The sequence below is a fragment of the Pollicipes pollicipes genome, unplaced genomic scaffold, assembly GCF_011947565.3.
Source record: "Pollicipes pollicipes isolate AB1234 unplaced genomic scaffold, Ppol_2.1 Scaffold_7231;HRSCAF=8579_pilon_pilon_pilon, whole genome shotgun sequence".
In the NCBI taxonomy this organism is placed as follows: Eukaryota; Metazoa; Arthropoda; class Thecostraca; order Pollicipedomorpha; family Pollicipedidae; genus Pollicipes; species Pollicipes pollicipes.
In genome coordinates this window covers 29,379,265-29,441,168 of record NW_023597034.1, presented here as the reverse complement: position 1 = coordinate 29,441,168, position 61,904 = coordinate 29,379,265, and the positions used below count along the sequence as shown (strand labels likewise).

At 53.4% G+C, this 61,904-nt stretch overlaps 4 protein-coding genes across 9 annotated transcripts in view; 3 read left to right on the top strand and 1 right to left on the bottom strand.

Moving 5' to 3' along the window:
- The first annotated feature begins 19,431 nt into the window (after nt 1-19,431).
- On the top strand, nt 19,432-28,988 carry LOC119110545 (ribonuclease H2 subunit B). 2 transcript variants are annotated; one of them, XM_037234414.1, is made up of 8 exons: nt 19,432-19,816; nt 20,524-20,674; nt 24,574-24,613; nt 24,696-24,752; nt 25,019-25,133; nt 26,599-26,763; nt 27,871-28,076; nt 28,805-28,988. In XM_037234414.1, the coding sequence occupies exons 1-8, from the start codon at nt 19,780-19,782 to the stop codon at nt 28,892-28,894; spliced, it is 861 nt and encodes a 286-aa protein (XP_037090309.1). In that variant the 5' UTR covers nt 19,432-19,779; the 3' UTR covers nt 28,895-28,988. The 2 variants fall into 2 exon arrangements, with proteins under 2 accessions (XP_037090309.1, XP_037090308.1); XM_037234413.1 differs by lacking the exon at nt 24,696-24,752 and having other exon boundaries at nt 19,433-19,816; nt 24,574-24,670.
- Nucleotides 28,989-29,887: 899 nt separating this feature from the next.
- Nucleotides 29,888-36,501, top strand: LOC119110661 (protein LZIC). 4 transcript variants are annotated; one of them, XM_037234558.1, is made up of 6 exons: nt 29,888-29,966; nt 31,361-31,484; nt 32,435-32,570; nt 32,889-33,044; nt 34,220-34,337; nt 35,783-36,501. In XM_037234558.1, exons 2-6 carry the CDS (start codon nt 31,384-31,386, stop codon nt 35,839-35,841), a joined length of 570 nt encoding a protein of 189 aa, XP_037090453.1. In that variant the 5' UTR covers nt 29,888-29,966; nt 31,361-31,383; the 3' UTR covers nt 35,842-36,501. The 4 variants fall into 4 exon arrangements, with proteins under 4 accessions (XP_037090453.1, XP_037090456.1, XP_037090454.1 ...); XM_037234561.1 differs by having other exon boundaries at nt 29,907-29,928; XM_037234559.1 differs by lacking the exon at nt 29,888-29,966 and adding an exon at nt 29,972-29,993.
- Nucleotides 36,502-37,191: 690 nt separating this feature from the next.
- Nucleotides 37,192-54,931, bottom strand: LOC119109962 (histone deacetylase 6). Its single transcript, XM_037233708.1, has 18 exons — nt 54,926-54,931; nt 54,425-54,591; nt 53,963-54,083; nt 53,494-53,591; nt 53,001-53,028; nt 52,861-52,883; nt 51,929-52,118; nt 51,397-51,456; nt 50,814-50,884; nt 49,959-50,200; nt 49,367-49,448; nt 48,690-48,963; nt 47,804-47,999; nt 46,777-47,216; nt 46,527-46,650; nt 46,051-46,241; nt 41,086-41,229; nt 37,192-40,243 (listed from the first exon to the last, which is right to left on the bottom strand). Exons 1-18 carry the CDS (start codon nt 54,929-54,931, stop codon nt 40,052-40,054), a joined length of 2,649 nt encoding a protein of 882 aa, XP_037089603.1. The 3' UTR covers nt 37,192-40,051.
- Nucleotides 54,932-60,367: 5,436 nt separating this feature from the next.
- LOC119110396 (DNA-binding protein K10) overlaps nt 60,368-61,904 on the top strand; it is a 4,628-nt gene continuing 3,091 nt past the window's right edge. For both annotated transcript variants that reach the window (XM_037234208.1, XM_037234206.1), the window contains exons 1-2: nt 60,368-60,515; nt 61,781-61,904. The exon at nt 61,781-61,904 is cut by the window's right edge and continues 77 nt beyond it. In XM_037234208.1, coding sequence (XP_037090103.1) covers nt 60,375-60,515; nt 61,781-61,904 — 265 coding nt within the window. In that variant the 5' untranslated portion in view covers nt 60,368-60,374. The remainder of the gene's footprint in view (nt 60,516-61,780) is intronic.

Here is a 61,904-nt window from a genome sequence, read left to right as displayed (position 1 = left end):
TTCTCCAGCGCCACGGTATTGGTGGGGCAAAGGATGGCGTCCCTGCCTCTGGGGTACCATTTGCTGAGCACGCGACTCATGATGCCCCGGTCGACCAGCTGCGGGATGACGTAGTTGACCAGGCGCAGGTACGGGAAATTCGGTCGGAAAGCGAGCGAGAAGTGTTGCCGCTGCGTTTTCCCTGGGTGCATGCAAACCGGACAATGACTGTTTCCGCCGTTGCTCGAAAAGCAGCCAAACATGGCGTCCGCGTCGCTGCCGCAGAACAGGAGCAGGTTACGGCCCTGCAACGGGCCATCGGGCGAGGTCGTCAGCTTCGTCAGGTCGTGGCCAGCCATCAGCGGCTGCGCCACTGCCTCCCGCAGCGCCCCGCTGGTGATGAAGTCGCTTAGGTGCCAGCCCTGCGCCACCGCCTCATCCAAGCTGGTGAACGGCATCTGGTTGCGCGTGATGGCCATCTGGGCCAGCAGCGTGCCCGAGAAGCAGGCGAAGATGAAGAGCGACAGCAGGTACACGGCGCTGATGGCCAGCCGGTAGGAGAGTGCGCCGTCCGCGCGCACCACGGCGCCCTGCTGACAGCAGACGCCCAGCACGATCAGCGCCCAGAACGACGCGTCCGCCTCGGGCAGCGGGCTGGCGTCAGCACCGAGCGACACCCCGCGCATGCGCAAGTGACACCAGGAGATCAGGCAGAGCACGAGCACGGCCGCGGTCAACACGACCAGCAGGGCGCACCAGGCGCGGCTCTGCAGCGGCTGCGTCGCGCGGAACTCGCTCAGCACGTGCGTGCGCCGCTGGTCGATCACGGCGCCCGAGTATTCCGTCATATACGGTTGGGAGAAGTCGAGCAGGCGGGCGCGCGTGGGGCTGTACAGCAGTTTGCCGGCCATCATGTCCGCCCGGCCGGCGTGCAGCTCCTCCACCGCCCAGTCCCAGGAGGACATGTTGGGCGGATGCGGCGCCGGGTGCAGCGAGTAGCTGAAGCCGAACACGTCCTGCAGCAGCAGCACCAGCGTGCCGACCAAGCCGCCCGTGATGGTGCCGTTGCGGTGCGTCATGTGCAGGTTGTCGACGATCAGCGGGATCACGCTGCGGTCACTGCCCGGTTCCAGATGGACGAGGCGCAGGTGGACGCCGCTCATGGCGCGCAGACTGGCGTTGAGTCCTCGGGGCTGGCGGCGGCGAGCGTAGCGCGGCCCGCGGCACTCGCCGCGCGGCCCGCGGCGACTGTGGAAGCCCTCGCCACTGTAGAACTGCAGCGTGCCGTTGTGGACAACCACGTAGCGGTGGCGTGGAGCGAAGCCGCCCAGGAAGTGCGCGCGCCGCCGGCCGCTCAGCGAGACCAGCAGCCAACGGCGCGAGTCGTCCACGCGCACCCGGCGGAAGAGGTCGGCCGTGGCGGCCGAGTCCTCGTCCGGCGGCAGCCACACGAGTTGCGAGGCCAAGCCAGCGCTGATGGGCCGGTCCAGCAGCGCCGCAGGGCTCGTGCGGCGCAGACGAGCGAAGATGGCGCGCATCGAGAGCAGCCGCAGCAGCAGCGTGGCCTCAGAGTCTGTCGGCGAAGCGTGCTGTTAGTCGTCTTCTCTTGTCTGCGCCACCGCCTGCAATCAGGTCTACAGGGAGTGTTCCACATTTACATGAGGTTTTGAACTAAAATAGCCACCTTGAAGACCATTCGGTGCAGTTCACAGCCCTGCCCTTCCCAAGACCTAGAACTGTGCAGTTTTTGAGTTACACGCCCGCGACGGTGTGCAGACTTTTTGTGTAGACTATTTTTCAAGGTCACTCAGGCATGCGTGACGCTATAGACATGATACCATATGCATGACACCGTGTTAAGTCTCTCCCCCTCCCAATGCCCCACTAAGCCCTCCTCAATGCATATGGACAAAGAGGAAATACTGGACAAAATAAATGCAGAACACCCATCTTTACTATCGGTATGCTGGGTTGTATGTACCTTAAAACAGCGCGAAAAGTATCATGTTATTTTCGTGCAAATAATATATTCCACATGTTAAGCTGGCCTGCAAATGCTTGACAGGTTTTTTCAAATCATAACGCCTGGATTGGGATAAAAGACAATTAACTGTGATATGCAGCAGCTTTTAAAAGTACCGGAAGGCTCACATGAAGATGAATGAATGTTTGCCCCAACAGTGACAGGTCTGTTTGTGGCAAACCGCGACTATCGTGGTTATACAACATGATCGGCGACAGCGGTAGTCATAAGTTATCCCTTACTAAAGGCTACTAAGATGTAATTCCGCAAATCATATTTCGTCTGATCTCTTCCACAAAAAAACAGCTCATATTAATTTGAAATGACGAGTCATTCCTCTGCAGTATAAGACCGAATCTACAAAATTGCAAATATTTTTACTATTTCCAGGTCAGAAACGCAAATAAAGGGACCGAAACACGGGGAAATCAGGTTTTCGGGGTTGATTGGGTCAACCTTTTCATTTGAGCCCCCCAAACGATTTTAAAAAGTGACACCCCTCAACACGTCATTCAAGTCCTACTACCCCACTGGCCATGCGGCTTTCAAGTCTAAGAACACAATCGGCGGGGCGTTCATATCTGGTGTTCGTGAGCACAATGTCGAGATGAAACGGACATCATTTGGTTTTCCACCAGTACTGCGTAGACTTTGCAAGTTTTAATCATGGATCACGTTTGGTGCTACACGATATAAAATAAGTGAACATCCCTGCTGGTTATTATGGAAATAATGCTTGTAATCGAATAATTTAAGAATAGAGCCACAACCAAGCATGCGGATACAAGTAAATCTCAGCTATGCAAGAAAACCAGGGGAAGAGGCCATAGCACTGGCACGTAACGGGGTTTGGTTCAGCAGCGTCGCCACGGCCACCTCTCGGAAGATTTAGTACTACAAGTGAGTACTAGGGTGGAAGTTCGCTGGACCAATTTGGCAGCGTCTCGACGTCACACAAACGTTTCATGGCGCAAGCAAACGATATTCTTATTGAGAAGCATACTTTATAAATGGGCAAGTTTTGTTACCTCGAGCAATGCTTTCCACGCAAAAGTATACCCATGGTCATAATTAAGTTTACTTCGTCATATCTGATGCTTGCTCCCATACCTTCAAATGTGGAGCATCCTCTCTAATGTATACGTGTCTGTTTAAAGAGAATGGCCCACACTTCAAGATATTGATGCAAGCATCACATGTGATGTCATAGCAAACTTGCAATTATTGATATACTTTCAAGTGCAAAAGATTGCTCTAGGCAACCAAATTTCAATAGTTAGTAAATAAGCTCCTCAATACATCATCGTTTGATTGCGTCATGGAACGCTTGTATGACGTCAGATTCGCTGACAGACTGCTATTTCAAAATTGCCGTTGCGGCGGACGGGTTAAGTCACATGTTGTACTTCAAGCGCGTGCTGGCGCGTATTTAAAAATCCCAGTTAACGTCATATGCACGTATTTTGGCCCTCTGTCTGGGTTGTTATATATTGGTCCATGATTTGGTATTGTTACGTTGCATTCACATTCCCAGTTATGGTGCTGTTCTTAAGATATCTGATTTGCAGTCTTACTTACGTCATAAGACGTACCACTGCCCAAATTCCTGTCTTGTATGCACAAAACGTTACCTCTGTTCGACACATGCACTCAACGTGTGGTGCGCGGCGTATATATCCGCCACAGGCCAGGTGTACCTATCCGCCGCAGGCCAGACGTATCTATCCGCCGCAGGCCAGGCGTACCTATCCGCCGCAGGCCAGACGTATCTATCCGCCATAGGCCAGGCGTGTCTATCCGCCGCAGACCGGGCGTATCTATCCGCCGTCGCTGCTTTTCAGTATTCAAGCAGGTTATGCTTGCGCATTGTGTGTATTTATCGTAATCCCGGGGATTGGATTAAATATTCTAGCTTCAGATGTGGCGCGCTGCGCATCTATCCGCCGCGGACCACGTGCTGCTTTTTCCAATGTGCGGTTTCAGTGTTTGTTGGTTACGTCTGGACCGAAGGCTCGTTCAGGACATACGCACCAGGACAATCAATAAGGGGCGGCCCCTCAAAAACACTGAACCCGTCGCAGACAAAAACAGCAACAGTATGAGGGAAGCACAGTGACAATCGTGGGGAGTCACAATCGTGGGAGTCACAACAAGGAGTGCCTCCACCAGGAAAGCATAGTGACAATCGTGGGGAATCACAATCGTGGGAGTCACAACAAGGAGTGACCCCACCAGCCTGGCGCGCAGTGCTGGCTCGAATGCTGTGGCCGTCCCTTCAACCATGTAAGCCCGTTGGAAGAATGGCCGACCCTTTGGCGATTCTGTGAGATCCCCGGCCCTCTTTTCCTCTTTTTGACAAGATCACAAAACGCGTTCTGTAGGTTTTTAGATCACGTCCTCGCAGATCATTCCTGGTCTGGTGCATGTCGTGTACTGTTTTCAAGTTTACATCCTACTGTCTCGATATATCATGCAATATATCGATAGGTTGCAACATTTTATTCTGAATGCGCGTCCGCCAAGTGACCTTCAATTTTATCAGTTATAGATTTCTATGTAAAAATGTTAACTACCGATAACCTCCATTGAATGACAACTGGTGATGAATGTCGAGCAGTCGAGTGGGGGGGGGGGGGGGGGGGGAGTCCGACGGTGTGATCCCTACGCGTTCACGCCATCAACGGCGGCTACTCGCTGCAGCTATTCCAGTCATATCATGTAAACACATTGAACCTGCTGTTGCCGATAGCGACGCTTACGATGGCTTCTAATAAGGCTTGGAATGAGTTTACTAAATGAACAGGATAGCCCCACTGCGGTCATTAATGAATGGCGTGCATATGTTCACGAATCGCTTAGGAACATTCGACTCGGCGCAGTCACAGTCAATCGTCTGTTCACTTTCAGAACGAATAAAGCAGTTATACATAAGAGCATACTCAGTCACCGCTATCGTTCTGAGGGGTGTTTGGCGATGTACAACTTTTGTCTTAAGAGTGAAGTCACTCAACAGGAAACCATCGAGCCTGACCCCCAATGCCACATCACTAAGGACTAGCACTTGCGTGTCGCGATGTCTGATGAAGGACGAGGCTGTCAAACATTGTCATCGCTTTGTATGTTCGGGGTGGGGGGGAGGGCATGACTACGTATTGGTATGAGACTCTGATACCGGTAGTACAATAATTATCGCCTGCGTGTTACCAGACCTCACGGGCAGCCGGGCCGTCCATTTTGCCAGAATATTTCATGCACGAGGGAAAATGTGACAACACGTCGACCTACTCAGTATTTTCGAACGATCACTACACGAGCTGCGGCGTGATCTGTTGCCTGGGTTTTAGTACGACGAAGTCGACGTATTGACTGCATCATTGACCCGCGATGCTTTGGCTGTACGTATAGATGTGACGCTCTGTAAACCACGGACTGTCACGGCGCACTCCGGGGTCCCCGCAAGTCGACGTATTGACTGCATCATTGACCCGCGGTGCTTTGGCTGTACGTATAGATGTGACGCTCTGTAAACCACGGACTGTCACGGCGCACTCCGGGGTCCTATTGGAACGTACCAAACAACATGACACATGACACGCCATATTCAAGCCCAGGTATGCACATCAATGTACCCACCCCGCATAGCTCAGCTATTGCATACAACTTCGGGCGACTGGGAATTTCCACCAGTGCAACGCAATGCTTTTCTCTGTCACGACGGGCTTATAACGTCACGGATGCTTTACGTAACGACTCTTCGCGGGTAGCGACGGAGAAAATCCCACGCGGTACGTGGACAGTTGTCTAGCCGTGGGTTAAAAGGTTCCATTCCCTATCGAAATTCGGGAGTTGGCTGTGGGTCGGTCCCCTCGCGACTCACCGATAAGGTGGGACGCGTTTTCGTACGTCGCTTGCCGCTGGTAAGAATATCAGCAGCATGTGTGGGATACTGTTGGTGGATTCGCGATTCACAGAACGTGAGACTCGGTTTTCAGCTGCCTTCTTGCGACTCCCAGAAGATGGGGCTGGGAAAAGGGCGTTGGGCTGCCTGAAAAGTTCCTTGATTTTTCCGTTGGTGCATTGGCTTGCGCGCACAGAAGAATATTGGCATTTGCTAAGATGACCGTGAGTAACTGACCCTTACCACTAACAGTGAATTCGGTCACTGAACGTACCATTGTTATAATCATTGCAGCGACTCCAGAAGGTGAGGCTCGCACATATGAGCCGATGAGGAGCTTTGGTTGTCCGTGTCCGATTCCGGTGACGGTCTTATGAGCCGATGTGAGAGTTCGGCGTGCCGACGAGGAATCCCGACATTATTTAGAGACAATAAATAGTGGAGACAACATAGTGACGCTACGACGAGCTTTGCAGCAGGTGACTGTTATTTACCGGGGATAAACTCCGAGGTAACGTGGCGTGTAGCTGTGTGGTTCCGCTCATAATTGAGGGTGTCTGATCGTTGCACCTAACCCGCAGGCTGGGTGTAGCGACGACACTATAGGCCTCCCTTTAATATGAACAGTGGCAAGCATGCCTGAGACAGTGTGAATGTATAAATGCGGAATAGGTAATATATAACAATAATAAATAGATACAGAACGTCAGTAAAGTACCGTTTGCTGCCCATGCTAGGACGAAAGTATCTGTTTCGTAGAAGCCCAGGTATTGTCGGTGAGCCAATGTTTTCGCCACCATTTGCAGTCGCCCCCAATAAGTCGGTTGATGACAGATCATTTCCCCCATGGTAATTACCTGCGAATCAATACAGTGGACCAACCATCCAACAGCCACCATGATCGGTGACGCGTGTAATTCATCGAAGCAAGTATGATTATTACCGGCATACGTATTACCCCAAGTAGCTTTTGTTTTGTGAGGTTGATTATCAGCGCGTACAGTCACTATCTCTAGACTATTGTAGGCCCGCAGTTGCCGCCAATCGTGCTAGGATGATGGGCGGGCGATGTCAAATATTCTGAGCGGCTGAGCGCACCGCAAAGCCCCAATGACAGGATCAATAAGGGAGACAAAAAGAGGGTCAGACGCCGCCGATCATTCCCCAGGCACAGCTAGCCTAACAACTAAATCGCATGTTCATAAACGTGTTATTCCGAAAAAGTGATCCCACCTCCTCGCTGATTAGTGCTCGCAAACGTATTCAAAACATTATGCATGCCACAACATAATAGGCACGAGCGTAACTTCAAAAGCCACAGAGCAGCCTCATCTGAATTATTGAGTCTTGCTTTGCTCGCTTGCTTGCTTTTTAGCAAGTTAGGTTTTGGGAATCGCGTGATTGCCGTTTTGTGTCGGCGAAGAATCCGTCCGGTGGTCATGATGATGTTGCGTAAAAGATGAGGAGCTTTTGCTCCGAGCTACGCGGACGGCCAGCAGGAGAAATGTCACACGGCCTAAGAGTTAAGCAAGAGAGAGATCGAGAATCTCAACTAAGCGGGAAACCGCGCGTAACAAACGCATCAGATGGTTGAAGGCCAACCGACGTCCGATGATGCTGCGTATCGGGCTGGCTTGCGCCAGGCACATATAACTCGATAATTACATTTCCTGTGGGCATTGTTCCTTACATGTGCAGGCTGGGTGCGCTAGAAGACCTCCTTCCCCGGTTGCGTTGTGTTAAGCGTCATGTTACACAAATATACGTCCCTTAGTCCCTACTTGAGCTAGAGATGCGACGCGAATAACCGGCATGCTCCTGGTCATAAGAGGATGGCAACGACATCTCGCTTCAAGGCTTTATTTTTTAGATTAGCATGGTTAATGAGCTTACATGTTTTATGAGCTTGCGGTATTTGTGTGACGTTTGTATAGCGTGATGGATGTCGGGATGATCTTAAAATGGTGTGCACGGAATAGTTTGCACAAGTTTGCGGGCGTCCAGCTCAAAAGCGAGGGGATTTAAAAAGGTCATGCCGTAAACTGCACTGAATGATCTTAAAAATGACTAGCTAAGCCCCAAACCCCTTGCAACTGTGGACGCCTCTCGTTCCTCCCAATTATAGGCTTATGGTAAATAGGTGAGATTAAGCGCCAAGAGCGCCTCTTGAGTAAAAAAAACATCCAACCGAGCTCACAATGGCCATACGCGAGGACAGTCGTCCAGTTAATTATTGCATTTAAAAGGGAGGAGCATAACTGAATGTATTTCAACGGTGAGGGGCCGTTCGTTAATTACGTCAGGCGTGGGGAGGAGGAAGTTTTACGGAATAAAGCGAAACAAGGGAGGGAGGAAGAGGTGTTAGGCAACGGAGCATCACGCTCCAGTAAAGTTGCAATCACGCTAATAAGAAAGTTGAAACCTTGGAGCGAGATGTCGATGGCTCCCTGTTATGACCAGGAGCACGCCCCTTATTCGCGTCGCATCTCTAGCTTGAGTAGGGACTAAGGGGACGTTATTTTTGTAACATGACGTTTAACACAACGCAACCGGGGAAGGGGGCCTCCTAGCGTACGCAGTCTGCACCCAGTGGGGAGGGGGGGGGGGGCATTGACAACACGGCGAAAAAATCGCATCGTCACTTATTGACAGTCCGTAGTTACACAGAATACTATAATGCTGTGTGCAGTGCAGCAACATTTCAGGGCACCGTAATACTCAAACCCATGTTAATGCGAGCTGCACAGTAAACACAGTTAAGCCCAAGCCGGAACATTGCACAAAGACCAGAACGTACCAGTTAAGGGAAACTCTATGAACACTTCTGCAGTATTGCGGTGTTTCGTGTGCAGGAAATCCGCCAGACAGCTCAGCTGATTTCTGAGGGCTTCATCAGACGCCGGCGCCGCCGCTGCCGCCGCTGCCGCCGCCGACGCCAGCAGCAGAGCCAGCAGAAGACCGGTCAGCGGAGCCCAACTGTCGTGCATGGCTGCACCGCATGAAGCCGACTGCCTCATAAGGCCTCCCCCCGTGCCCCTCAACAACCCTGCACACATGGCAGACTGCCCCTGCAGAACGGTTAGCGCCACCAGCCTCTGCCGCCCGCTTGGTTTGTATCACTGTTCGTTCACGCAGCGGCAGACTGGCAAATTGTTTTCGGTATTGCACCAGAAGCGCGCCATGACTTTAAGGCCAGAGGTCAAAGGGAGGCGTGGCAAGAGGGAGTCAATCCAGGACAGTGACGAAGTTCCGCTTCAGAAAAAGGCGTCGGATGAAATGGACTCGGACAATTGGCACGCATCGATCTGGCTCGCGCTCCAGCGCCTAAAGCACCCGAACAGCAGTTGCGGTTTGTCAACGAAGAACGGTACAATTAAAGACATTGGAACTCGGCGATCGTGAGCATTTCACTAGTGACATTTTGCCCAAGTGAAGGCAAAAACTAGAGGTGAGAAATTACACGGCACGTGACACCTTCCCAGTGGCGTCGACTTGTGCAAACGTTTGGACGGGAGCCTTTGGGGGGGGGGGGGGGCAACGGTCTGAGTGCCCCAATAAGTTTGATAGAAGGCCTTTTAGGCTGCTTTAGCGTGTATCGTCTATCGCTTTACTTCGGCAGCATGTAAGGTATGGCCCAGTAATAATGTTCAATGATAGCTATCGTTGTAGATATAACTCTCATTTTTCTTTTGATTTTTATTGCAGTATCCTGCCTAATGCGTTTTGCGGCATTTCAGCAAAACTATGAATAGTCTTAAACCAACACTGGATGGCTATGACCCAAATGCGTATATAGTTGGCAAAGTGTCCACCTTCTGCCACGATGACACCACTGATAGCCCACGCATGCCACCAGTCATGACTCGGCCGAAACGACCTGCGTGTTCACGGCTGACAAAGAGCGGCAGCACGCGAGCGGTAGTGCGTGAACGTGACCTTATCCGAGCGACACGTGGGAGCGACTCAGCCGCCTCCACACGCCGGACGGTACCCACGTGAGTCGCAGTGGGACTGAGCGTACAAACGCCAGCTCATTATTCATTATCTCGCTTCATCTCTAGGTTGTCCACGCCGCTAAACGCGAAAGACGTCCAATAGCCCCTCGTATTATTCTAGGGCACGCACTGCTGCTGAAGAACACCAAAACCCTTGCCAATATGAAGGCCAGCTAGACCCTCCACTTGCGTCTATTGGCTTTGGCTTGGACGGGACTGGTCCTGTCGGGGCGATAGGTGCTAACCTGGCCTGGGACCAGACGGGACTGGTCCTGTCGGGGCGATAGGTGCTAACCTGGCCTGGGACCAGACGGGACTGGTCCTGTCGGGGCGATAGGTGCTGACCTGGCCTGGGACCAGACGGGACTGGTCCTGTCGGGGCGATGGGTGCTGACCTGGCCTGGGACCAGACGGGACTGGTCCCGTCGGGGCGATAGGTGCTGACCTGGCCTGGGACCAGACGGGACTGGTCCTGTCGGGGCGATAGGTGCTAACCTGGCCTGGGACCCGACGGGACTGGTCCTGTCGGGGCGATAGGTGCTGACCTGGCCTGGGACCAGACGGGACTGGTCCTGTCGGGACGATAGGTGCTGACCTGGCCTGGGACCAGACGGGACTGGTCCTGTCGGGGCGATAGGTGCTGACCTGGCCTGGGACCAGACGGGACTGGACAAAGCTGGACAAAACCGACAGAACTGGACAGGACCGTCTGTCCAGTTATGTCCAGCGCTGCTCAGAATAAAGACTATGAATTTGGGCTGTGAAATAAGACTATGAAAAATCGCGAACAGACGGCACCACCTACGGTACTACGTGTTATGGAAAGCTTATTTTAACAAGCAGACATGATTGGTTCAGTGCTTTTCCAGATGCCTTGTCCTGATCTGTTCTACGGTCTTTCACACAAGGTTTTTGTAGAATCTCATCTTATTATGAACAGCTGACAGTCCACTCGTTCTGACATGAACTCAGGCTTCATACGGAGGTAGCCATGAACCCAACATTCACCGCACGTGACTCCAGCTCATAATCCACCGTCCGCCCGCTAGCGGCCGCTCGCGCGACGGGAAGGGCCAAGCCGCCATCTTGGATGCCCTGGCCTCATTCTCTGGCACTGGTCCCGTGCCTGCTGGTTTGCTGGTTGGCCGCCCAGTGACGCTTCAGTCAGGTTTGACACGGCAAGTGCCGAGTTCAGGGGCGCGGCCAAGGGGAGTCCCCCCCCCGCCCCACCCCCAGCCACTCCCCTCCATTTGTTTTCTCACCACAGATGACTCCTGACAGAAAGTTAAAAACTGGCGTGATGGGCTCTCGCCGAGCTCCGGACCCTCCTTCGGCAAATCCTGGCTACGCCCCCGGCCACCTTCATAGCCATTTGCAAAAACAAAGGTGTGGAGCGCTCGCACGGGGCGCTCTCACACCACGTCGTCGTCGCGTGATGAGCAAGGAACACGTCCGTCGATTTTTTACTACCAAGTTCGGCCTGGAGCCTTGCCAATCCGAGGGCGAAAGTTACAGCTGACCCATTTGGCCTGTCAAGGATTACGGCTCATGAGTGTCCGGTGCAAAGGAATCTTAAGATTTACGCAACGAGTTAGACGGTGCAGTGAAGTCCTGATCACAAAAGTCAAGCAGACATATGCCATCACACGGCAGAAAAGACGAGCAAAATAGCCGCGCGCGAAGAGAGCGGAAGGTGCAGAGAGACCCGAATCAATTCACGGTGAAGAAAGACATTGGCCGCCCCGGCAAGTTGGTTGGAGAGTGTGTCTTCCGATTCACTCACTCGTGGCGGGGTGGGTTCCAGCAAGGGTGGCGCAGCAAGGGGCAAGAATATGGTTTTGCCCGCCCCCGCCCCAATTTGGAGGGCTCCTTTTGCCCAAAACAAAGACTGACGTGGATTACCGAAATTCCTATAGAGGAGGCCCTCATAGCTGGGCTAGAGGGTGCTAAATCGGGCTCAAAAGACTCTTTTCTGCATCAGGAGGCCCATTTATCGATCATGAGAGTACCTTTATGAATAAGATAGCCCTTGCTCTGGATCAGGCGGCCCAGCTTTGTGTTAAGGAGGCCCTCTACTGGCACGGGAGATAACCGTTATGAACTAGGAGGCCCGTGATGAATTATGAGGCTTCGTTATGGGCTAGGAGGCTCCCTTATGGACAAGTAGGCACCCGTTATGAACGACGGGTGCCGCTATACACTTTCCTGACCACCTAGGAGGTCCCTGTTATTAACTAGGAGGCCCTCGTCGTAAAGTAGGAGGCCTTCGTTATGAACTAGGATAGCTCAATAGGAGACCCCTGTTATAAGATAGGATGCAACCATTATGAATTTGGACACCCCGTTATGAGCTGGAGCCCCGCTATAAGCCAGGAGGCACTTGCCATGCACTAGGAATCCTTCGTTTTGAACAAAGGAGCCCTATTAGAAACTAGGAGTCACCCGTTAGAGACGTATAGGCTCTCATTAAAAAAGAGTTCCCATTGTGAACTAATACCCCCACCGTCACGGATTATGGGACCCCGTTATGAAGTAGAATACCTCTATTATGAGCTAGGCAGTTTAGTTATGAACTCGAAGAGCCCCCGTCATGAAGTAGGAGGCCCTGTGGTGAAGTAAGGGGCCACGTTACACGCTAGGGAGCCCCTGCTGTAAAGTGGGATGCCCTTGCTTTAGATTAGGAGACGTCCTTAATATATATATATATATATATATATATATATATATATATATATATATATATATATATATATGTATATATATATATATATGTGTGTGTGTGTGTGTATGTGTGTATATGCCTATTAATGTAATGTTATTGTTATATATGTTGTTTATTTGATATATGTATATATATATACACGCACACAAACACAGACACACGTATATATGTAAATATATGTACATATGTACATATATATACATATATATATATATATATATATATATATATATATATATATATATATATATATATATATACATATATGTGTGTGTGTGTGTGTGCGTGTGTGTGTGTGTGTGTGTGTGTGTGGGTGTGTGTGTGTGTGTGTGTGTGTGTGTGTGTGTGTGTGTGTGTGTGTGTGTGTGTGTGTGTGTGTGTGTGTGTGTGTGTGTGTGTGTGTGTGTGTGTGTGTGTGTGTGTGTGTGTGTGTGTGTGTGTGTGTGTGTGCGTATATCAATGTGTCAGCTGACCTAGATGCCATTTGAAAAAAGCTATTTTCTTTTATCTGCTTCGTACGGATAACATTATGTACCAGAATGCTTGTTGGCTACTACCTGATTCATTGGCAATATGGATGCACCCACTTTGCACGAAGCGTAGAAATTCATGATGTTATTGGCTTTTATCGTTATCTGTTTCTTTTCAAACTCTTGGCACCAAATTCGGGGAAGTTAGAAAAGTTCAGGGAGCCGCGCATCAAGCTCAAGCTTTGAAGATGTGTTCGAAAAATATGTCTAAAATCGGACAGGCTTGCTTCTAGATACGTGAACGATTGTTATATGGATGTGTAGGCGTCGCTATCGCGTCGATGGTGGAACCTAGACCAAGTTATTTAGCCTTCGTTTCGAATCAGTTTCATTAACATACCCAGGCTTAGGTCAGTTGACCTGTCAAATTTTAATATCTTCCGAAATGACACCCTTACGCGTGTGTAGATAAAAAGCGATTATGCAGACTGGGTGTCCTTACCGCTACTCCATTTAACATCATGCGACTGTCGATACTCATCCGTAGCTAGACGTACGTTTTTACAAGTTCAGGTTAAGTCGGGTCACGACAGATGAAGGACGTTAAACCCTTCACTTTCGAACTTGACATTGGTCAACAAAGCGCACTGATCCGAATGTGATTCTGTAGGCTTCGCAGTTTTGCGTCCTTTTTAGAAACTGACCGCGTGTCGCTTGCATGGGCATCTCGAGGACCTTTTTTGAGAATTCTGTTCCCGATGGCTGCAATATCTGTCGTGTTTTGGAGCCTATCAGGCAAAGAACTGCATTGCATATCTGGTGATTAGCTTGCATCGTACATTACATTGTGTTGTACAATGTACAATGTATTAAATTACAGTGTATGTTTGATTTTGTAAATTGTGACTGTAATTCCGGGACAAATTCGAGGAAAACGAAAGGCAGCACTGCTTAAGTAATTGTACAGTGCATGACCTCACGCGTAATATTTCACTTCATAAATCCATCCTCTACTCACAGGGCTGTGCCGACACTAGATGGCTTCACAAGTAATATTTTGCTGACCCAATGGGCTCTTTACCCACTGGTTGTGCACACACTCGGGCCTTAACCAGCTCTGACCAGCTATGTCCAATCGTGACTCACTCGTAAGCATTTTTTCTATTTGTTTAATAATACATTATGGAGACTTTCAGAAATGTTTACGTCCGAACTTATTGCGTTGTGTGAGTCATTCTAAAAGTGGCGTAAATGGAGTTGTGGTTAAGTTGTCATGCTTATGCTTCCTGTGTGAGACCTTGCAATGTCAACTACCGCGATTCACGGAAATATGTTCTATACTGCTAGTAGATCCACATTAGCTTGGTTGCTACTTGTGCAATTACTAGCATTTCTGACAATTCCAGATGGCGGTCACCGCTGTTTTAAATGTTGGTTCAGTTTCAATGATTTTTTTTCTCGATGAATCGGAGGTTCGTGCAAGACCGTGCGCCACTGTTTTAAAGAGTCTTTTAGCAAAGTATTCATTGTTGCAGTTATTTTCCACGCATGGAGTCAAATTCAAGGTTAAATCGAGGGTCGGAGGTAAAAATATCACGAATAAGGAAAATCACCCCCTGATCTGTATATGTCGCTCGTAGTCTTCTTGTGCTAATTATGAGATACCGCCCACAGAAGCTGCGTGTATTATATGCCATAATAATGTACACATGTGCTACATACACGGCATATGCACTATGGAGGACGCTTTTCACTTGACTGGGTACGCGTAGTCGAGTTGCCATCCCTATACTTCTGATATGAAACCCTGGAATTTAAACTACCGCGAACTTTTGATGGAAATGCTCTATGTAACTAGTTTTATGTAGCTGGGAGAGCCAAATCAGCTTGCTTACCACCTGCGCAAACTTGCACATTTCTCAGAATTCAAGATGGTGGTCACCGCCATCTTGAATGTTGGCCCAGTTTCGAAATTTCATCAGATAATTCTGTTGTTGTCTTACATTGTCTTCTTTGTTGTCTTCTTGCTCTCATTGCACGGATACATCTCACAGAAGCTGGGTGTGTTATAAAACATGATTATGTAACTAATGCATTAAATACATGACGCATGTTTGTAGACAAATGTAATGCATACATAAACATGCATGACACACTATAATGTCTGTTCAGACACTTGTCACTGCGAAGCAACAAGTGGCACACACGCTACGAGTGGCATTAACCTCTACCAGGCGTGACACCTTCGCGCACAAATCATGATACTGTATGTGGAGGACTGTAAACAATAAAGGACGAAAATCTTGGTGGGCTGATGTTGCGATCTCCCAAAAGTTGCTGGTCCCATTCCAGTGATCTTGATCTGAAGCGAGCCTGTCTGTTGTCTAGGAAATAGCGCGGGGGAGAAGACAGCCAGACCCACGCAGCTGGGCTTAGGATCGGGGGGCCGTCTGCTGGATCAAAAAACACCTGTATTTATTAGAAGGCCCTCAGTCTGGATCTTTAATCGTCGATGCTTCTTTACGTGAATATTGGCGCGTGTAATGATTCGACGAGGAAGCACGTACCTCCGGGACCCCTCCCCTTGAATACCACACTGCCCGAGAGGCCCCGGTGAGGCGGTCCCATTCTGTCCAGGGGACTTGACAGAGACATATCCGGAGGCGGACACAACGCCATGCCCACCTGGGCCCCGAAATGGCCCCATAGCTGGCCGAACAGATACCGTTTTTGAAACACAAAGCGCAACAAAATTGGACGTCTTTGGGCCTCCAGGCGACCAATGTCACAAGCGATAGCGAAGGACAAACGATTAAACAAAAATAATTATTCGCTTAATAAAAGTTCTGTGATAAAGAAATTAATGCTGCATTACGCTGTTTAGGGGCCCTATGCCGTTTTCAGGGAAACTAAACACCGACTTCCACGGTCAATCCGATCTGTAAGGCGCCTTCCACGTTGCCGTTGATTTTTTTCTTTTGCATTTGCTTGGGGGCCTTGCGCTGTTGCTGGGCCCTCCCTGCTAGCGTGCCGGACGCTCTTGTCAATCAGGGGTCTTCTGCGAATTCTTCCCATTCGTCAGAAAGGCATGCTAAAGGTACGTTATAGCCTAAATATGTTAACCTGCCGGGGCATTCCCGGTTTCTCAGGGGCACTTTGCGTTTTTCTCGACTAGCCTACCTACACACTCACGATAACGTACTTTGTCGAGGCCCCCTCCGTTCGCCTCTTTGGCCACATTGGATTGTTCGGGGGCCCTGGACATTGAGTCTTGATGTTTGAATTTAGAGTCCTAGGCTCCTGTCGGGGCCATCTGATGACCTGAACGGATACTCTCAATGTTTTGGGGCCCTCAGCAGTGGGCTTTGGGTACTTCTTATTTGAATGAAGGACCTTACGCTTTGGTCAAAGCCCCGTCTGATAAGTTGTTTGGGCACATTCAATCGTTCGGGGGTCATTTACATTCGGTGTGGGTACTTTCTGTTTGAATGGAGGGCCCTATGCTACTGTTGAAAGCCCTATCTGTTATTCTACTCGGGGACACTGGACCATTGGAGACCCTCTTCTTTAGACCTTGGGTACTTCCAGTTCGAATGGAAAACCCTACGCTCTTGACGGGGACCCTAACTGTTCACCCTCTCGGGCACGCTCGATCTCTCGGGGGCCCTCCACATGGTGTCGTATTTCTTATTTGAATGAAGGGCTCTACGCTTTTCTACGCTCTCGGGGATCCCTATCCGTTAACCTGCTCGAGCACTCTCGACCATTCCGAGGACTTTATGGGGTGTCTTGTGTACTTCTTGTTTGAATCGATTGCTCTATGTTCATGACGCAGCCCATCCATCAACCTGCTCGGACCAGTCCAATGGCAGATACAGATAGGGGAAGGCATGGGAGCATGCCCCCCACCGTCCCCCCTTTTTCCCCGAGGGACCCATAGGTTCCAAAGGGGTCCATAACCGGCCGAACGGATACAGTTGCGAAACACAAAACAATGGGACGTCTTTGGGCTTACAGAAGACCAAGGACAGTTGCAGGCAAGAGTAAAAAGCCGATGAGTAGAAAAACTTACTTCTCCGCTGTTTGAGAGGGTGTAAATTGAGTGAAATTTTGGGGCTCATTACACTGTCCAGAGGCCTCACACTGTTACCCGGGCCATATATGTCCACTTGTCGGGTCATTCTGATCGTTATAGACCCTTCCACGTTGCGGTTGATCTCTGCATTTTTTCTTAGGGCTCTATGCTGCTGTTGGGACGCTATCTGCTAACATGCCTGGGCACTCTGGATCGATCAGGTTTTCCCTCACGCATTCTTCCCATTTGTCCGAAAGGCTCCACACATTTTGCAGGGCTCTATATGCCAGATGCTCAGGGACCCTTCGTATAAGTCTCGGTTCTCTCCACTGGTCGGAGGGTCTTGTGCTTTGCTGGCACTCACGTCAGGTCAGGTACCGAGACACTTGATGCTCAGGGCCCTCCGCTTTCATTGAGGGCTCTTTCCCTTTGATCTCATTTGCGGATAATCCTTTACTCCTATCGGAACATTTTTCGCCAAACTGCCCGGACACTCTTGATCGCGCAGGGGGCCTTTACGCGTGCGCGTACGCCGGTCTTGGGTAATTCCCCTTTGTTCAGAGGGCCCTAGGCTCTGGCCGGAGTCCGATATGTCAGCCTGCCAGGGCACTCTCGATCGTTCAGCGGCCACCGCGTTGATCTTGGGTTCTTCTTGCTAGCGCTGAGGACCCTATGCTCCTTGACGGGAGCCTCTGTGTTGGCTTGCTGCGGCACCCTCGACTACTCAGGTTCGGTCTGCATTGGCCTTGGCGCCTTAGCCTTAGAGCAGCTGTAGGATATACACCAATGAACTTTACGCGTAATTGCCAAACGTAATGTTAGGCACCTCCCATGTCGTATGTGTCATTTCTCCTGGCTTTTAAATTTGTGACACTCCTTATACTTGTGCACCCTGTTCTATATACGTTTTGAATGTTTATTTTTGTATTCCGCTATAACAAGGGCCAAATTGCTCACATGTCACCAACCATCCCCTGATCACATCGACCATCCGGCTTGCCGTAAATAAACTAAAAATCATGTTCGTACTTGCTTTTGATGGTACTTTGCGGCGAACTTCAGTTTATTTTGCCTCTCTCTTTTCATTCAGATGCTAAGCTTCAAAATCACAGAACTCATCATGCTCTGGAGAAAATGAATAAGCCCCATGCACATGCATACGTAGCACGACTAACTTTATAGGGCTGCCTGCAAGAAGTGGGTTGTATTGGCACACACACACACACACACACACACACACACACACACACACGCACACACACACACACACACACACACACACACACACACACACACACACACACACACACACACACACATATATATATATATATATATATATATATATATATATATATAATATGTAAGTTACATTCTATTTGTCTTGAAATGAAATGGCCGGGCTGCATTTTTTTTTGAACAGGCCCTCAAACTCTAGGGGTGCTTATCCCACAATGTTGCGCGGCCTCCCCCGTTGACGAAATCCTGGATCCGCCCCCGTCCCCTGGAATATCCTGCCCCCAACTGAAAATTCGTGGCGCCAACTCTGAGTTTGAGTCTCTGTAAGCGCACACTTCATGTTAATAACTTGTATGGTGTACGGCCCAAAACAACGGCCACGCTGAGAGCCAGGTGGCTTTAGAGGGCATGACGGTCTGTGCCGATCATACTGTGACACTCTGTCATAAGGTTTCGCCTCAGGGGTCTGCTGCTGACCCGTAATTTCACGATTGGATGGTGGGGTCAGAGCTCCCATAGCAATCACTCTTAACGTGGACGCTGATCCCAGAAAATCTCCCGTTAAAAAAATTAGACTGCGAGCACATAAAAAACGACCAAACATCCTCCCGGTTTAACGAGTCTCGTCTTGTATTAACAACTTCTACGATGGATACAAATTTTGCTACCAGTGTAGCAAACTCGCCCAGCAACAAGTGCAACTAGGACCGAAATGTTTTCCTGTCTTTGGCAGAACCCTAAATATAATCCCGAGGCCAGCGGACTATCAATTTATCCATGAACGTATGACCGAAACAACGAAAATGTGATCCCTCCCCAAACACCTAGCATTTTGATGCACTGTTTGTTTATCATGTCCCAAAGTGCATAAGACACGATTTTTTGCTTTGCGCGTTTTTTGCTTCTAGTCTCCAAAAATATGCCCAAAATAAGGGGAATCCTTTACAGAATTTTGTACGCATGTATGCGCCAATATGGTAGGATTTGTAAGCAGAGATAAGACCGCAAACATAACCGGAAGATCCACACAGTGCTCTGTTGCCCCGGAGGGGCGTTGACGGGAGGAGAGGGAAACCGCTGGGAAGGGTCGCCAGGCTCGCAAATTTCGCGGTTCAGGGATTTGGAACCACGTTTTGGTGGAGTTCGGTTGAACAATAGACCCGTCTTTGTGAAGCTCTCCGTGTTGCTTCTTCCCATCTCCATTTCAGTACTTGAATGCCCAATTAACCCGTGTGTTCTACAACTGTTACATATAGGTTATATGTCCATTTCATTGAGCTGCATTGACTGGCAATTTTGAGGTGCCTAGTTTCCCTCCCTTTTTAGGCCAACCTTTGCTAGTGTAGTGACGTTCCCAGTAGTAATTTTGCGTGAAAGAATGTCTGACACAAGACACAAGATATTCATCATCAGAGGTAGGTACCTGCCTGCACACTTTTGCCTTAAGATTGTACAATTCTAGACCATAGACCAAATTGTTGAACTTCGAGACCTTTTAGGTGTTGATTTTCATGCAATGTCAGATAATATTGCCAGCTGTGAGCAATGTTTATTCCTTTATTACTTGTGTCAAAACCATGTGTGCAAGATATGGTGGCTTTGCCAATTCCAAATGTTGCATTGAGTTTCCTGCACATGGTGGAATTGATGAACCAAGGGTACCTACTTAGCAGTATGAATGTGCCTTGCTTTTTTATGCTGTCAGCAAGCTGATAATTGCACCTGAAATTTGCCACAGAATGCAAATTATCTAGTTTTTGTTAAGTGCTTAGAAATTAAAAAGCTCCTCAGAGGTTGGGCTTAAAAGGTGATAGACATTTTTGAGAACAAAAAAGGCATTCAAGTTGTTTCTGATTTCTGGCATCTGATTTTCCTCATGCAGGTCTTGGCTGTCATCTGAAACAGCACAGTAATTTGACAATTGGGGTGTATTTGAATGCTATCAAGAGCAAACAGATATCTGAGAACTCTTTTGAAGTGTACATTTTTATGAAAACATCTAAAAAAGACAATTTTTCTAACCAGCTAAGGGACATTTAGGGATGGAGGTGGGCTGATCTCCAGCATTGATGTTTTGATAGGAAAGCACTACCTTCTTGGCTGGCATGTTTGTGTTCTGCAGCCACAGGAGGTGCCAGCAAGCCTGAAACAAAGGAGAGGAGACTGGAAGCCCTGCGACTGAGACACCCAAGGACTGGAGGGGCCACTGGCTTTCTGCTTGACTCAGACTCAAAGGATATGCTACAGATTGAAATTTGTGATAACAGTCCCAGGTATGTTGTTGCTAACATGGTTGTTACACAGGTTTTTATGATTCTTGAAATGTCTTCCTACTTAACTCTGAGGCAGCATTCCCTATACTGTATCAGTATGTTACACATGGGTTTCAAGTTTTTTTATTCTTTTGTTTGTGTTCATTGCTTTCCTTGTAAACTCACTGACAGTATCTTCATACTAGCTGAGATGTCACATGTGGTTTTCCACTATCAGGTGATATTGCATGCTTTGTTTGGTTGTGCTTTTTCAGCTCTCTTGCTTTTACTCTAATGCTTGGCTATATTCGTCCTGCTGGCCATCAACATAAGCAGGATAAAGGCTCTTTATTTCTCAGCAATGTTGATGTGGTGATAGATGCATTCCTGACTGACACAAAATGGCAATCACAAGATTCTCAAAGCACAACTTGCATAAAAGCAACAAGCGCTGCTGAACTGACTTCATAACTTAGGTGGCGTTCCCATATGATTATTGAAGTTAAGAACTCGCGTATGGCGCTGTGTGATGCACCATGTTTTGAATAGGTGTTACAAATATTAATCAGGGAGGTAATAGGGGTCACGTCATCGGAATAACCACGTTTATGAACATGCTAATTCAGTTGTTAGGTTCGCTGTGCGTGCGGGAATGATCGGCGGCGTTTGACCCTCTTTTCGTCTCTCGTATTGATCCTGCCATTGGGGATTTGCGGTGCGCTCAGCCACTCAGAATATTTGACATCGCCCACCCATCATCCTAGCACGATTGGCGGCCACTGCGGGCTACGATAGTCTAGAAACAGTGACTAATTACTGATTATAAACCTGAGAAAGAAAAGCACCTTGAGAGAAATACGTCTACCGGCAATAATAGTATTTGTTGGGATTGATTACACATGTCATTACCAATGGCGGCTGTTGGATGGTTGGCCCACTGTATTGATTCGCAGGTAATTATCATCGGGGCAATTCCCTGTCGTAAACCAACCTACTGGGAGCGACTGCAAATGGTGGCGAAACAGCGTTCCAAAATTCGTCCAGTGGGGTGTGCAGGATGTAAATACAAATTTATGCTACCAGAATTCTGACTTCGGCGATCCTCGCACGCACTTCGTTGGCGCTAATTCGTTGCCCTTTGACCCGGACTCGAATATCTGACCTACTCAGCCCAGTTGTCAAGCCTGAGGCGCATAGGTGCTGATTGGATAGCCGCCCGGTTCGATGCTGATTGGCTGGCCGATTTTGAGCAAGGGGAGTGGCCATACGCTGTGAGCCCAAAGTCGGGGTGTTATAGCATGACAAATGTTAACATCCCTGCCACGCAAGTGGCCGAATACTGCAACACTGTGCCGAAAAGGTTGGCTCGCCGACAATATGTGGGCTTTTACGGAACAGATGCTTTAATACTCTAGCATGGGCAGCAAACGTCACCTTACTGGCATTCTGCAACTGGCATTCAAGCGTTTACACTGTCTTATGCATGCTTGTCACCGTTCATATTAAGAGGGGGGGGGGGGGGCTGTAGTGTGGTCGGTGCACACAGTCTGCAGGTTATGTGCGACAATCAGACCCCTTTAACGGTGAGCGGAACCGTACACCTGTACGCCTTCGGATTTGTCCCCATAAAAGTAGCCACCTGGTGTAAGGCTGTGCCTGTGTGCCGCACAGGCCTACCTCCATCGTTACCCGCGACGAGTCATGGTCAAGCATCGGTGACGCGTGTAGCCCGTCATGACAAACATTCGATTGAACTCGTGGACAATTCGCAGTCGCCCGAAGCTGTACTCAATGTATGAACTATGCAAGATGGAGGAATAGACGTCAAAACGTGGACCGGACTACGACGCGTCCTGCCTCATGGAACAACAATCCAGGGCGCATATTACTCATTGCTCTGCTGTTGTCCTTCAGACGGTCCATCCAGACGCATTGAACATCGCCAGGCAAGGGTCAGCACGCGATTTAACCCCACACATGAGCGACACATTGGCATATTAGGTATTCTGGTTGCTACGAGACGATGCAAGCACGGCAGGAGTGCGTGGCATAAAACGGATCAGAAGTAATGCCCGAGTACGTAGTCTCAACATTCCTGCAGGACTTTCTTTTCTTTAAGGCACGTTAGATACAACGCAAGGTTATAAAGCATAGAGAAGGGCCGGGGATCTCAGGGAAAGGTCGCCGAAGGGCCGGCGATACCTCCGCCGGGCTTACATTTTGTAGAGGCACAGGCGCCGAGCGCCCAGCAGTCGGCGCGCTAAGCCGATACGGTCTCCCAACACTTGTCCGTCTTAGTGTCCTTTCGACAGGTGACTGTATCTATACTGGGACTGTGCTGTCCACGCTTTGCCTTCGACTTTATTTTGCGTGTGACGGGTTCGGTGTTTTTAAAGGGCCGTCCCCTGTATATTTTTCTGACGCGCATATCCGGAACGAGCGCCGGAGCCAAACATAACAAATACAAAGTGTACCCGCACATTGAAAAAGCAGCATGTATCCCGCAGCGGTTAGGTGCGCCTGCACCACGTCTGAAGCTAATCTAGATATCCCCGATCCCGGGATTACAAAAAATGCACACGTGTCTAGAATAACCCACTAGCACCTTGGAAAAAGCAGCGTGTGGTCCGCGGCAGCCAGTTGCCACATCCACACTAAAATTTCGTCAAATACGAACATGCAAACCATGAAAATAGCTGACAAAATGTGTTAGTGGGTACTGGATGAACAAAGCTAGAAATGTTTCATCAGGACATGTGAGAAATACAGAATATTTCAGTCAGCTCATGGTCACAAATGAATAACGGGTGGCTGTGTCTCGCGTTTAATGTCGCTGAGGTGAAGGCATCTCAGTGTTTTATTTTCTGACATCCTCCGTTCGTACCTGGCCGTGTTTTGTACCAGCGGGTGGCAACCAGTGGCAGTACCGGGCATCTGAGTGTTTTATTTTCTAACATCCGCCGGTCGTACCTGACCGTGTTTCGTACCAGCGGATGGCAACCAGTGGCAGCACCGGGCCTCCGAGTGTTTTATTTTCTGACATCCTCCGTTCGTACCTGACCGTGTTTTGTACCAGCGGGTGGCAACCAGTGGCAGTACCGGGCATCTGAGTGTTTTATTTTCTGACACCCTCCTTTCGTACCTGACCGTGTTTTGTACCAGCGGGTGGCAACCAGTGGCAGTACCGGGCATCCAAGTGTTTTATTTTAACATCTGCTGGTCGTACCTGACCGTGTTTTGTCCCAGCATGTGGCAACCAGCGGCAGTACCGACCCCGCGGGGCAACTTAGGTATTGAAGTGGGATCTGACCATCCAGGAGGCTGTATGGCTGAGTTGTGTACATGCCTTGATTTCCATGTGTGTGCGAGATATGCGCGTCATACAAAGTTTAGAGCAAATTTTGACACGGATGAGCAGATTTGTCAGCTTTGACACCTGCGTGAGTAGTTATATACTGATATAAAACGGTACTAATAGATTTATTCCTTTTGGCATAACTGTCAGAAAGGTTAGCTGCATTGAACAACTTCTATATAATTGGAAGTTACTGAATGCACGCATATATGTTTTATAGAAGTTTTAGAACCATCTAAGATTATACAAAAACTTTTGAATAGATGCCGAAATGCGCCCTGAAGTTTGGTCAGCCAGTGCCCGTCTAACAATGTGGTGGATCGGCGAGTCATGTCTGCCCGTGCCTGACGGTCTCTGGCGCCATCAGGCCGCGACTGACGGCATCTGACAGTCTCCGGCGCCACCAGGCTGTGGCTGACCGTGTCTGACAGTCCCAGCGCCAGCAGATTGTGCCTGACTGTTTCTGTCAGTCTCCGGCGTGGCGGGCCGTGTCTGACCGTATCTGACGATCTCCGGCGTTGGCAGGTTGTGAGTGATCGTGTGTGACAGTCTTTTGCGCCGGCAGGTCGTGGCTGGTCGGCTCGGCGGTGGAGACGGACGGGCAGATGCACGTCTGCACGCCGTTCGACCCGCTCTTCGTCGTGCTGTCGTACATGCAGAAGGTGAGTGGACGTCACGGACGGGCAGATGCACGTCTGCACGCCGTTCGACCCGCTCTTCGTCGTGCTGTCGTACATGCAGAAGGTGAGTGGACGCCAGCTTGGGAGCTCGCCTAAGGTCTCGCGGCCGGCCCGCCTCACCGAAGCCCGGCGGGGCCGCGCGTGCGCTACCGCTGCCACCGCAGATACTGTCAGTCGAAGCTTGCACTGTTGCTGTCGTGTCCCCACGATCGTGTGAACGCAACTCTTCCGTGCCGCTACCGTATTACACGGGGATGCTCCGTGGATATTCGCCAGCACGGACGCGTGTGTCTCTTGCGATGGCGGCTGAGCCGACCGCCGATGTTGCAGAGTCAGTACGCCGAGCAGCTGGAGCAGCTGCTGACCGACAGCGAGTTCCCGGACGCGCGTCGGCTGACTGAGCTGGTCGACAGCCGTCGACTCGCGCTCATCGCCGAGAGCAAGGGTGCGTGGCCGTGAGATGACCGCGGCGCCGCCACGCGCCACAGCGACGGCCTACGACGCCCGGTCTGCGTGGCGTCTGTTTCAGGGCGGGGGAGGACGCAAATCACGACGAGCGGTATTGTTGGGGCGCGCTTAGCGGTTTGGCAGGGGGCTGTGCTTCATCGAAGTTGGTTAAGACAATTCACAGGTGATCCTCTCTGACTCTTTGAGCAGCTAATTGGCTCTGACAGCTTGTAACTCGCCGTGTCCCATTATACAGGGCGTTTTGAGTCGCCTGACAGCGCTGGATAGTGCGATTAAAACTGTCGTCCCATGTTGGATACTCAGCCATGCGGGCATCGCAGGTAATGAGCTGGCCGACGCGGCGGCAAAACGGGCAGCGCATGCACCTTGCACTTGCACTTCGCCCCTGCCGGCCAGGAACTTCTTCTCTGCCATTACGGCATTTATTAAAGCGAAATGGCGACGTCTATAGGACGTCACCGCAAACAGTAAGCTGAAAGCCATCAAGCCACAGCTGGGCCTCTGGCCGTCGAGCCCACGCGATGCGAGACGAGGAGAAGTAGTCGTTTGCCGAATACGCACTGTTGACGCGCACGGCACGCATGGCTGTCTTCTGTGTGGTGAAGAACATCGTCACTGCCCTCGCTGCGATGCACCACTTGCAGTTCGCCAAGTTACTCATGTTCCCTTTCAGTGAAGACCGGTTACGGTATTTTGGGTGAGATGGTCCAGTTACCTATTCAGGCATCATTGGGGACGACTCCGGCGCATTTGCCACGGCTCAGCTGTTCTCATTTTTTAGTAATATCATATTTGTGGCCATTTACCCGCCTAGGTAGTCGCTTATCTGTTAAGGGCGCAAAGTAACACCAGGCTGGCTTGCCCTAAAACCCCAGTCAGCACACAAGAGTGTGCGGCACTCGGATATGCCGCTCTGGCCAGACGACAATGTCAACGGATGATTGGACTCAGACGCGCACCCAACGACTAGCTCTAATCGAACTAGTCGTGATTTGAACCCATCTGACCTGCCCCAACTAGACCGGACCAGACTGAAACAGAACGGGACAGACCGGACCAGACCAGACCGGACCAGACCACCAGACCGGACCGGGCCAGGCCAGGCCAAATCAAATCAAACCAAACCAAACCAAACCAAACCAAACCAAACCAAACCAAACCAAACCAAACCAAATCAAATCAAATCAAGTCAAATCAAATCAAATCAAATCAAATAAAAAAATAAAGCCAAACCAAACCAAACCAAACCAAACCAAACCAAACCAAACCAGTCCAATCCAATCCAAACCAAATCAAACCAAACCAAACCAAACCAAACCAAACCAAACCAAACCAAACCAAACCAAACCAAACCAAACCAGACAAGCACATGCCAGACCTCAGACCACACAGCTGCCTGCGTGTGCCAGCCGGCGGTGACACGCGCCGGCTGGTGCTTGCAGGGGACGCCGAGTTGCAAGCGTTCAAGTACAGCGAGGAGCGGACGCTGGCCTGGCTGGAGCGCAAGACGCGCCGGCTGGCCGCCCTGCTGGAGACCAAGCGGCTGCACGGCACCAGCGGCCAGGCCGCCAGCTTCGTCAAGGTGGCGCGGCAGGACGCCGGACATGGTACGGCCGCCGAAGCACGCCACGCGCGGCTGCCACGATCAGCGGACGTTAGCTCGCTCGGGGCGTGGCCCGTTCCGACAAAAACGTTCTTTGTAAACGTGTATCGGAACCATAGTCCTGCTTGTTCTATTTATTGGGGCCGTGGGTATATTGTTTGGCCTGTTGCGTAGGGTCTGTTTGCTTCGATAGTTCTTTGGCCAGGTCTCGGCATATGGTGAGTTGGAGCATGTCGGCGTTCTCAGTCCGACCACGCTGGATTGTACGACTGTGCGGTGCCGGGTGCTGCTCTGTCGTGTCATGTGAGATGCTGGTCCTTCAGACCTTGTGAGAGGTGTAGCGGTTCCCGGGCCGTCTCCGGTAGCGATTCCACCAGCCACTCGTGGTGGCGGCCCCCCGGGACCACGCGCCGTATCGCTCAGTGTGCGGCACTGTCCGCTCGAGCCACGTGCGGCACTGCTCCGCCGCTGTGCTCAGTCGCGCCGCCACGGGCCACTCAAGTGTGCGGCACGATCCGCCCGAGTCGCGTGCGGCACCGCTCCGCCGCTCTGCTCAATCGCGCCGCCACGGTCCGCTCAAGTGTGCGGCACGGTCCGCTCGAGCCGCGCGCGACACCGCTCCGCCGCTCCGCTCAGTCGCGCCGCCACGGGCCACTCAAGTGTGCGGCACGGTCCGCCCGAGTCGCGTGCGGCACCGCTCCGCCGCTCTGCTCAGTCGCGCCGCCACGGTCCGCTCAAGTGTGCTGCACGGTCCGCTCGAGCCGCGCGCGGCACCGCTCCGCCGCTCCGCTCAGTCGCGCCGCCACGTTCCGCTCAAGTGTGCGGCACGGTCCGCTCGAGTCGCGTGCGGCACCGCTCAGTCGCGCCGCCACGTTCCGCTCAAGTGTGCGGCACGGTCCGCTCGAGTCGCGTGCGGCACCGCTCCGCCGCTCCGCTCAGTCGCGCCGCCACGGTCCGCTCAAGTGTGCGGCACGGTCCGCTCGAGCCGCGTGCGGCACCGCTCGCTCAATCGCGCCGCCATGGTCCGCTCAAGTGTGCGGCACGGTCCGTCCGAGTCGCGCGCGGCACCGCTCCGCCGCTCCGCTCAGTCGCGCCGCCACATTGCCGGCAGAGGCGTACCTGGAGTTCGCCTGCGGCATCACGTCCGACTGCCTGAGCGGTGCGCTGGGGACCGCGCTGCGCCGCCGGCTGCAGCTGCCCGAGCGCAAGGCCCGCAGTCAGCCGTCGGATGAGGGAGACCGGCTGGCCAGGAAGCGGCCGCGCGCCCAGCTCACCCCGCTCGAGGACTACGGCCAGCCGACGCCGCTCGGTCAGAAGGTACGCCGGTGGCGGTGCCTGCTCTGCCTGTACAGCGTGTGGGGAGGGATCCGGCTGGAGGGCGTCATAGGCTCTCCGCTGCAGTCATGGGTGCTATGAAGCCGTAACTGACTCGCGGGCGCTGCCGTCTAAGCCTCGCTACCGGCCCTTCAGCTCTCGCCTTCCTCTGGCGCTGGTTTCAGTGGAGAGGTCGCGTTATGACTAGACCTGGCACCAGTCGTTGCAAGCTCACTGGGTGCCGGTAACGGTGTCCCTCCCCTTGCCCCAAGTCCTTGGCGATGCGGCTGATGTGTGTCGTTTTCGTGCGCCGGCGGGAAGCGACTTTTTCTGACCTTGTGTCTGGGTAGCCAGTCCCCACGTCGGCGTCGGCGACCGATCCGGCTCCCTGCAATGGCGTCTCTCCCCAGCACATCTACCATGTTGGGGGCCGAGGCGGTGTGCGACACACAGGCTTGGGTCAGCTGGCTCGCGGACGTTGTAAAGCTGGTGGGATACTTGTTTGCCCTTGGGCTGTCGACGCAGTATATTTTGCATCATATTCGGGATCCCATTCAAATGTTGCGTGGTGGGCGAGTACGCCATGACTGCCAGTAGCGTGTGTTATCATCGTGCTGTTGCTGCTCATAATGCTCTCCGCATAGACCGGATGGAGAATGCCGCCCACTTCTCTGAACCCACGCAGGCCCCGGGCCGTGTCCATTGACCTCTTTTTCGCTTGTCATCTCCAGGACGCGACGCCTCAGAATGCGAAGCAGAAGGCGTTGGCGAAGTCGGCGGTCGGTACCAAGAGCATTACGTCATTTTTCAAGAAGAAGTGATAGTTAGGATAGCGAACAGCCGCGATTTCTACTGTGGTGGCATGACTTGTAAACATTCCCGCCAAAACTCGTGCCGAATACATACCATTTTTTACGGAGTGTTTCTGAGCGGCTTGGTGACAACAACGTTTAGGCACGCTAGTGACGCGCGTATTATGCGATGGCGGCATTGTCCGAGGCCTAAAATGATAACAGACTGTTATGCGGCGAATCCATAATGGTTTCAAACCTGTCTCCTGACATGCGCCTCGATAAAGTATCATGTCCTGGCCTTTCGCCCACGGGTAGATCGGGCCGGTTCCGTTACTCCGATGGATCCGTATCTTGAAATGCGGGGACGCGCACGGGTACCGCCTCTTGCGCCACCTTCGCATCGCTGGCCACGTCTACATTCAAACGCTTGTGAGCACCGATTCCGCTGGGCGCGGTCGTGAGGGCGTATTCCCGGTATGATAATGCGCAGTAATTGCACGGGCGGGAGCCTGTATAACTTGGATATGGACAAACACATTTTGGCTCGTTCTCACGTTGAAACACCGTAGCGCTGAGCACGGCGTCCGAGGATATCTGTGACATCTTGCTGAGGTATAATTAAACAGTCACTTTCTTTGGGTTTTGCCATTCAAATGTATGACAATATGCGACAGGTCCTGGAGTTATGACTGTGATGCGTGGTGCGGCTCGTCACGGCTTCGGGAACCGACTCGGTGCTTCGGAACAAAGTCAAACAATAAAGCAAAGCCAACTCGGCACCATAAGCGTGACATCGTGTAAACGTTGCTGCCAATTTCTAGTTCCAAGTATTCGAAGCGAGGTCGCCATGACATTTCTTATGAAGTAGATCACACACTGCGAGCAAACAGGTGATTGAGTCAGATTGGACGCGGTCAGGCGCGTTTTGGTCGCGGCCACGCATGCTATGCAGTAAAATAGTGTGCACCGATTACCCAAACAAATGAGATGACATTATCGGCGCGTCTGTTCCGTGGAAGTGCTGTTCCCGCAAAACGTCATCGGGAAAACTGCGGAAATCTGTAAAGTTGACTCATGAGATCGGCGGGCGTGTTGTAAGGTATATGATCGGATGCGTGATGAGCCCGTACAATATTGATACTGCCCACAATTGTATGGCGTGGCAGGAGTAATGGCCAATGTGTCGTTGAATGGCAAGATAATTGGTTATGTACTGTCTATCATTTCGTTGAAGAACAACATGAAATGGTTAAGCGTGTTCTTAGCTTATCCCAACCATTAACACATGTCTTGCGTGGTTGGGGAGTTAGATAAGTAGGTATCGGAAATTTCAAGCTCACTTGGGCGCGTTTCAATCATGTTATTAACCCTTAGGTACAGGCTGGATCTACTGTTTCTGATTCTCTTAAGACTGAATTGTTATAAAGTCAGTTTTGGTGTGATTGCACATTGTGCCAGTCTGCACAAGATAGCGAGCTGATCAACAGGATGTTTGGGGCAGGTCTGATCCTGCTTCAAGTGTGGTGGCTAGCTCCTCTGCCTGGGGCTAGGTTGAATGTGATAACTGAAGGGTGAAAAAATTAGGTTTCCCTGATGATCCAATTTTTATCAACCCAAGACTTTTGCTGTACATATGGCAGCTATATAAGATAACATAAAGAGTTCCTCGGACAAAAATTGAAAAGCCTTGACTTCAGATCTGTAGTAATGGTTTCTTATCTTGTCTGGTATGTGCTTGCTTGTGGCCCCGAAGTCCACAGGGATATTTTGCAGCATAAGTGGTGAGAACTTTTAGACCATTTTTTGTTATCAGGTGAAAGTTTTTATCTCACAATTTCAGGGTGGAATTTTTTAGGTGACTTTCAGTGGCACTTAGTTTTATGAGGATTTGTTTTTGAAAGAGATGTTTAAATAAATGCAAATATGTATATCATTGAAGTATTCCGAGAGACTAGTATGACCTTGCTTAATGTGCTTTATACAAAAGTGATTTTGATCTGAGTAATGGTTGACTTGTCAGGTTTTGTTGTTGGATGATCTCATGTTTAGGTGTGTCAAGAGGCAATTTGCACTGTTGTTATATCAGTAGCACCAGTACTATAAAACAACTGATTGCTGTGCCAAATTCAAAAGCTGAGTATGAATACTTATGTTATAAATGTTTTAACACAGTGTTACAACCTGGTAATTCTTCATAGGTACAATGCAGGGAATGGTAACCAAGGAACAGGCCTTCATGGTTGGCACAGCTATAGTGGCCAAGAGCAAGGCCTTGCTGCAGGAACATTATATAGTCATTCAGGTGCAGAGATGAGCACTCCATATTGTTTGATGTACTTTGTATTGTTTGCTATGATGACAAAGTATATCTCCTCAGACAGAAGCTCAGAAGCTGAAATTTGTGTTACTTATGGGCATATCAAGTAAGTTGTCAATTTCAATTCCAGTGGTTATGGTTAATTCAGCATATACTGACACGTGCCTTTTAATCAGGAGGTTGATTACAACAAGCTAAAATGGATTCTCGTGGAGTAAATGAGACAGTGAAATTGCAAAAAAATCTGTCCGACCAACTTGATCGCCTTATGGCTCAGCTGCAAGACTTGGAAGATTCAAAGTAAGTTGGTGTTAATAACTCTGGCAGTGCATGTGCATCTAAAATTATGCATGCACCTAACATGAGAGATGGTGGAAAGAATTCTGTACCTTTGGAGTGCCAGCTTTTTTGTCCTGAGTTTAGATTGTAGTAATGGTGAAAACCTCATCTTGCTCATAATCCAACCACCATTGTTGTTTTTATGGTACTCTGCATATACTTCCCTTTCTCTTCCTTGCTGTTCTTGCTGTCATATCTATAAGCACTGCATAGCTTACCCTACTGTTTCCACACCTCATGCATTGTATGACCTGTGCCACAACCATAACAGTATTGCCACTGCACTGATGGTATTGTTCATTGCAGCACGACTGGAACTTTCCAACCATTCGGGCTGACTTGTTCATATCACTTGTTGGTGTTGGGATTCATAGAATAAGCAACCTAATTTGCATTCAGCCAAGACAGAATTCATTCATGTGACAACCAAATGTACCAGCACTAGTGTTCTGTTCATTAATGTGGCTTGAGTCATGACAAGTGAGCTGCTCAAAAATGTCATTACAGGATTGTATCCAGGACAGATGAAAATTATTAGCCTGAAGCAGCTCTGTCTGGGTCAGCTTGCTCATGGGTGCATGGCACAAGTGGGCAAAATCTGCTTAATATGCACATGACATATACCCACATGCACTTAGATGCACATATACACATTGGATACACATATGTGCACTCAACATGACATCGCTTTCAGCACTGCAGTTTTGTCTGTATTTTCTGGTCTGATTTCGTGAATATCATAGCCAAACTATTTTTCACACAGGTAAATGATAGTGACTTGGTGTGCAAAAGGAGAGAGGCAACAGTTATATCATTGCACACAAATAAGTGGTTGCATCTCAAATACATTTTCTGGATTTAGAGCTCGTAAAAAGCTACTCCACCTCATACTGTGGCTCGCTGTTTCCCAGGGATGAACTGGATGCAGAGGAGTACAATGAAACTCGCCAAGAGACTATTGAGCAGCTGAAGGAATTCCAGCAGAAGCTCAGTGACTTCAGTGAAGGGAATATCTCCTTGGTAAATCAATTTGGCGCCACTCAGTTGGTAAGTACACCGATTAGCTCATCTTTGGTGGCACATTCTGTTTTGCTGTTGTTCCATGCTACCATAAGCAGTGGTATTTCCTTTCCATGCATGCTGTACACTGTATGATGATATGTACAGCAGAAACGTGTTTCATGTGGCATAAGACAACGGGACGGGACCGACGACCATTCGACCGCCGCAGCCGACGGGAGAAGTGTGCCACGTCGGTTCATGCGCAGGGACTCGTTTCAGCACGCGTGCATCTGCGACACAGGTATCCAGGAGCCTCCCCCCCCCCCCCCCACCCGCTGCTGTGACCGCGCCCGTCCGCCGCAGGCCATCCAGGCGGCCATTACGGAGGCGTTCCGCACGCCCGAGATCATCGGCCTGTTCGCGCGTCGCCAGCCGCAGGGGCTGCGCGATCGGCTGGCTCAGCTGACGCGCGACCACCGGCTCGGCAAGCTAGCCGACGAGGCCTTCGCTCAGCAGCGGGTGAGTGCGGAGCCTCTCGGCTGGGGAGTGCGGGGCCTCTCGGCGGGTGGATGCGAGACCTCTCGGCGGGTGAGCGCGGGGCCTCTCGGCGGGTGGGTGCGGGGCCTCTCGACGGGTGAGTGCGAGGCCTCTCGGGGGGGGGGGGGTGAGTGCGGGACCTCTCGGCGGGTGAGTGCGGGGCCTCACGGGGTGGGGGTGAGTGCGGGGCCTTTCGGGGGGGGGGGGGGTGAGCGCGGGGCCTCTCGGCGGGTGAGTGCGGGGCCTCTCGACGGGTGAGTGCGTGGTCTGTCGGGGGGGGGGGGGTGAGTGTGGGACCTCTCGGCGGGCGGGTGCGGGGCCTCTCAGCGGGTGGTTGCGGGACCTCTGCGCGGCTGGCGAGCTCGGGCGCTCGGGGCCTGCCGTCTCCGGGTGACGGCGAGCCGGCTAGCGGTCACGGCTCGGTGTCGGGTCTACTGGCGATCACATCAGCATCTCCTGGTGACTGCAGCCTGAACCATGCTCCCCATTGTCCCAAGTACGACCTGGGTTGCTCCCTATGACGTCCCAAGTGCCTACGTCACATGCACGCGGCTACACTTCAAGCCGTGGGAACTATTATGACGCGCTTGCCTTTGGCGCCGTAGGCTGCAATTTGTGGACGCCGTTTGGTAGTGGGGACGACGGCCCTGGCGTCGTATCTACCGCCGCGCAAACAATGCGGGAAGCCAGCGATTGCGGCTGGAGCTGGGCGTCACGACTATTCCCTCCATAGCTGGATGTCGCTCTTATCCCACCGAGTGCGTTATGCTGTAAAACGTTAGGGAGCAAACAGATCCATACGGCCTAGCTAGGTATTGTACGGAGGCTATATCTTTATTCAGTTTTGGGTTATTGTCGATCTCTGTAAGTGGTATGACGCAAAATAATCGTTCTGGCATGCACGCAACGAGAAAGACAGAGTCACACCCGAAACTGTTGTATGTTCAGAAACCACTAAACATTGTGTAAGCCCCAAGAACAGTGAAAGCCAGCTCGTGCTGTCCATGAGTTTAGTGAATGTAGATCTTGCTAGATGGTCCCTGCCTGTGGGGCAAATCGTGTCGTTTCGATGGTCCGCCCAGCGCCGCGCTGGTGATAGCTGGACGGGTGGCGCCAGTGGGCGTGAGGGCCTGATGATACGGCGTCGTGGTCGCCAGCTGGAGATCCTGTCGGCTCTGAAGAAGCTGGGCGAGGCGCTCAGCGCCGAGGAGGTGCTCTTCATGAGCACCAACACCACCGATGACCTGCGGCAGTTCATGCTGGACGACATCAACAGTGAGTGGTGACGTGCTGACCGCGAGGTCAAAGCCCAAAGCGTAGACGTGATCACAGGTTACTGCAGCGGTGGAAAGTGATTTCAACCTGTCTGTGTGTTGTTTGCGAGCCTCTTTGGCAGTTTTCTTCACCAGTTTGATGTTCCTATCCATACCATGCAGGTCTGTCATGTAAAAAAGGGACACGAAATTGCAAGCCACACACTTTGTGTTAGTCAGAGCCCCAATCGCCTAATAATTTTGATAGCCTTCTTTTCAACTAATATATGTTTGCATATACTCTGATCACGATCACGAGCCATTCTGTGGTGTTCCTCATGTAACGGCTCCTGCCGTGGTTTTTCTCATGTTGGCCCGTTGGTCGCCCGCGCTTGGCTGTTGGTAATGTTGCCCGCTAGAGGGAGTGTTCCAACATTGTGTCGGGTTTTGAAATGATACAGCCATTTTGAAGATAATTTGGTGCGGTTCACAGCCCTGCCCTAGTTAAGACCTAAACCCCTCTATTTTCTGAGGTGCACGCCCGCGAAGATGTGCAGTTTCTTTCAGGGAAATTTTGTCAAGGTCACCCAGGTATCTGTGGCGTCATAATAACGTCATTCAACCCTGCTATTTCATTAGCCATGCAGCGATCAAGGCCAAGAAGAATACAATTGTCGAGTCGTTCACATCTTGCGTTCGTGAGCACAATTTACAGATACGGCGGCGGGCCATTGACTTTCAGTCAGTCGAATGTTTTCAATCTCTACTGCAGTGTCTCTCCTGTGACTCGTCGTTCCGTGGTGTTCTCCATATCGCTATATCGGTCCGTTGATCGTTCTTACCGTGACGTTCCTCACGCCGGCCCGTGGACTGTCCGTGCCGGGGCGTGCTCGTGTCGGTCTGTGGCACTGTCCTTACCGGGGTGTTGCTGCCGTCGTCGCGTGCTCTGGCACTGACTCCGCCTGCCGCGCGCAGTGTCGGTCTGTGGTGCTGTCCTTACCGGGGTGTTGCTGCCGTCGTCGCGTGCTCTGACACTGACTCCGCCTGCCGCGCGCAGTGTCGGTCTGTGGTGCTGTCCTTACCGGGGTGTTGCTGCTGTCGTCGCGTGCTCTGGCGCTGACCCCGCCTGCCGCGCGCAGTGTCGGTCTGTGGTGCTGTCCTTACCGGGGTTTTGCTGCTGTCGTCGCGTACTGTGACGCTGACTCCGCCTGCCGTGCGCAGTGTCGGTCTGTGGTGCTGTCCTTACCGGGGTTTTGCTGCTGTCGTCGCGTACTGTGACGCTGACTCCGCCTGCCGTGCGCAGTGTCGGTCTGTGGTGCTGTCCTTACCGGGGTGTTACTGCTGTCGTCGCGTGCTGTGGCGCTGACTCCGCCTGCCGTGCGGAGTGTCGGTCTATGGTACTGTCCTTACCGGGGTGTTGCTGCTGTCGTCGCGTGCTGTGGCGCTGACCCCGCCTGCCGTGCGCAGTGTCGTCCGACCGCGTGGTGCGGATGGCCCAGTCGGGCCTCTCTGAAGGCGGCACCTGAGGGCCGCGCGTGCCGAGACCGCCCGCGGCGCGGACGACAGCCCACCGGCCCGGAGAGTGCACTCCTCTGCTGTGAGATCCGCGCAGTGTGCGCTATCGGCGATCGTGAGCGCGAGAGCGGTGGAGCGAACTTCGGCTTATCATGCTGTTCGTAGTGCGCTTGGCTGATCGTTGCGTTTGCGCTGGAGTGGCTGTCGCTTACCAGTCTAGTCTGGCCAGCGTAGGCCTGACGCGAGCGGCGTCTGGAGGCTCAGTTTGCGAAGAAACGCTGCCGATGCTACGACAGCGGCGCTGGTGCGGGCGGGGTGATTACCGCTCGGTCTGCCGGGCTGTCAGCGTCGCTCGAGTATTTTTGCTGATTGGACGTGTTGTATATTCTGGGGTCCCTCCGCGCCGTCTTGTGGTTGAAGAAGGCGACGGCGTGGGATGGGAACTGTACAGCAACTGTATGTGTTCAGACGCAGACGACCGCGCTTCGCCGTTTACGGATCATCGCAGCCATCACGTGCTGCTGTCTTTCGTTTGGATGCCAGGCATTGGACCCGGTCATATTTTTAGTTTTGCAGGTTTTTTTGCATGTTGTAGGAAAGGTTGCGACGCGTTGGGCATCCCATGCGCGAATATGCCTGCATCGCAGGCACGAATAAAGTCTGTAATGCGATCGCGGCTTTTGGGGTATGCGAGATCACAGAGAGCAAGCTGGGCAGCGCTTTTACACATTATGTAGTACCGTAACACTCGAGTGCCGTTTCCAGCTTTACCTTTCTTCTTCATGCAGTTCTGCGAAACCCCCTTGATGGGAGAAGTTTATCAGGCGAAAGGATGCCAAACACGCTGTGTCTCGGGCATCCTGCGGATGCGTGGCAGTGATCGCGTTGCCTCGGAGCATCTCGGCACGCCGCGGTGGCAGTGATCGCGTCGCCTCGGGGCATCTCGGCAGGCTGCGGTGGCGGTGATCGCTTCGCCTCGGGGCATCTCGGCAGGCCGCGGTGGCAGTGATCGTGTCGCCTCGGAGCATCTCGGCACGCCGCGGTGGCAGTAATCCCATCGCCTCGGGGCATCTCGGCAGGCCGCGGTTGCAGTAATCCCATCGCCTCGGGGCATCTCGGCAGGCCGCGGTGGCAGTGATCGCGTCGCCTCGGGGCATCCCGGCAGGCCGCGGTGGCAGTAATCCCATCGCCTCGGGCATCTCGGCAGGCCGCGGTGGCAGTGATCGCTTCGCCTCGGGGCATCTCGGCAGGCCGCGGTGGCAGTAATCCCATCGCCTCGGGGCATCTCGGCAGGCCGCGGTGGCTTTGGCGTATGCCACGCGAAGTTTCCCGGACGGAAATAAACTGCATGGAGTATGGCAGACAAGCAGAACTTTATTGGAAGGCAGAACAAACGAGAACCAGAAACATCCGTAATTGTCGGAAGAGCGTGCACCAAATCCCTGGAACGCCATGGCTCCGTAAGCGAGCCCCACTGACCGCACGCGACATAAGTACACGCCGAACGTTCGCGAGGGAAAGACGGCAGGATCGCGGTTTCGACGCGGAGGTAGAGATCAAGCAGCGCCCGTCGGCGGGCCCGCGATCGTCAGCAGCACAAGGCTTCGCGGTGACGCCAGTTACCGAGTTACAAGCGTTTGGTGCCGGAAAGCACCAATGTAAGTATGATCACATCGCACATATGTACACTGTTATAAATATGCACCTTACATATACCCACCCGTTGGCTGCCATGAGCTCGTCTCCAACGTCGCAAAAATGCTCAGGAGGACGGTTGGAAATTTGCTGATTAAGTACATAAGACGTAATGTTAATGTTGAGCTTCATAATACACTAAAACTTAAAATAACATGCATTCCTTCCCGAGTTGTTTTCAGCTCTAAGAGTAGCTTAGTACGCGGCGATCCCCCAAGAGCCGCCGACCACCAGACCGCTCCAGGTGGGACCCCGGGTCGCTGGACGGCTGCCAGCGCCAAACACCGCCAGTCGAGGGGTGTGTCTGTCGTGCGCAGGGCACCGGGCGGCGCCGACAACCGGCGGCCGGGGCGGCGCCGGCGCCCGCACACCGACCGGCCGGCCACCCCACCGGGCCGGTGGACAGACAGGTCAGACAGGGGTCTCGATGGACAGGGCTCACCAGATGGCCCCCCACGCCAGAAGGGCGGCTGCAGGCGGTAGATTGCGGTGTGATTAAAGCACTGAAATGCGTCCCTCCCATGTCACGAGTACACTTTACAGCCAACTAATTAGGCACGAGGAGGTTACAGCCAACTGCCTAGGCACGAGGCGAAAACGACGATAAGCCACTACCTTGGTCACTGCAATGTTACTGGTGGCCCGTGACCTTTGCACTACTTTCTGGTCCTGTCGGCAAACGCTGTTACAGGTGGCTTCATCTGACTTCGTCCATCAGAGCGCATTGATAGTGGTGTCTACTTCTATCATAGTGGTGTCTACTTCTGTCGCGTATAAGTATGGTCAATTTCAAGTAAGACCTTTTGCCGTGGTCTTCCAATGGACCGCCAATGTGCCAGCAAGCATTCGGTAATGCACTACGGTCAGACATGCGACATCTACGGCGCCCCGAGGCCGACGAGGGTCTACAAAACAACGGTTGTTAACTGTTTTCGTCAGTTGGTAAAACGCACGCCAGGAACTCAGTGCATGTGCGCATTATACATTTGTTATTAGTCCAATGTGACATGGAGTTATTAAGTACAATAGATGATAGCCTCAGTCAAACCAAAAAATAAAAAAATAGCTGATAACCCCGGTAAAAATGTCATTTTGATATATCCGACCGTTAGTGGTTACACCAGAGATGGCAAACATTTTTATCTACGCCAAAACGCACTTGGAATATATGCAGAGAACGGCCCGAAGGAATGCTTTCCTTCATGAACAAGACGAGTGACGAATTCAATGTCGGTTTCATTGAATTATCCTAACCGATCATACCAAAAAGTAAATAAATAATTGTAATAGACCACACCACAACTCGTCCTTCGTACGTGATCAAGCACAAAGGATCAGAGTCAGATCTTCCCCTCGGCTCCGGGTTTGGCAAAGATTTACCTCATGCTACTTAGTCTATCGGCTACGTGTCCTTAATGAAACTTCACAACCGCACAATCTACATGGCCTTCGAAAGGCACCGAGCGACCGAGTTGGAAGGACCGGGGCGATTCCGTCGCGGATCTGGAAGCGACCTCGAGTTTACATGACACTGTCCATCGCCAGGCCATGGAATGCCGACGAACTGGTTTACTGATGCGGCAGTATCCGGGAGGGAAGCTCAATAGTCTGATAGCCACGACTCCCATAGAAGCTCTGTTGCCACGACAGTTGTACAGGGCAGCAAATCAAAGGAAATCTCAAAGCTGCGACGTTTTACCAAAACGTCGGTCTGTCCAAACTATAAACAAAAGACACGGAACAGATTGCAGAATTTCGTTGCCTCGCCAAACTGCACTAGTGGTATTCCAAAACTGAAACGCTGCGATGCCGCGTTTTTAAACGCTTCTCGAAGTGAGGCGATCCAGTGGCCGGTCATCACATCTATGGTAAGGGAATGACTGACTACATCGCACGGACGCTGGACGTGGACTTTGTCATGCCCATGTCAATGAACGCCATCTTTATGGCCGCCGAGGTGGCATCTCAGCCGATGGAACGAATTAGGGAAGCAATATTTCACATGATAAAAGATGGCGACCACACAGGGTATACCCCAGGATGAGGACAGCGTGCGAAGAAATGTTGGTAGTCCTCGGGTGAGGCTTCATTTCACCACTGCACCGGGCCTCCACAATACTGGATAGTGACACAGATGTTTCGACGCAGGCTAGATACGTGGCTGAAAATTGTTGTTGGAGATTCCAAGATACCACATCTCCGTTCATGCCCTCAATCTGAAGACCTCTCGCACTCGTTCGCACGCTGCTCACACCACCACCACCCACAGCCGCCAGGATTAAGCGCACTTGGTACAGCCCACGTGACCGAGGCCGCGCCACCAGACTGCGCATCTCGCCCGTCCCGCGTCTGTCAGCCGCCGGCAGCCCGTCCCGCGTCTGTCAGCCGCCGGCAGCCCGTCCCGTGTCTGTCAGCCGCCGGCAGCCCGTCCCGCGCCGCCCCGTCTGTCAGCGGTCGGCAGCCCGTCCCGCGCCGGCCGGTCCGTCAGACCGGCGGCCCACTCCGCTCCCCCCGCCGGCCGGTCCGTCAGACCGGCATGTCCACGCCGAACTTGCTGCGGTGGGCCGAGCGTTTGGCGGCGATCAGGCGCTCGTGGTGCACGTACGCCTCGCAGACGTAGCACCAGACGGAGAGGTCGGCCAGGCTGAGCACCATGCAGTGGCCGCTGACGGCGCCGTGGTCGAGCATGTGGCAGGCGCGGTACCGGCCGCAGCACACCTGGGAGCGGAGCGGGCCGCCTCAGCGTCGACATGACACGGCCGCCACCAGGGAGAGGCCGACTCAGTGCGGCACAGCGGGGACACGTGCACGGCCGAGCCGCGGCGGCAGCGGGGGCCGAGCCGCCGAAAAGCACAGAGCACGCAACCGAAATACCGGGGCACAGCGGGAGCACACAACCTTAGGGGAACAGCAGACTATGTAGCAACAGTGCGGCCACAGGGACAAGCCGGCACGTGACACCAGGGGAGAAGATAACTGCATGACCACAAGGATACAAGGAGGGGAGGGGCGGAAGGCACAAGAGCGGAGGAACACTAACACTGCCGTGGGACCAAAGGTGCACGTGCTCATCGGGGTACACGATATAACAAAAAGCACTGAAGAAGCACATGACAGGCACATGATAGCACATGCAGTTTGGCAAAGAGTAATAGAAAGTGAAAATTGCTAAGTTTGACCACCGCTCCCGTAACGGATCGTTATTCATGAAAGCAACCACAGCTGCAGGGACTTCAATGCTATAATTACGAATATGATACAGGGACGATACAGCCAAAGGGACGCCACAGGGACGGCATAACGCCACAAGGACATGGCCAGAGCGATGAGGAATGTGCCTATCACATTTTGTACCAAAAATCAAGTTGTCGTTCTCATCCCGTAACAGCAGACCCAGTACACACATGATATCAGAAGGCACAGACCCCTATTTCTCTTACTCGCGGCCCAGGTGGACTGCGTTTCAGCCTGGTGGTGGCTGCGACAGCGGCTCCCTCACCTTCTGGCAGGCGAGCCCGCTCGTGCCCACCCGGCCGCGGCTCAGACCGCGCCGCCCTCACCTGGTAGCAGGTGAGGCAGACCCAGTTTTCCTGGAGGTCGCCGCACTCGCAGCACGGCTCGCTGGCGTCGATGCCGGCCGCCGGCAGCTCGCACACGGTGCTCAGGTGCGGGCAGCCCGGCAGCGGGATCACGGCGTACATGCCCTGCGGCGGGCCGGCACGTCAGCACCGCACCGCCCCGCGGCATCGTGACGTGACGTCCGAGCCTGGCGACGACGCGCCGCGCCCCTCGGCCGCGTGACCGTGCCGGTGCCGAGCACGCTCGACGACGGCAGGCTCACGGCACCGCGCAACCACACTGCTGAGCATGCGAAGAGTGGTATCGTTGGGACATTGCGACGCACTCAAGTCGCCTGCCTCTCGCCCGGGCAGGCAGAGGAGGCACCGCGGGGAAGGACGTGGGAAGACAAGACATACCGAAATCAACATCCGTTTCCTCGGTACGAATTGTTAAAACATGAGAACTTTCCCGAATATGACGACATTACGGGCATTCCTGAAAACATCACGCACTCAACCAATGACGTCACCGCCTGGTATGTACTATGAATGGAATTGTTTTCTACCCGTATGGGCGATGCAACATTGTGTAGTGGTTCGTAGTTTAATATTAAATGTCATACGCGTACACATAGGACTCATAAAGAGCCCGCCCTTCCCAGGCTGTAGGCGCTCACACGAATAATCGACCCTTCAAATGCTGCTTTGACGGAAAATCGTTTTCTCATTGAGAGGGCCGGCCGGCGCAGAAGCCATCCAGCCAGACTGACCGAAACCAGGCACAGCGCGATCAGCCTAGACTCCACGCATATTCAACGACGCCCCAATCCCAGCAGGTCTCACCGCCACGTCGCAGCGCCACAAAAGAGCTGCACAGCGCCGCGTTCCTGGTGCTCGTCTACTCGCGGCTCGATCGCCGGCGTAAGAGGGGAGCGAGCCCCAGCAGACACACACGGCCTCTGAATGTGCGGCACGTGTGGACTCGGACCGCCCGCCCGCCGTGAGGAGGGCACCGGGTCAGCCGGCGGCGGTCGATCACCAGCGGCGGATCAGCCGTGCACGCGGTCCACCAGCGGCCGCCGCACCTTGTATCGACCGAGCGGTCACCGACGGCCGGTGGGCGGCAGTCCTCCGCGGCCGGCGTCACCGACCGCGCGTGTCCACGCCGTCCGGCCGGTCAGCACCGGCCGCCCAGTCCGGTGTCGCCGCTGGGGCCCGCGCCGGACCGCCGTCAGGGGACGCGAGGCGGCGCGGCGGACGGGCCGGCGCCCCGCTCACACCGCGGCCGGCTCCCAGCGCGCAGCAGCCCGCAGCGCAGCATGGGGTGACGGCGCGGCGTACCCGGACACCTGCTGCCAGCGAGCCGGCCGCGGTCCCGGGCGGCGATGAGCCTCTCGGGCCCGTCCCTCGGCGACGGCGAGCCGTGTACGGTGACGCTGGCCTTCCTGCCGCTGAGCGGGCCGCGGAAACCTCAGCAGCTTGAAGTGCGCCAGGCAGCCGGCGACGCGCTACGGCTCGTCTTCAGCGGCGCCGCGCGGCCGCGCCAGCGCGTCACCTTCGTCTCGCTGCGCCGGCCGCCGCAGCCGTTCGCGCTGCAGGCGCAGCTGAGTGGCCTGCCGGTGGCGCGCGTCAACTGGTGCTGCGAGCGGCGGCGCGGGCCGGGCGAGCGGCTCGGCGGCGCCGCCAGCCCGCTGCTGCTGCTGGCCGTCAGCGGCGGCAGCGGCCGGTGCGCCCGCTGCCGCGCCGCCAGCGACCGGAGGCTGGCGAGCCAGCGGCGTCGCCTGCGTCGGCTCGACAGGCAGCTGCGCAGCGTGCTGCTGGCCGGACGGTTCGGCGCCGTCGCTGCCGCCACCGCCCCCGCGGCGGCGGCGGCGGAGGTGGCTGCGGAGGCGGCGGCGGAGGAGCCGGTCACGAGCCACGGGGCCGAGGCGGCCGAGGCCAGTGTGGAGGTGCCGGACACCCCGAGAGGAACAGACGAGTCACCGCCGAACGACGACGGCGAGACGAGCTCCGAGGCCGAGTCCGAGTCCGAGTCTGAGTCGGCGACCGACTCGATCCCGGAGCAGGACGAGCGCAGCGAGTCGGATGAGTCCGTACAGACCGACTGCGAGCAAGATGTGGCCTGATGCCGCACAGCGAGCCGGCAAAGACTGCCGGCCAAATGCGTTGCTTTCTCAACTGGCAGGCTGGCGATAGAGAAGCACGGAAGTCAAGATGTAACGGGGCAGCGACCTGAACTGCGGACAAGCTCACCGCTTTCTTCTATCGCATGGTAATGTCGTTATCTCCGCAGTCCTTTTACCGAGCGTTTTGGTACTTAAGTGCTGATGTGATCAGAACATCAAAATAAATGCATGCTTCGGAGTTCGCGTCCATCAAGTGTTATCCCACCGAGCTGTGAATCACCGGCTAAGGGAATGACACCTGCGCCGGCCTGTAATGGCAGTACATGTTCTGCAGCGGCACTGCCAGATCAACCGGAGCACCGCCTGCACCAGTCCAATGCTGTCCGGCTCGATGCGGCTAACCACGGTTGGCTGGTTGACATGACGTGTGGACACAATCTACGACCGTACCCATACAGAGAACTCTAAAAGCACGCGGCTATTTTCAGGGCTCTGTCAACTCTCCGTGAATCTTTCGGAACATGAAAAAGCACACACAAGAAAAAAGTTCGGGACATGAAAAGGCATATACATGTAACTGCAGGGCAGTATATGATTCAGCTTAATTTTCATAGCCATATGCTACCTTAAAACGTTGATGAAATTACAATGGGTCAATGAGCCCCGAGGTCGTAACATGTGCTCTTGCACATGGGCCCGAATATACACCTTTCGTCAAAAATAAGCGACCAGTTTCAAAGTCCACGAACTAAGAAAGCAGCTAGTTTTGAATGCGAAGTGGAAAGACATCGGAGAAGAGCCAAACCTCCACTTTGCGATGTTAAGCCTGTCTGCTTCTACGCTTTTAACTGGTCGCGGCTATTACGGGAGTAATACGCCAACGAAATAAACAACTGACCTTATCTCCGTTTTTGCCGCGCTTGCAGTGACGATAATCTCAATGACACCCACATGCTAGCAAAACAAACAGCTTAGTAACTTCAGCGGTGAGAACGCGTGATGGATAAAGTAACGACCCTGCGTGCTCATATTATTGCACATGCCAAGTTCAGCTAATCATAGGGCTATTCAAAGCACTTTACCCAAATAGGCCATCTCCAATTCCGTGGCCTGCATTACACACCTGTGTTTATTTAGTGAAAACTTCTCGACACACGGCTCCCTGCTCCCAAATTCCTGGCTCGTAAAATTTGGAACAATAAAATGGTCCGGCGCTATTTTGAAGGGATCTTGTGGCATGGAGATTTCGCTGATTCTTAGCCCCAATTATCGCCTAGACATGCAGCAAATTTGCATGACCAGTAGCGTAAGTCGGACGTGTCCTTATTAACCGCTATCGGATGAACAGATGTTTCTTTGGGACCAAGTTAGAGACCGTGATATCTTCACAGCTAAACTCAATCAATGTGAATGCGAATGGCAGTCAGTGTGATTTATCACCAGCGGGACAGCCTCCACGTCTTGCCGTCACGTTGGGAGAGTACACTAACATAAGCCGGGGATATTCTGAACACCAAGACGACTTTGACCACTCCACGTTCGCCCTCACGTCCAGCAAAACCGGGACATGTTTGCAATGCGACTAACACCTCCTGCATGTGCAATTAATGCATCCAGTTTTAAACCACTCGCCTTAATGACCCTCACTAGCACGCCACACGCAGTGAACCCGTACACCAATGACGCGATCTGACACGCTATGCAATGCCGGAATGACCAGCACTGCTATAACATTCTCCTTGCTTCCAAACACTCCTGCTGTGTGGCTATGCTACCATGCATAAACATTGAAGCCCTTCGACAGGGTGCAGTCAACATGATCTTTCAGACGGCTAATATAATAAACCTAAGGATTAGCAGTAATGAGGCCAAAATGCTGCCGATTAAGATCATGTACGTATAAAACACTGCACTTCCATATACGGAATTCGCGCAGCGTATCGTGCCGTTGAGTACGTCATGAAGCAGACGCACACCTAGGGGTGCGTGCGTGCGGTCCACCAACGGGTGGCACCGGCCAGTGACCACGGCGGTACACCGGCCAGACCCGGTCACAGGTCAGCCACCACGGCGGTACACCGACCAGACCCGGTCACTGGTCAGCCACCACGGCGGTACACCAACCAGACCCGGTCACAGGTCAGCCACCACGGCGGTACACTGACCAGACCCGGTCACTGGTCAGCCACCACGGCGGTACACCAACCGGACCCGGTCACTGGTCAGCTACCAAGGCGGTACACCGACCAGACCTGGTCACAGGTCAGCCACCACGGCGGTACACCGACCAGACCCGGTCACTGGTCAGCCACCACGGCGGTACACCGACCAGACCCGGTCACGTACTCACACCCAACCTGCTGCAATCCCAAAGGCATTTGCGAACAAACCGTCAGACAAATCCAAGCAGAACGACACCAGTTTTCGTTCCTCCTGCTCAGTCATTCGTGCACTCGTCACCCATTCACTCCACGGACATGAGGCACCGCGCCTCTCCACATCAAAAACATGCAGTTTGGAGCTGTGCCGTCAGGGCTCATATTACGCAAACTACGTACTTCGTCGGCCATGGTTCCGGTTAGGACGCAGGCCTGGGATCGCAGTTGGAAATTTGCCTGTTTGTTCAAGGGACTACGCTTGCTGTGTCGCAACACGCGCTTCTCATTCGGCACGCAAAGCTGCTTATTGTTCAAAAGCCACCTAGGTAAAGGGATCTAGCAATTTGCATTCGCTGACGGATTCATTACGGCTACAGCATGCAAAACAAAATGCGTGACACCATGTCCAGAAAACCTTTCCATGAAAGCGGGACGCCAGCGACATGCCGCATTCAGCTTACGTCCAGCTCCTGCTGCAGCAGAAGGCACTCGGCGATGGTCGCGCTCTCCGCCGCTGCCGCAGCCGCTGCCGCTGTCGCTCCCGCCACCAGCTCTTCACCGGGTGCCGAGCCGCCGGTGGCTCCCAGCTCCTCGCCGCCAGCGGCTTCTGGCTCCTCGCCGCCGGTGTCTCCCGGCTCCTCGCTGCCCGCCGCTCCGGTGCCCGCGCCGCCCGCGCCGCCCGCCGCCGCCGCAAACCGCGCCACCCCGCCACCGTCGCCGGCCGGCGCGGCCCACACCGCGGCCGGCGGCGACTGCGGTGTGGCAGCAGGCGGCGGCCCGCTCTCGGCCAGCGTCAGGCCGTCGAGCAGCGCAGAGACGTCGGGCGCGGCAGCCGCATCACCTCCAGCGGTCACCTCCGCCACCCACGCGGTCCGAGGCGGCGTCTTCAGCGGACACTGGGCGGCCTTCTCCGTCGGACCGTCTCGCTCTGCCTGACCTGCTCGCTCTGTGTGGCTGAGCCCTTCCGTCTGTCCGTCCAGCTCCGTCTGGCTCGACGGCTCGGCCGGGCCGGCCGCGGCGGCGTGCCGCTCCCGCACCAGCCTACGCACGGCGTCGAGCGGCTCGGCCGGCAGGCGACGCGGCGGCGCCACGGCCGGCCAGAACGGCCGCTGGCTGGCCGCCACGTCACGCAGCGTCTGCGCGGCGCTCGCGTTGGGCGCGGCCTGCGGCGCCAGCTGCACAGGCGCGTCGCCCAGCAGCGCGCGCACGCACATGGCCATGCTGTAGGCGACGCTGGTCAGGTTGTAGCCGCCCTCGAGCGCCACCACCAACCGGCCGCCGGCCAGCGCCGCCAGGTGGTGCGTCAGGTGGCCGTACACCTCTGGCGCCACGCCGTAACCGCCCAGCGGGTCGCCTCGCGCCGCGTCGAACCCGGCAGACACGAACACCAGCTCCGGCGCGAACTGGTACGCCACCGGCAGCACGACGGCCAGGAACGCGGCCAGGTACTCGGCACCAGCCATGCGCGCGCGGTTCCAGGGCACGTTCACGTTGAAGCCGCGCCCGGCCCCCTCGCCCACGCGGTCGTGGTCGCCGTCGTCCGACATCGGGAAGAAGAAGCCGTGGTCGTGCCGGTGCAGCGAGAGGTACAGCACGTCGCGGTCCTCGTAGAACATGTGCTGAATGCCTGCGGCGACCGGGCGAGCCACGACGGCGTAATTGCCATGCAATGATGGTGAGAAGACAACGGTGAAACTCGATCCAACCAGTGAAACGCATCACAAAACACAAAGCACTCAATCCAATTGCATATGGTCGAAGTCCCACAAACTGCGGCTGAACGATTGAGGGCCGTGCCATACAAAATCCTATGCTAAGTGTCCGCCGCACATCCATTCAGCTGACACGGTCAGAACACCAAATGCCGTGCCCAAACGTCATCCCTATCAATTGTGATCGTCATGATCCAGGTGCATCTACCGCATGCGTGCCGTACTCCGCTGGTTTCAAAGAAAAACTTGTCATCTGAGATTTATGAGTGTAGTTATTTTCCCCTTAATTTTGCTCCAGGCCTTGTGGCATTGACACGCGATTTGCAGGCGGGGTACATACCAAAAGCCATATCTATGGGAGTCCCTGATGACATGTACACCGACAAATGAGCTCGGCGCCTAGCGCACCAAACCTCCGATCCCAGCATTACCACCACAGCCCCGCTCTCCGCTCCGATCTCCCTCCCGTCGCCGACTGACGGGTGCGCCGCGCGGTCCTCACCGTTGCCGTGGTGGACGTCCCAGTCGACGACGAGCACGCGACTGAGGCCATGCGCGCGGCAGGCGTGGCGCGCCGCCACCGCCACGTTGTTGAACAGGCAGAAGCCGTGCGGGGTGTGCGGCTCGGCGTGGTGGCCGGGTGGCCGAACCACGCACGCGGCGGCGCCACCCTCGCCGGAGAGCACGCTATCCACCGCCTGTCGGAGAGGCCGGGACGCGGGTCAGCGGCGGCGGGGGCCGCCCGGCGTGGTGGCCGGGGGAGGGGGGGGGGGGGGGGGGGGGGCGCACCACGCACGCGGCAGCGCCACCCTCGCCGGAGAGCACGCTGTCCACCGCCTGCCGAAGCAGCCGGAGAGCAGCTCAGCGGCGGCGGCAGCGGGGACAGCGTGGTTACGCCCCACCGACCGTCGCCGGCGTATTCCACACGGATGACGACACTATCCAGCAGGCATTATGAGCCAATAACGAAAGCATGCCATAGCTATCTGAGTAATGGGCATGGGCACCTTCAATATGTAGACCCTCCAAGGTACAACATGACTAAGACCAGATACACTGGGAAGGCGTCGGCAACAAAGCTTAGAGGCAAAGGTCGTAACGCAACATCCCATCCCCGTACGTGGCTAGACGTCGGCCGCACCGCCGCTCCGATCCGATCCGATCCGATCCGACTCGACTCGACTCGACTCGACTCGACCCGACTCGACTCGACTCGACTCGACTCGACTCGACTCGACTCGACCTGACCCGATCCGACCCGACCCAGTCCGACCCGATCCGACCCGACCCAGTCCGGCCTGATCCGATCCGACCCGACCCGACCCGACCCGACCCGAGCCCGACCCGACCCGAGCCCGGCCCAACCCCGTCCGGAGCTCGGTCCGCACCTCCACCACGCAGCCGGCGGCCAGCAGGGCGCAGTCGTAGCTGTCGGGCGCCAGGTAGACCGAGTCGTACCGCTCCGCCTGGCGGTCCAGCTCGTCGGCCGGCTGGCCGGCCGTGTCGGCCATGGCCGCCAGGTGGGCCGGCTCGTGCACGGCCAGCAGCTGGTCCTCGGAGACGCGCCGCGGCTCGGCCGGCCGGTGGCAGCGGCCGTCCAGTCCCCAGTCAGCCAGCCGGCTCATCACGGCCGTCAGCCGCTCGGGACGCTCCGGGTGCTGCCTGAGGAGTGGGAGGGAGTTCAGAGCCGCGCGGTGGAGAGGCGGCGCGGACGCACGGCAACACGCACCACGCGACGCAGTGCACCGCTCAGGCTCAGCTGATTGTTGGTATATTCCAGCCCGCAGCTGCTGCACAGCACGTTGTGCGTCCAGCTTTCACGACACATACATGGGGAAATATTTCCCTGCCGTAGCTTTGTTATCCGTTGAGACTTTGTGGCATGCTAGCAGCTGAGGTTATCTCAGTTCACTTCTACTTGCTTCCCTATACCCGTCAGACCGCCGCCGTCAGCCAGGCCAAGTCTCCCCGACCGACCAGACCCGGTGTCCCGACTGCCGTCGGCCGGGCCGTCGCCATCGCTGCCGGCAGCGGCCCGGCCGCGCCACTGACGGCCGCCACTCACGGGTCGGAGGTGTTGCGGTGTCGCAGCATCTGCCGGTCGGTGGCCAGGTACACCCGGTGGGCGGGCGTCGGCGTCGGCGGCGCTGCAGCGGAGTGTACACCGTCATACCGGCAGACGACAGGCGGCAGATGACAGACGGCAGAGGACAGACGACAGACGACAGAGGGCGCTCGGCAGGATTATCCACACTCACGCGCCGCGTCAGGCAGCCGGGCCGAGTGACCAAGCCACATTCGCACACAACGACTCGCTGACTAAACACAGAACTGCTGCTGAAGCCAATATTCGGCGAAGCAAGCTCCTCGTCGGCAGAACTCTCGCTAGGACAGCCAAACACTAGGTGGGGTCGAAGGCCAGCTACAAAACAAACACTGCAAAATCTTCCCGAGCTCTTCTGCACCCCATACTACGGGTCATACTCTCTTGCAAGCAGTATCCCGAAAACCAAAACTTTGTGGCCCACGCCCGACCATCACGCCCTATGCAGTACAGTTATGCAAACAGGACAGTGGCCATATTCTCCGGACAGGCCCAGGGGCGAGGCAGGACAACATGCAGTGCTGCCACGGACGCCTGCCGCCGCACCACTCACCCAACAGCAGCCTGTTGAGCAGCTCGCCGTGGTCCTGTGCGCCAGCCTCCGGTTCGGCCTCCGATCCGGTCCCCAGTCCGGCCGGCAGGGCCGCGTCCGGCAAACGGCCGGCAGACGGCCAGTGGCAGTCCGGCATCTCCGCCGCCGCCGCCGCGTCCGCCGCCGAGAACGTCTCCAGGTGCGAGAAGCAGCGGAAGACGCTGTGGTGCGCGCACATCACGTCCAGGATGGTGGTCTCCAGGCTGCCGATGAGGGGGAGGGGCGGTCACCTTGGCGCCAGCCAGCGCCGGCCGGCCAGCGACACCGGAAACGACGCGACGAAACGAGGAGCCGCGCTCACGGTCCCAGCTCACGACAGGTGGACACACACCGCAGCCTGTACACGTACAGCACATCCAAATACTCAACTTGCATTATCAGGGACGTTTTCAATATTCAGGCGCTTCACATGCAGATCACGTCTGCACAACAGTTTAAATGAATTGACAGCCAAGGGTGCCGGGACATACCTTGGTAGTGCAGACAAAATGTCTGACTACAGGCATGACATGACCTGACAAACATAAAAAGTCGTGTTTTATTTTACTTATCTAGTCATTTAGTTCCGTTGCCAACACAAACAGCATGATTTAATTCTTACATGTTTCCAACGCAAGAGCAACGCAGATTCCATGCCCAAACGATCCCCCAACCGCCTCACAAGTCCTAAGTCTCCACTCTGCTGACCTGGGCGCGGGCGGGCCCAGGCCGGCGGCCAGCGGCGGCGGCCGGTCGCCCAGCAGCGCCCCCAGCGTGTGCGCCGCCGCCGGGGCCAGCGCCGGCAGACGGAGCTGGCCGGCCAGCACGGCCAGCAGCCGGCCGGCGGCCAGTGCTAGCAGGGCGTGGGTCAGGTGACCGAAACAGGCCGGCGTCACGCGCATACCGACCTGCAACACGGCGGACATGCCGGGGTGGCAGGCACAGTACCATGCAGTGCGGTGTCGTGGGCGTGCTGGGGTGGAAGGCATGGCGTGCTTGCAGCACATCGGACGCTGGCCAACGCGTCGTTCCGCACTGCAGAGAACACGGGCCCAACACGTCTGACTACAGAAGCAAGACCGCCTTACCCTACAGAAGAATGAAAAAATTATATTCTGGCATTACAAAATTATCTTTAATGAGATAATGACTGATGTTTTTGATCACTGATGATCAATGATTATGATAATTATGACTTTGACCGCTACCTCATGGCGCAGTTCATACAAAATGGCATGGCAAGCAGACACAACCGGGGGCACCGTCGAAGTACTGCCGGTTCATCGTGGCCAGCTTCTCGGCAGGGAAAGCGCCCACGCCCCACCCCTCCCCACCTACCCAGTGAGCCTCAAACAGCCAAACATGGCTGACTAACCCACCCACCAGGTGGATCTGAGACAGCCTGACGTGGCTGACCTACCTTGGGGTTGCCCAGAGCGGCTCCGAAGCCGGCGGACACGACCACCAGGTCAGGCGCGAACTGCAACAGACGGACACAGCGTCACACCGCACTGAACGGCGGAGAGGGTCCCGCCGCGTGACTCAGAATGTCTAGGCAACGCTTTACGCCCCCCCCCCCCCCCTCCCCAGGCCGGTGATAATCGTGTACCATCTATGGATTAGCCTCCGGACCAGGCGGTGGTCTTTGACAGGTTAGGCATTCGCACACGTTAGGCAAGGCATTCGAACACATTTGTGAACAGGAAAAAAATGAATGAGCCGCTGGATGTGGCCCAACTACCATTCACGCCGTTTAAATACGGCCAGTCCCATGCCTGCAAAGCGTATCTCATCCACATGTAACCTTCACACGCACTGCCAAGCAACGACTTGCTGCGTGCCCTCACACCTTCGCAACAAACAGCACAAACAAACACGGATACTTCCAAAAGAATCCTGCAGTAACTCGCAGCGTCTGTGGGCGTGCCAGTGATGGCGGCTGGTGGTCGCACCTCGTAGGCGGCTGGCAGCAGCAGCCGGTGCCAGACGGCCAGCAGCTCAGCGTCGCCCGCCGCCCCGTCCAGCGGCACGTTCCAGGTGAAGCCAGCGCCCTGGCCGGCGCCGGCGGCGTCGAAGTCGCCGTCAGCCGGCTGCCGCGGCGAGCCAGCCCCCTCCAGACGGTGGGTGGAGAAGACGAGCACTCTGCCGACCAGCCAGGAGGATCGCACTCAGTGGACGCCAGCGTGCTGGTAGTCCGACCGTCAGGCATCGCCTCAGGACACCGTACACCACTCAGCTCATGCCAATGTGGCCGAAATCGTCCGCGCCTATCAACCTGTGGCAGGGCCTGTCGCAGGCTGGCGACGCCTGGCGTCGCCAGCCACCACGCCACTCCGTCCGATCCCGAGCAACATGCGTAACGGGGTCGGGTGCCTCTTCCACAGGCAGCTCCCGCGCTCCGCCGTCAGCCGGCCGGACAGCGCCAGCCACTCGGCTCATGCGAATGTGACCGATCGCCTCGATCACATCTTAGTGTGATCACTGATTACACAAAGAGGACCCCACCACATAGCCATGCCAATGTACTGGAGGCAGGTTGTCACCTGTTACTTTAATACTTGCGTAATTTACGATCAATCTACAGACATAACCACACAGCAAGCCTGATTGACGTCAGTTTTTTTACATCTAGAATTTTACGAGGTAATTTACCAAAATAAGGCAAACCGCACTGTGTTTGGCACAACAGAGCACAAGGGACAGTACCGCCGCAATGGCTAGTGTCTCCACCTGTCGTGGATGACCTGTTAAAAGCACGCCACTTCGTCCGACCCCACGCAACATGCGTAACTGGGTGCCTCTTCCACAGGCGCACCCGGCGGCTCCCGCGCTCCGCCGTCAGCCGGCCGGACAGCGCCAGCCGGCCGCGGCGCGCGCCACCCACCTGTCGTCCTCGTAGAAGGCCCGCTGCGCGTCCGGTCGGTGGTGCGCGTCCCAGTCGAGCAGCAGCACGCGGCGCCCGCTGTCGGCGGCGCGCCGGGCGGCCAGCGCCGCTGGGTTCAGGCTCGCCTCGCCGCCGCCGCCGTCCGCTGCCGGGTCCGGCTCCGTCGGCCTGCCGCCGGCGCACGGTTCGTCACCGGCGGCCATGGCGCGGGTCGCTGGAGATACGGCGCGACGAGGCAGGGAACGGCCGCGACAGGCACGCGTGATGACACGACAAGTGTTTGAAATCGGCGTCAGGTTTGGACTGCAGATCGGGGAAGTTCCAGCAGTATGGCCTGGCGCGAAACTACATTTGACAACCGGGCAACGTCTCGTGTTACTTTTATTCGCATTGTCCTCGGTGTATAGCGTCAATGCGAACACATCAGGAGTTGTAAAATTACAAATTTGCGAAACTACTACTTGCAATTTTTGTATCATTGTTCAGAATGTCTGTACAAAACAAGTCCTTTTTCAACCTGCCGAGGTTAAAACCAATGTCACGATGTTCTTGGCGCAAGAGTTCCCACAGCGCAGTGAACTAAACAGACGATAGTCCGGTTTTCTTTCTCACACATGCGAGCATGTCTCTTACCCGACCATGACGAAGCCGTTCTGCAGCTTCCCCTCCAGGATCTGGTCGGTGAGCTCTATCGCTGAGCCGGCCGCCAGGGCGGCGCGGCAAAACGCGGCCTGGAGCACCAGTCACCACCCATCAGTTGCAGGCCCGCCCGGAGCAAGCGTCACGACTCAGGAGGGTCACTTCGCAGCGTCCACGTGGGTCCACGCGGGATAAATTTCCCACAGAATACAGGCAAACTGCGTCGCTGCCTCTGTAGAGTTCGCTCGATTGGAACACACGAACCGGATAGGAGTTCCCCACGCAGTGGAGGACCAAAGAGACCGAACCCACCTCAAGGGGTGGGGAGGGCGGGGGAGCACACCGCGGGAGCTCCGCCGCGGGTGAGCGGGTGCGGGGTAGTCGAGCGCTCTTGCCCTCCCAGTTCTGGCAGCCGAGCGTCCCTTCCCACCCGCATCTGGGCGGCACCACCGTCTGCCCTGACCTGGTCGCGCTGACGCCACATCTCCACGTGCTCGGCGCTGTGGCAGGTGAGCAGCTGCTCGTCGGTGGCCGGGCGGGCCGGCACGCGCGCGCACCGGTCCACCAGCCCCAGCTGGCGGCACCTGTCCAGGGCGACACGTCAGACGGCACGGCACGCATGGAGGGGAAACCAGGCCCGTCTGCGTACGGTAACGGTCAGCGCCGTCCGGCATACGGCGGCATGTGCAGCTTTGCAGAAATGCCAGCAGGACTGCAGCAGACAATATATCGCACTTAATGATAACGGTAGGGTGACAACACGAAAATATGGCCCACCAGTTTATACTGATATGCTTGAAGTCAACACTGTGATTATCCCGCTCCCACTTCCCCACGGAGGTGCCGTATAATGGCACGCGCCAGTGTTCTCCTCGTTTGCCGGCTGCTGCTGGTGCCAAGCAGAGCACTCCTCCTCCCCACCGACCTATCCCAGACGTCAGCCAGCTGGGTGGGCGAGGTCGGCCGGTTCGGCTGGTCGGGCGTGGTCGGCTCTGGCAGCCGTTCCTCCAACACCAGGCCGGTGGGGAGGCGCCCGACTGCCGCTGCCGCGTCACACTGCAGCACCAGCCACACACACAGCTCGCCACTTGGCTGATAAACACGGGTTTATACAACATTACAGTCAGAGCGCACGGAGACGTGCGTGCGTGCGATGGTGCTCTGACACAGACAACAGTCCAAGCTGGCGGCTGCGGCTGACCCGTCGTCCGTGCCTACCAGACGCCGCGACGGCACCCCTCACTGCCCCTCCACCACGCCAGACATTCCCACCAGTGTCACATAGTACCTGTGTGGCGCAGATGGGACGCCAAAGAGCAGCGGTACGAAATCCCTGCTCGAGAGAGGGTTCACCTCGTACACCTCGTATGTACTTCGGTGCCACGAGAGACAGCCATCTAGTGCAGTGTGAGAGACAGTAAATTACGCGCATGCGAAGAGCTCATTTATTTTGCTGTTGAGGTGTGGTGCATTCAGAAATCCCAGGTGTGTCGAGTGTGCCCTACGGCCACATTTGGCGACTGACCGGCGCCAGCGGGTCGTGCAGCTGCAGCTGCGGCTGTGGCTGCGGCTGTCGGCCGGCCGCCGCCGCCGCCGCCCGCTGCTGCTGGCGCAGCTGCTGCACGGAGAGACGCGGCTTGGCGGCGGCGGCGGCGGCGGTGCGCGGGCTCCGGCGCGGCGGGCCCTGACCGCCCCCTGTCGGCGTTCGTCTGCCCTTCATCGCGGCTCGAGCGGGGCACGCCGGCGGCCGCCTGGTGATCCGTCAGAGCGCCGACTGTATGCTGGCCGCCTACAGAGTCAGGCGGGACCGTCAATATAGGTGTGCTGTAGCCTCCGCGAGTCGAGAAGACAACTGGTTCACATAGTCACAAAATTTCGAACAAGATATGCTGTGGCTATCATAGTACGCACCATGAAAAAGGCCCCATCTCCAGTGTTTGCTGTTTTATGCATGCAGCCAAGAAGATACAAAACAGCTAAAAGATTCATCCCAGTAAATGTCTATGATCATAAAGAACAATGTCAATTGTGGAACACAACATGTGTCTTAAATTTCAGATCTGAGGATCATCAACAGTAGCACACAGACCTGCATAAAAGTGCACAATTGAATAGCTTTGGTCTACAAGCACAAAAGCACGCAATTTGAATAGCTTTACATACAGGCAAAAAGAGGAGATGCAAGACTCTGATACATTCCCGGGTGACATGACCCATATCCACACAGCCGGGTGACCGGATAAATACCCTTTGCTCGGGAGGGGGTCAAACTGACTCCCACTGAGATCTTAAAAATAAGAGAGTTGGAGACACCACATTCACAGGGTGTGTTGACCTGTATGTGAACCCACTTGTATCCTAATCTGAGGTTCCTGTGTTATGATCGTCAGGTAAAATAAGGTAAAAAATTCAACTTCCGGATTGGTGCCCTAAGTGCCCTCAAACTTTCTTGTGCAACCCCTGTGAACCTAGATACCTGTTCTAAGCAAAATGTTACTAGTTTTCATTTAAAGATAGCAATCTTGTCTGAGTTTTTAATGGTAATATTGTTCAAAATCATGTAAAGCTGCTCTAATTAATACTTAGTCCATGGTTGATAATGATGGCAAGCATTATCCAAAATACACAAAACTGTAGACATCAAAACATCATTTTCATACCAAAAGTGGTGGCACTAAACAAAGCAGTACTACAACAAATATGGGAAGTATGCTGCATTTCTGAGAGCAGATTATATTCAGGAAGACCTTGAAATGAAACAGATATCATGATAATATAAGTCATGAGACATCAACATCAACAGTAAGTCATGAGGCATCACTATATCAGCAACTTTTTATCCCACAAATAATTGCAGGTTTTGATAGTATCTATCATATTTCTAACATGGCATTCACACAGGCGAGCATTACAGCACCTATCTACATGCTGTCACTGGGCTGGGTTCAAGCTCCTGGACATTGGTACTCAAATTAAACTCATTGTATATTCAGTGTACATTGTACAATCATAGCATTATACATGGTGTTATCAGAATGGCACCTAGTAGGTGGACTGTGGTGTGTGGGAATAGCATTCTTCCATGATAAATATACAACATTTTTGGGCAAATCACACACTGCATGCTGAGCAGGACAATGTACAGGTCACAAAAAACATTTTAAGGTCTCACCCTATGAAATTTCACCCAAAGATTCAAATTTGGCTCATAATTAAGGCATAGATGCTGTGAGGGGGGAGAGCAAAGGCCAAGTCTCTCAGGTGCTATTATAAGGGAGCAGAAACCAAGCCTGCTGAAACTTAATCCACAGAAAATGCAACCAAGAGGTTAACCAACTAAGTTCAATGCAAGGATGAAATCACTTATTTATCATAAAGATTTATTTGGAAAAGGGTGCTTAAGTCAAAACCCATACTGTCATTACATGCATTAAAAACACAATGTATGACATTCCAGTGCTGACTAATTGTCTGTTGTGCCCCATTGGCAAATGCTATCCTTGTAATTATACATTTAAGTAGGTAAGCCTTTAGCTTAGCAATGCATGTTTTGTTAGCAAGGTTACTCATAGAATGCCTTGAGGACGACTTGAATAGTCGCTTAAGATGTAGCTGAACACAGAACGTTTTATCTTGGACATTACGGAAGACAAGCATCACCTTATTGTGCTCGTCCGGGCGAGCGTCTCGCGCTAACTCATGTGTCCCACCTTAGCTTGCTTCAAAACAGCGACCACATTCCACAGGCCCCTAAGCCCTTGGCCAAATTCCCTTGAATTAAACGCCCACCGCGCAACCCAGGCCTATGATTTACATTCAACCCCACCCTCTACAAAAGCCTGCACAGCCTCCAACAAAATGTTCCGTGATTGTAAACAACATTTGATTACGAACCTGTTTTACAGCAAGTGGTATAGGCTGCTTTGTTACCAAAATGACGTCAGTGGTCAACTACCAAATGCATATGACCAGTCAGCTTTTAAAATTTTGATTCAAGCTAATGCCTGCCATCAGTTTAACACTGCATTATTTCGTAATACATGAGGCAAACATTGTACGATGATGCAGTATCAACAGCCTACCACCCTCAACACATCCTTCTCTAAAAATAGTATAATTAAATCATTTGCTTACTAACTATTTATGGAATGGGTGTAATGATAATTTTTACTCGGTAGGCCCAGCAAAAAATCAAAAGAGTGGAAAGCAGGTAACCAACAAGCTTCCCAGCGCATTGTAAAGCCTTTATTTCTTAATCGACGCATATCCAACTTTGAGAAAATAACTTGGTCGACTTATGCGTCACACGAAACATTAAGCATGTCTTCGGCAGTGAATCACCTCATCCAAGCACGTTAAATAATATTTATGGAAGGTGCTTTATATGTTAAGTCAGATACATTGAGTCGACGATTCATTCAGCTACACGAAGACACAGATGATTCTTCGCGCGTGGTTCGGCTGTAGTTCAAAATCGTGTTGGCGGCTCACTCGCATTTCATACCGCCCTTGATATTGAACGGTCTTGGAAACTCAGGGGCTTAGTGTTGCGGGTGTGGCGGGGTGACGCGTTGGGACGCGTGATTAGTACGTGATACACGCAATCTTGCTTGCAATTGTCCGCGCTATCATAGCAGTGTTCTTTTAGGTAGACGTAGGGAAAGAGTAAGTTGTGATAATGACTCAAGTGTGCTTCATTCACATGCACGTTCCTCCCACATGTATGAGGCAGAGCGAGCGCAGTTCTCCAATGTTGCGATCTCTGTCGTTTCGTACTTTTAATGCTGCTGTGTGATACGTTTTGTAATATTTGCGTCATTGAGCGACGGGAAAAGCATTTGGATACAGCAAGCGTCCCTGTGTTTTGTTCGCAGAGAACGCTGGAAAAGAACCGGTCTGCCTTTTTTGCGTATGTGACGCATTTGTGCGTCGTGCTGTTGATTTCGAGCTGTGAGTGACGTACAGGTGCATCCATTTCGTAACCTTGTTTTTTTATCAGTTTATGCTAATAACAGGCAGATTCTGCAAAAATTTGCCTGACCTTGATGTGGAATTTGTATTGGAACTAAGTTTTGGGCCATACTCAGTGTAGTGACAATCTAAGACAATCATGTTTTACCTTGGAACAGTATGCAGAATACTGTTCATGGCAGTTGCTAAGCTGGTGGCCATTGTTCATAGTGGTACCTTACACAGTAATGCTTAAATGTTTATGAACTGATGTTTGCAAAACATCAGACACCATAAATGGTCATAAAACATGTATATTTATATATATCTGGCACTTACCCTCAAAATATAACAATTATGGTGATGACTGCAGATGTTGGTCAAATTATGTTCTGTTACACTGATGACACAGATGTTAATTAGACAACGGGTTGCAGGGGATTAGGTGGGGAGGTTGGTCAGGGTGATGATGGGAAGGTAAGGTTAGGCTAGGCCAGGCTGGGCTGAGCCATGCCAGGCTAGGTTAGGCTGTATTAGGTTAGATCAGGTTATGTTTTATTCTAATTTTTCCTATTTTTCTTGAAAGGTCATAGTCATTGAGGAACTGCAGGCAGAGTATATACTTGTGGTAATGGTGCCTATGGGTCAGGAGTGTTACATCTCTAGTGTTTGGATGTAGCCTATGGTGATATTACATTTTTCAGGTAGAAGTGGAGATCCACCTGTTTTATGGTTATCTACAGCATTAACCTCCATGAAGACAGTGATTTATGTGCAATGCTCTTTTGTAACATGAGGTGCCTATGTCTACCACACCAAGCCAGTTGAAGTGTCTTCACCAGTTTGACCAACTGCAGACTGCCTTAGGTCTGGTGTTTCACATGATATCAGAAGTTAGAGGAATGTTAAATAGTTTTTCTTGTGAAACCTCCATAGCATAATTCTGTGGCCTGATGATGGGGGTCAGGCACATATTTCAAGCTTTGCTTACTAAAGGCTGTGATTCCCAAAATGGCACAGTGAAAAGGCTCATTGTCTGGGCATTTTGTTAATTCTGTGAAATCAGATGTTTATTAGATGAGTGGTTTGTTGCTGTACATGGCTCATACACAGTACCAGCAGGAACACTTTGTTATGTGTTACTGAGTTTGGGTTAAGTTGTTTCCTGCAGGTAATTTGCAATGGTTTGTTAAAAAACAATTTTACAACCACAAGCTAAGCAGCATGCTTCAGGAATATGGCCTCTTGAAATGCCCAAATTGTCAAATTAAACCAATAATCAAACTACACTTGCCTATGAAATATTGTTGTTATGGACCAATTGAGAGCAAAGACCATTTCTAGGCTCACTTTTGACCATGTCTATGCTTTCCACTCTGTTAAGTCTATATGGCAACAAAGAATGTGCTTGAACCAGGTTTGAAGCCCATTATGAAGAGACTACCATACAAATACCAGAGAAAGCAGAGATGAACTATAAAGATGTTGTTTCCATTCCCCTCTCATTTGTCAGCATATCAGGTTAGTGTATCCTGTACATACAGTGTCAACACCAGCTGACCCACTGCCTGCCCTTTCAGGTCATGTTCCGTGGCCGCGGCATGCCCCGGGGTGGTCACATGATGCGCGGCGTGCCGCCGCTGCGGCTGAAGCCCGGCCGGGGTGGTCCACCCATGCCGCCGCCGCTGCGGCCCCGGCTGGGGCCCCCGTTCGGGCCGGGCCGGCCGCCGCTGATGGCGCCGCGGCCGCTGCCCGGGCCGCCGCCGCCGCGCCGCCCCGGCCCGGGTCCGGGTCCGGGTCCGGGTCCGATGCGGGCCGGACCAGGGCCGTTCCCGGCGCCGGTGCCGCCCGGTCCCATGCGCCCGCTCATGGCCGGACCGCGCGTGCCGTTCTTCGAGCCGCGCGGCGTCGGCCGGCCGCCGCTCATGGGCCGCGGGGCACCGGTCAGGGGCCGGGGCGCGCCCATCAGGGGCCGCGGCGCGCCCGTCAGAGGCCGTGGAGCCTCAGCCAGGGGCGCCAGTCAGGCGGCTGTTGTCAAGTTCAAGACCAAATCCAAGACTGAAAAGGTATTTGGCGTCAAGGACACTACTTGATGTCATGAGGTCTAATTTCATTTGGTTTTGGCACGTTGCGTGTAAGATTGATCTGATCGGCTTTGGCATTGGAGGTTTGTCAGCTGTTTTCTCCAGGGGGTATTATTGTTGTCTGCTTCAGCTCCCGTGACATGAAAGATAGTTGTTAAAGTGAGTGTTCCACATTTATATTGTGTTTTGAACTGAAATAGCCGTCTTGAAGGTCACTTGGTGCAGTTCACAGCCCTGCCATTCTTGAGACAAAAACCCTTCTAGTTTCTAAGCTATGCGCTCATCACTATGCACAGACTTTTTGGGGGGACTATTTCTAGGTCACCCAGGCATCCATGACGCCATAATGACGTCATTCAAATCCTGTCATTCCGTTATTGATGCCAAGAAAAATGTCATTGTCAAGTCATTCATATTTGGCGTTCATGAGCAGGATTACCAAATACAACGGCCACTAATGAGCTCTCAACCAATGTTGTGCAGGGTGCGATAATGTGATCAAATAACAATATATTGAGGAGCATGTGCTAAACAGAAATTGTGTTGCCAGAGCAGCCTTATCCACTATATGTACCAATAACTATAAGTTGGCTTGTCTGGTTATGTCTGATATTTGTGTCAATATCTTCAAATGTAGAACACTCACTTTAAGTGTATTTGTGCGGACCTTAGTATGTTAAGATAAGACATGACTATTAGCCTTAGTCCTCATAGAATGACCAGGGGAAATGAGAAGTAAATGGAGTCATATTTTGGCCATTTGACCATCAAAATGAATAGGAGTACCAATTTCACATTTTTTGATTTATTTTTTTTGATTTTTGGGATCTTTTGGATTTATTTATTTATTTTTTTGATTTATTTTGGCATAGGCTTAGTAGCTGAAATATCAATGCATCTATTTCTCCCTTTTCCTTGTCATTCTACAAGGAATATGATTAACAGTAATGAATTATCTACATGAAGAATAGGCTTATATTTGACACAATTGTCAGCTCTTCTAAATATGAATGCCTCTCCTATGAGATACCAAGGACTTAAGGGCTTATTTGCATAAGACAGCCCAGGACTGTCCTCTAGTCTGGAATTGATTCAGCATGTGATTTCATCTCACTGCTTTTGAAAGTGTAAATCTAGTCGAAGCACCCTAATCTAAAGACATGGTTAATCAAAGAAGGCTAAATCATCGTCCATTCTGGTCTGTGTGTGGTAGCGTCACGTGGGGATGCTGTGGACGTCTGTCGCAGGAGAGGGACGCGCTGGACCTGATGAAGCCGTGGGTGACGGACGAGCTGCGCGCCGAGATCAAGAAGAAGCACGAGATGCACTCCAAGTCGCGCGAATCCAAGGACGCCAGCGACTTCGAGGCGT

Coding starts and splice junctions, on each gene's coding strand:
- LOC119110545 (XM_037234414.1), top strand. CDS start 19,780: ATGTCTGACACAAGACACAAGATATTCATCATCAGAG. Junction 25,134..26,598: donor GCTCATCGCCGAGAGCAAGG/GTGCGTGGCCGT, acceptor TGGTGCTTGCAG/GGGACGCCGAGTTGCAAGCG. Junction 26,764..27,870: donor GCGGCAGGACGCCGGACATG/GTACGGCCGCCG, acceptor CATTGCCGGCAG/AGGCGTACCTGGAGTTCGCC.
- LOC119110661 (XM_037234558.1), top strand. CDS start 31,384: ATGGATTCTCGTGGAGTAAATGAGACAGTGAAATTGCAAAAAAATCTG. Junction 33,045..34,219: donor AGGCCTTCGCTCAGCAGCGG/GTGAGTGCGGAG, acceptor CGTGGTCGCCAG/CTGGAGATCCTGTCGGCTCT. Junction 34,338..35,782: donor CATGCTGGACGACATCAACA/GTGAGTGGTGAC, acceptor TGCCGTGCGCAG/TGTCGTCCGACCGCGTGGTG.
- LOC119109962 (XM_037233708.1), bottom strand. Junction 50,201..50,813: donor CTAGCACTGGCCGCCGGCCG/GCTGCTGGCCGT, acceptor CCTCATCGGCAG/CCTGGAGACCACCATCCTGG. Junction 48,964..49,366: donor CACCGCAACACCTCCGACCC/GTGAGTGGCGGC, acceptor CCCACTCCTCAG/GCAGCACCCGGAGCGTCCCG.